The 72,089-nt window shown below is 40.0% G+C and overlaps 3 protein-coding genes across 5 annotated transcripts in view; all 3 read right to left on the bottom strand.

The window, feature by feature from the left end:
• Positions 1-13,371: 13,371 nt before the first annotated feature.
• LOC132845923 (DENN domain-containing protein 4B-like) lies at positions 13,372-43,929 on the bottom strand. 2 transcript variants are annotated; one of them, XM_060870331.1, is made up of 29 exons: positions 43,595-43,929; positions 27,784-28,098; positions 26,914-27,166; positions 26,515-26,584; positions 26,076-26,245; positions 25,631-25,872; positions 25,313-25,379; positions 24,699-24,757; positions 24,454-24,598; positions 24,070-24,245; positions 23,793-23,893; positions 23,438-23,653; positions 23,040-23,185; positions 22,681-22,814; positions 22,474-22,588; positions 21,971-22,177; positions 21,295-21,423; positions 21,005-21,149; positions 20,772-20,912; positions 20,329-20,551; positions 19,879-20,155; positions 19,654-19,758; positions 19,170-19,345; positions 18,816-18,969; positions 18,484-18,726; positions 18,259-18,358; positions 17,063-17,228; positions 16,772-16,830; positions 13,372-16,678 (listed from the first exon to the last, which is right to left on the bottom strand). In XM_060870331.1, exons 2-29 carry the CDS (start codon positions 28,077-28,079, stop codon positions 16,533-16,535), a joined length of 4,461 nt encoding a protein of 1,486 aa, XP_060726314.1. In that variant the 5' UTR covers positions 28,080-28,098; positions 43,595-43,929; the 3' UTR covers positions 13,372-16,532. The 2 variants fall into 2 exon arrangements, with proteins under 2 accessions (XP_060726314.1, XP_060726315.1); XM_060870332.1 differs by having other exon boundaries at positions 18,816-18,966.
• A 3,033-nt stretch (positions 43,930-46,962) lies between these two features.
• On the bottom strand, positions 46,963-69,152 carry LOC132845922 (CREB-regulated transcription coactivator 3-like). Of its 2 annotated transcripts, XM_060870329.1 has the most exons (15): positions 68,896-69,152; positions 61,670-61,771; positions 59,711-59,824; positions 58,595-58,656; positions 57,713-57,781; positions 57,023-57,123; positions 56,868-56,897; positions 56,657-56,736; positions 56,523-56,572; positions 55,475-55,707; positions 54,573-55,033; positions 53,474-54,016; positions 52,347-52,433; positions 51,341-51,539; positions 46,963-50,165 (listed from the first exon to the last, which is right to left on the bottom strand). In XM_060870329.1, exons 1-15 carry the CDS (start codon positions 69,067-69,069, stop codon positions 49,963-49,965), a joined length of 2,508 nt encoding a protein of 835 aa, XP_060726312.1. In that variant the 5' UTR covers positions 69,070-69,152; the 3' UTR covers positions 46,963-49,962. The 2 variants fall into 2 exon arrangements, with proteins under 2 accessions (XP_060726312.1, XP_060726313.1); XM_060870330.1 differs by lacking the exon at positions 57,713-57,781.
• A 2,812-nt stretch (positions 69,153-71,964) lies between these two features.
• LOC132845322 (polyadenylate-binding protein 1-like) overlaps positions 71,965-72,089 on the bottom strand; it is a 5,266-nt gene continuing 5,141 nt past the window's right edge. The window contains exon 5 of the mRNA XM_060869270.1: positions 71,965-72,035. Within this exon, the coding sequence (XP_060725253.1) occupies positions 71,976-72,035 (60 nt within the window). The 3' untranslated portion in view covers positions 71,965-71,975. The remainder of the gene's footprint in view (positions 72,036-72,089) is intronic.

Genomic DNA, 72,089 nt, shown 5'->3' with positions numbered 1-72,089 from the left:
CATCTTTAATAAATAGGCTACAGTTAGTCCAAAATGCAGCGGCCAGAGTTCTCACTAGGACAAGAAAGTATGACCATATAAACCCCCATTTTATCATCTCTACACTGGCTACCTGTTTAGAAGTTTAGAATTGATTACAAACTGCTGCTACTTACGTACAAGGCTCTTAATGGTTTAGCTCCCATGTATCTAACTAGTCTTCTAACACGTTGCAATCCTTCACGCTCTCTGAGATCACAAAACTCAGGACTCCTGGTAGTCCCCAGAATATCTAAGTCTACTAAAGGCGGAAGAGCGTTCTCTTATTTAGCTCCCAAACTTTGGAATAGTCTTCCTGATAGTGTTCGGGGCTCAGACACACTTTCACAGTTTAAATGTAGATTGAAAACTCATCTCTTTAGTCAGGCGTACACATAATACATCCCATAAATATTGTGCACTATCACACTAGACTTGCACATTCTTATGAACAGCAGATATGTTAATCCCTATGCACTGCTCTTCACTTCTCTTTTTCTACCCATGCTGAGACACCCATGCTAAGATCGTCTTCCGTGCGTTGAAATTTTTGGACCTCTACTGAGACAAGGCTGACTCTGTGAGAACCCTGAGACATCTACAGATCTACCGGCTCCAGTTGGACTCTGTGATACTTGTATATTTGTAACCACACCATCTAGTGTCACCCATATGAGGATGGGTTCCCCTTGAGTCTGGTTCCTCTCAAGGTTTCTTCCTTTACCAATCTAAGGGAGTTTTTCCTTGCCACTGTTGCCTGAGCCCTCAGACTTGCTCATTGGGGACAAATACACATACACACATACATACATACACACAGTGAACTGTATATATCTTGAATTTTTATTATATTAATTCTTTATATTAGGATCCTTATGTTTATCTTTTGTTCTATGTTTATGTTCTGTAAAGCTGCTTTGTGACAATGTCCATTGTAAAAAGCGCTATACAAATAAACTTGAATTGAATTGAATTGAATTGAATTTATCTACATTCTGCCAAATATTGATCCCTATATATATCAACTTCCTGCCAAATAGTGATCCCTATTCATCTACACCCTCCCAAATACTGATCCCTATATATCTCATTCCTGCCAAATACTGATGCCTAATTATATACATCCTGCCAAATACTGATCCCTATTCATCTACACCCTCCCAAATACTGATCCCTATATATCTAATTCCTGCCAAATACTGATCTCTAATGATCTACATCCTGCCAAATACTGATCCCTATATATCTACTTACTGCCAAATACTGATCCCTATTCATCTACATCCTGCCAAATACTGATCCCTATTCCTATCTACATCCTGCCAAATACTGATCCCTATTTATCTACTTCCTGCCAAATACTGATCCCTATTCATCTACATCCTGCCAAATACTGATCCCTATATATCAACTTCCTGCCAAATACTGATCCCTATATATCTACTTCCTGCCAAATACTGATCCCTATATATATAAACATCCTGCCAAATACTGATCCCTATATATCTACTTCCTGCCAAATACTGATCCCTATTCATCTACATCCTGCCAAATACTGATCCCTATATATCAACATCCTGCCAAATACTGATCCCTATATATCTACTTCCTGCCAAATACTGATCCCTATATATCTACTTCCTGCCAAATACTGATCCCTATTCATCTACATCCTGCCAAATACTGATCCCTATATATCTACATCCTGCCAAATACTGATCCCTATTCATCTACATCCTGCCAAATACTGATCCCTATATATCAACTTCCTGCCAAATACTGATCCCTATTCATCTACATCCTGCCAAATACTGATCCCTATATATCTACATCCTGCCAAATACTGATCCCTATATATTTACATCCTGCCAAATACTGATCCCTAATTATATACATCCTGCCAAATACTGATCCCTATATATCTACATCCTGCCAAATACTGATCCCTATATATCAACTTCCTGCCAAATACAGATCCCTATTCATCTACTTCCTGCCAAATACTGATCTCTATCATCTACATCCTGCCAAATACTGATCCCTATATATCAACTTCCTGCCAAATACTGATCCCTATTTATCTACATCCTGCCAAATACTGATCCCTATATATCTACTTCCTGCCAAATACTGATCCCTATTTATCTACATCCTGCCAAATACTGATCCCTATCCACACCCTGCCAATTACTGATCTCTATACCTTTCTACATCCTGCCAAATACTGATCCCTATATATCTACATCCTGCCAAATACTGATCCCTATATATCTACTTCCTGCCAAATACTGATCCCTATTCATCTACATCCTGCCAAATACTGATCCCTATATATCTACATCCTGCCAAATACTGATCCCTATTCATCTACACCCTCCCAAATACTGATCTCTATTGATCCACACCCTCCCAAATACTGATCCCTATATAGTGTGGATCTACTTCCTGCCAAATACTGATCCCTATTCATCTACATCCTGCCAAATACTGATCCCTATTTATCTACATCCTGCCAAATACTGATCCTTATATATCTACACCCTCCCAAATTCTGATCCCTATTGATCCACACCCTCCCAAATACTGATCACTATTCATCTAGATCCTGCCAAATACTAATCCCTATATATCAACTTCCTGCCAAATACTGATCCCTATTCATCTACTTCCTGCCAAATACTGATCCCTATATATCTACATCCTGCCAAATACTGATCCCTATATATCAACTTCCTGCCAAATACTGATCCCTATTTATCTACATCCTGCCAAATACTGATCCCTATTCATCTACTTCCTGCCAAATACTGATCCCTATTTATCTACATCCTGCCAAATACTGATCCCTATCCACACCCTGCCAAATACTGATCCCTATTCATCTATATGCTGCCAAATACTGATCCTTATTTATCTACATCCTGCCAAATACTGATCCCTATTCATCTACTTCCTGCCAAATACTGATCCCTATACCTATCTACATCCTGCCAAATACTGATCCCTATTCATCCACACTCTTCCAAATACTGATCCCTATAGCTATCTACATCCTGCCAATTACTGATCCCTATTTATCTACACCGGCCAAATACTGATCCCTATCTACACCCTGCCAAATACTGATCCCTATTTATCTACATCCTGCCAAATACTGATCCCTATCCACACCCTGCCAAATACTGATCTCTATACCTTTCTACATCCTGCCAAATACTGATCCCTATTTATCTACATCCTGCCAAATACTGATCCCTATTTATCTACATCCTGCCAAATACTGATCCCTAATAATCTACTTCCTGCCAAATACTGATCCCTAATTATCTACTTCCTGCCAAATACTGATCCCTATTTATCTACATCCTGCCAAATACTGATCCCTATCCACACCCTGCCAAATACTGATCCCTATACGTTTCTGTTATGATATGTGATATTATAGGTATTGTGATCACCGGAAGTGTTTGTAAGTGACGTATGTCATGATGGTGGATATAAGTGTTTCCGGTTGCACCTTTAGCAGGTAATAAATGGCAAACAGGTGATTTGAAAGCACGACCGACTCTTTGGCGTCTTATTTGCTCACACGTAACATGTTGTCAGAAGTAAAAGAATAAGAAGACGGATTTAAAATTCGTGTTATGGATGAATTAAAACCTCCCGCAGGACTTGATTTGCGTCATGGGAACCTGTCCGAAAACTGGAGACGATTTCGGCAAAGGTTTGAATTATATTCTGTGGCAAGTAGCTATGCCACGAGAACGGCAAAAGTGCAGTCATCCCTTTTTCTTCATGTGGCAGGTGAAGATGCAGTTGAGGTTTCTGGAACTGCTGGTCCTTTTACTTTTGAAAATGATGATGACATATAACTTGGTGAAAATTATGGAACAGTTTGAGACGTACTGTAATCCAAAAAAGAACATAACATATGAGAGATACAAGTTCTTTACGTGTGTACAAGGTGTCTTGTGTATATATATATATATATATATATATATATATATATATATATAAATATAAATATATATATCCACTTGGAGGCATTAACCAGTTTGGTTCTTTTATTACTCGTGAACGCATATACAAGTATGAATATAACACGACACTGAACATATGCTTCGTCTCGCCGACTTCCCTTTTCCTCGTCTCTCTGGACTCTCTCCTCTGTCACTCTCCGGCGCCCCTAATGGTTGGATGTTGTAACACACACAATAATATGTAATACCCTGACACCTCCCCCTTTTAGTAAATACTTCAGGGACATGTCTGTTAACAATATGAATTTCACATCATTCACATTCTTTTCTCTCTTTTTTTTTTCCAAATAACTTTACAACACAATATTTGTACTGTTGATAACTTATACCTGTTTCTTTTAAACCATAAATAACCTTACCACAACAGTACCTGATACTATGGCTACACATCAAAACTCGTATGTCTTACCATATTTATATTTTAACCCATTTAGCAATACTAAACATTCAATACATTGTAAACATTGTCCCCTGAGAACGTTTTAACCCTTTTGCTTTTCTTACAAGTCAAGACGAACAGTAGGTTTGCTTATTCTGCCTGACCTTGTGACAAATGTATTTGCTTTCACGTTTTCAGTAGGTAATTCTGAGTCTATACGGTGAGGCAACTTGTGTCTGTACTGTTCTGAACCGGTCATTGTTTCAGTCTTTTCTGGAACTTCTTCAGGCAATAACTGAATATGCCTGCGGTTTCTCCTCTTCTCCCCCTCTTTCTCATCAACAACCACGTACGATCTCGGAGTGGTGCTCTCTGCCATCACTGTCGCTGGTCCTTTCCATTTAGATTCCTCATCCAACTTCAACATCACGGAATCCCCAGGTTTCAGAACAGGTAATTCTTTCACATCGTGTCGCCTGTTAAAATAGTATGCTTGATTTTTCTTTTGCTGTTTTGTCATTCTCTTTCACCTTAGCTCTGTTTGGCCACTTTGGTCTGAGGTTTTTCTGTAGGGTAGGTAGAGTTGTGTGGATTTTTCTTCCCATTAGCAACTCTGCTGTGCTTACACCTGTAGATGTGGCAGGGGTAGCTCGAAAAGTCATTAGTGCTAGTAGCGGGTCATCCTGCTTCAGTATGCGTTTTGCTGTCTGTACTGCCCGTTCCGCATGTCCGTTTCCTTGTGGATGATGTGGGCTAGAAGTAATGTGCTGGATGTCATACATAACATACAAGTTTCTCCAAACTTTGCTGGTGAACTGTGGTCCATTGTCACTAACAATCTGTTCAGGTATGCCAAACCTCGCAAACAAAGCTTTAAGTTTCTGTACTATGTGCTCTGATGTTGTGGTATGTAACAGAAGGATTTCTAAGTAACGTGAATAATAGTCAGACACCACCAGGTATTGTTTTCCCTGATGCATACACAAGTCTATGGCTATTCGCTGCCATGGCATTTCTGGCCATCCTTCTTTTACAAATTTCTCCACAATCAGTAACTGTTCATCCTTTCGTGTCTGTTTTTATTTCTGTCAGCTTCCGCTGTGATACCGGCAAACCTTTGATGACTGCATTCACATGACAACTCACGTCGGCTGTCAAGAATTCCTCTGTGACATTTAATGGACTGCGTGATAATGGGTTGCGTAACAACAACCAAGGTTTTGCCAGGAGCATACTTCGCCTTTACATTAAACCTCATGAGTCTCATCAGAAGTCTTTGACAGCTCACTGGCACTGTGTCCAAGTCTTTACTATTGATTAGCGGTATTAGCGGCTTATGATCGGTGATCAGTTTGAATGTGTCCATACCTACTAGGTATTTGTAGAACTTTTCGCATGCCCATACGCCTGCAAGGCATTCCTTCTCAATTTGAGCGTACCTTGTTTCTGAACTTGTGAGTCATCTGGAACAATATGCAACCGGCTTCCAGTCGTTATTGTCCTTTTGCAGTAACACGCCACCGACTCCGTAACTGCTAGCTTCCGCTGATACCACTGTTTCCTTTCCAGGATCATTAGTGTGCTAGAACTGGTGTATTAATGAGTGCTTTCTTGAGGTTGCTGAATGCACTTTTCTGTGATTGATCCCATGTCCATGCACTACTTTTCTTGAGCAGTTCATACAAGGGACCCCCTTCCGTTGCAAGGTTTGGAATGTATTTGCCCATATAGTTTATAAGGCCTAACGCTCTCCTCAGTTCATTTACATTTTTAGGCTCTTGCAAGTCTCTTATTGCACATACCTTTTCAGGGTCTGCCCTGACACCCTGTGCATCCACTATGTGCCCCAGAAAACTCAATTCTGCCTTCCTGAACACACACTTCTCCTTATTTTGAGTTTCACACCTAGTTTGAGATCCACACTTTCCATCCTTTTTAACACTTCCTTTAGGTGTTTGTCATGCTCTGCTTCATCCTTCCCGTACACGATAACATCGTCCATATACACAGCCACTCCATTTAGGTCTCCCAGAAGCTCGCACATTTTTCTTTGGAAGATTTCTGGAGCTATGCTAATTCCGAACGGAAGTCTCTTGAAACAGTAGCGTCCCATCGGGGTGATGAATGTTGTCAACAGGCTGCTTTCATGGCTTAATGGAATCTGCCAGAATCCAGATGCTGCGTCCAAGGACGTGAAGACGCTTGCTCAGGCTAATTTAGCTAGGATTTCTTCTGTAGTGGGAAGCATGTATCTCTCTCTTTTTATGTTGTCATTCAGTTTGTTCAGTCCCACGCAAATCCTAACTTCATAACTGGAACCATGGGTGCACACCAATCTGTAGGCCGCATGACTCTTTCCACTACGCCTTGTTCCTCCATTCTCTTCAGTTCTGCCTGAACGTTATGTACTTATGTACTTATGTACGTCGCTCTGGATAAGGCCATCTGCCAAATGCTGTAAATGTAAATGTAATGGCACCCTCCTTGCAGTGTGTATTGCATATGGCTCTGCACCTTCTTTCACGTGAATTTTCACCGGCTCTGTTTTCATAATGCTGCCTCCTTCAAAGACTGTGCTTATTTGCTCTAATCTTTTAACCAGTCCCATTTTAGTAGCAGTTTCTCTACTCAGAAGATTACCGACAGTTTTTCTCCTGTGATCATGTACAGTAATGTCATACTTTCTTCCTTTGGGCTATCTAGTATTATGTTTGAGTGCTGGAGCTGGGTGCTTCGCTGAAGCTTTTTAAATGTCTCTGTATTTATTACATTAACATCCGCCCCAGTGTTAATCTTAAAACTAACTGGCGTATCACCAATCTTAAGCAACACAGTCCATTTAGCTTCTTCACTTTCATTTTTGTTACTCACTGTGCCCAGGTAAAAGCTCTCGTCGCTCTCATCCTTTGCGGTCACTTGTCTCACAGTTTTTGATTTGCACATTCTTGCCCAGTGTCCTTTCCTTTTGCACTTTCTGCATTCTGAGCTTGTTGCTGGACGTTTTACCACACCGGCTACACTCTGTATCTTCTTTTCTCACTACCTCTTTTGTATTTCTCTCTTGTCCAGGGCCTATTTGTTGCCTTTGTTGACTGTTTGGAGGTCACTTCTAGCACGTTGCTCCATGATTGGCCCTCCTGCTGGCTTATCTGCTTTGCAACATCCTCGGCCTGCCGTGTCATCTGCACCGCTGTTTCCAGGGTAAGTGCTGTCATAAGCTGCATTCTTCTGGAAAGTTCTTTATCCATGATTCCTACTACGAGTCTGTCTCTTATGTGTTCCTTTCGGGTTGCACCGAATTCGTAGTACTCACTGAGAGCTCGTAAAGCGCTCTGATGTAGCACTCCACGTTTTCCCCAGGCTTTTGTACTCTTTGATGGAAGCAAGCCCGTTCGTGTATAACATTTCTTTTCGGCATGAAATGTTCAATATATGTAGCAATATGGATGGATGGATATATAGCAATATTTATAATTGCTATTACCATGTATGTCCAGTAGATGGTATATGTACGTTACGAGATGTAAAGATGCGCTAGTGCTAATGCGAAGAAGAGAAGTAAAAAGAAGCATGGTTATGTTAAGCTACATCAGGTGTCCTGCCTGCTTATTTCTCTAATCCTCCTTCAACATAACAACATTGATGCAGTAAAACAAAAACGATCGTGCAAAAATGAGTGGAAAATGAAGACCAAGACAGAGAAAGCAAGTTTCAAGTGTAAAAGATGTGGAACAGAACATTTACCACGTAGTTGTCCAGCGTTTGGCAAACAATGTAGAAACTGTGACAAAATGAATCATTTTGCAAAGATGTGCAGGTCTAAAAAAGTGCATGCTGTTGCAGGAAATGTCACAGGATCATGTGATGACTTATTTGTGGGAGTAGTACAAGCACAATCATTGAAGCACACAAAAGCATCACTGAAAGAAGAATGGACAACTGATTTGGAAATAGAAAAAACTTGATACAGGTGCACAAGCAAATGTCATTCCCTATAGCCTGTTAGAGAAGATGGGCAAGAGAAGAATGTTAAAGAACTCAAATGTGAAACTGTCTACATACACAGGAGAGCAAATCTCAGTGAAAGGTCAGTGTGACCTGGCAGTGAAATATAAGGCTATGCCACTGATTGTCAGATTTGTTGTGACAAAGAGAGAAGTCAAGCCAGTGCTGGGAATTCAAACGTGAAGAATTGAATCTTGTAAAGAGAGTAATGATGATTAATAACCTGGACATATTCACAGAGTATGCAGACGTGTTTGAAGGCATGGGTTGTTTAGAAGGTGAACATTCTATCATAGTGGATGAAAACGTTACTCCAAAAGTATACCCACCACGAAAAATACCAGTCGCCATGAGAGAAAAGCTTAAAGCTGAGCTTGAAAGACTGGAAGGAATGAAGGTGATGATGAAAGTTGAAGAGTCCACAAAATAGGTGAATCCTTTTGTGATTGTGGAGAAGCCTAATGGCAGTCTCGTGACCCTCGTGACCCTCGTGACCTTAATGCAGCAGTGATGCGAGAGCATTATCAATTGCCAACTGTTGATGAGATCACACGTAAGTTGCCCAAGGCTAAATATTTTTCAGTGCTTGATGCAAGCTCAGGCTTTTGGCAAATTAAACTGGATGATGCTAGCTCTCGTCTTTGTACTTTTAATACACCATTTGGACGTTATCGTTTCCTTCGTCTTCCTTTTGGAATTAATTCAGCTTCGGAAGTGTTCCACAAAAAGGTACAGCAGTTATTTGAAGGAATTGATGGAGTTGAAACATATATTGATGACATCCTTGTATGGGCTGAAACAAAAGAGCAGCATGACTACAGGTTAAAACAAGTGTTGGAAAGAGCACGTGTCAAGAATTTCAGATTAAACAAGGATAAATGTAAGATCTGTCTGGATGAAAAAGTATTTAGGTCATATTATAACAAAGGATGGACTGAAACCCGATATGGCTAAATTGGAAGCAGTAAGAGGAATGCCGATTCCCGAGTGCAAAAGAGATGCGTCTCGGTTTCTTGGAATGGTGACTTTTCTTGCAAAATTTGTACCGAATTTATCACAGCATACAACAGCTCTACGTGATCTTTTAAAAGATGAAGTTGAGTGGCAGTGGCAAGATGAACATCAACAAGCATTTGAAAAGCTAAAACTGATGCTGACAGAAACCCCAGTACTTCGCTATTATGATGTGAGCCTACCAGTAACTGTCTCTGTAGATGCCTCCAAAAGTGGTTTAGGAGCAGTTTTGCTTCAAGAGGATAGGCCTGTAGCATATGCTTCTCGTGCATTGACTGTGACAGAACAACGCTATGCTCAGATTGAAAAAGAAATGCTGGCAATAGTATTTGGTGTAGAACGCTTTCATCAATTTGTTTATGGCCGAGAGGTTGAAGTTCAAACAGATCACAAGCCACTAGAGATAATTATGAAAAAGCCACTAAAGAGAGCACCGGCTAGAATTCAAAGACTACTCATGAGACTGCAAAAGTATCAGCTGAATGTAAAATTTCGACCGGGAAAGGAAATGTATGTCGCTGATGCTCTGTCAAGAGCATATTTGGCAGAAACTGGAACTTCAGAAAACGTGGACATTACGGAGGCTCAGGTACATATGCTGATAACAAATGTGCCTGTGTCTGAAAAGAAGTTGACAGAATTTCAGAGAGAAACAGAAAAGGATGCCACATTGAAGTTGTTGAAAATTGTACAATATGGTTGGCCAAGGAAAATAAAAAAGTTCCTAAAGAAATTCAAAAGTACTGGAATTACAGAGAAGAAATTTCTGCTGTTGGTGGAATTCTTTTCAAAGGAGAACAAATTATTGTTCCTGCTTCTATGAGAGCTGATATGTTACATCGGATTCATGAAAGTCATTTAGGCATCGAAAGTTGTAGGAGACGAGCAAGAGAGGTACTCTTTTGGCTTGGAATGTCTAAGAGTATTGAAGACATGGTGAGTCATTGTGAAGTATGCAGTGCACATAGAAGGTTCCAGACTAAAGAGCCACTACATCCTCATAGTGTGCCAGATAGGCCTTGGCAAAAGATTGGAGTTGATTTGTTCACTCATAATAAAAAAGAGTATTTGATCATTGTGGACTATTTCTCAAAGTTCATTGAAGTTGATTTGCTTAAGAATGACACCAGAAGCTTGACTGTGATCAAGTTGCTGAAGTCACAATTTGCAAGGTATGGGATTCCTGAGGTACTCATTTCTGATAATGGACCGCAATTTGCTTCACAAGAATTTCGCATGTTCTCTAAAGAATGGGAGTTTCATCATAAAACAACAAGCCCCCACCATGCTCAATCAAATGGAATGGTTGAAAGGGCTGTACAAACTGTTAAACGTATGTTGAAAAAGACTGAAGCTGATGAAAGGGATCCATATATTTCATTGCTGAATCTGAGAAACACACCTTTGGAAGCCATAGGAGTCTCCCCTGTACAATTACTAATGGGTCAGTGAGTGAGAACAAGATTACCAGCATCAACTGTATTACTAAATCCTAAGACAGTTACTGCTTCAGTGAAAGAGTCATTGGAAACTCCTCAGAAAAAGCAGAAGGAAAAATTCGACCATGGAACAAGACAGTTGCAGAAACTAACAGTGGGAGAAAATATCAGAGTATGGCAAAATGGTATGTGGAATCCAGCACAAGTTACTGCTCTGGCTGAGCAACCAAGGTCTTATGTTGTGGAGACACCTGATGGACGATTGTACAGAAGGAATAGGAAATATTTAATGTCCAAAACAGGGGAATATAAAGCAAGTACTCACAAAACAAATACTGAGGAAGCGGATCAGAGTATGATTAAAGATTGCCACGAACCAAAGGCAGTGTTGGATGAAAAAGAGACTGCAATTACATGTACTGGTCAATTCAAAACACGGAGTGGTAGAGTCATTTCTAAGCCACAAAGACTTATTGCTGAAATGTAGTTTTGCATAATTGCATATTGGAGATTGATTAATAACATTGGATTGTTTAAAGTGTAATGACTTTATGATGTTTAGGATTAAGTTTCATAGCATGCTTGTTAAATATTTAAAAAAAAAAAAAAAAAAAAAAAAATGATGTTATGATATGTGATATTATAGGTATTGTGATCACCGGAAGTGTTTGTAAGTGACGCATGTCATGATGGTGGATATAAGTGTTTCCGGTTGCACCTTTGGCAGGTAATAAATGGCAAACAGGTGATTTGAAAGCACGACTGACTCTTTGGCGTCTTATTTACTCACACGTAACACTTTCTACATCCTGCCAAATACTGATCCCTATTTATCTACATACTGCCAAATACTGATCCCTATCCGGTAATTGTATCCGGTCATTGTATGCAATTCTAAAAACCTCTAGTTTAGGACTTATTATTGAATAATAGAAGTAGGTATGACAGCACACAGAGCCTCACTGTGGAGATCCTCACTCTGGAGTCTGACCGAAGTTTTTGCCATCGTTTGCGGTTATTACTATGTTTTAAGCTAAAATTGACCGGTGACGTGGTTTGAGTCCATGGGTTAATTACAAACTCTCAGTAATTATAAATATTAATTCATTGTGATTATGCTATATTGTATTGTATATACACTATATTGTAGTGTAAAGAATTATAATGGCACAGTTTGTCCTAATACCCGACTACAAGTGCCAACTTTATCTCTGTTGGTGGTTTGTCATTAAGAAAATCTCTCTCTTAATCTCTGAGACTGAGACAGTGACACAAATAGGCTGATTTGAGTAGTTCAGAGACTGCTGAACTCCTGGCTTTTTCATACCTTAAAGAGTTTAAACAGAACAGTGTCATGTGCAGTGGTTGAGCAAAAACACCTTGTTGATGATAAGAGGTCAGAAGAGACTTGCCAGGCTGGTTCATTAGCTCCTATAATCACTCTTAGCCAACTGTGGGGAGCAGAAAATTAACTCAGAATGCACAAGACACCAAACCATGAGGAAGATATGATTGGCTTTCAGTGTAAGGTTGCAGTCATTATGTGATATAATCATGTCATGAACCAGAATTCTAAGCAGGAGCCCCTGCCCGGTATTAACATGATGTTCATTATAAAGTGAGTGATGAGTGTGTTAGCTCTGCCACTAGCTGCTACACAACCCTATGGTTGTTGAACAATGTTTGAGGTCTTCTTTTCTTCTTCTTTTTTACTTGCTGATTTAAAAAAAAATCCCTTGGATCCAAAACCACTTTGGCAAGTCTGGGTGTTGTGTGGTATAGTCATGAGTGGACCATCACATCGTTAACTTCTCCATCTGACATTTTCCTATATATTATTTAAATACATAAATAACATATATCTGTTGTAGTATTTGCCAGTGTATTTTTAATTCACTGTGTTTTTGAAGCTTAATTTGGATTGTCTCGGTTTTTAAATGTTCTGAACAATATTTATGGAGAAATGTTTGTTAGTGACAAATAGACAAAGCTAAATTGTCTACTTAGAGACTCAACAAACATATTCAAAGTTATATAACACTGCAATTCTACAGTTGTGTTAGCAGCCAACTTCAGCTGTGTGTTTGAGAGTGAAGAAAATTCGTCTGTCTGTTCATAATTAAAGTTGTCCAACAGAGAGACATAAATTAGCCATGTCACCATGCAGTGGTTATTAAACTCGACCTGGTAACACACTATGTCACTTTGTGCAATAACTACACATGGATACATTGGCGGACTTCCAACTATGCTGTCATTTATACCGCCCACCTTCACTGGTAGTCTAGTAACACACAAACACTTTAAATTTTATAGGTTTGTTTTTTAAAAGAACAGAATAAAAGAACAATACTGTGTATTAGAGGCAATAAAATATATATTAGTCAAAATATTTAGTAGTTTAAAAGAGCATGTTGTAATCCAGAGGTGCTAATGATATTTTCTAGAGAGGGGAATAAACACAAAACTCAGAAAGTCACTTGAAAACAATTAGTTCCTCTAAATATTAATACAAGGTTCACTATTGCTGTGCATTTCGGATATTGAATAAAGTGTATGGTTCACATTTATGGCTCAGTCCCTGTTTAGTGATGGAGAATTTTCTTGACGTTGCTACAAACAACCTAATGTCTAATTAGTGCTGAACATCAATATTTACAAGTAATGTATGAGGGACTTTAATGATGTCAGGTCAGAGTTTGAATGCTGTTACACCATGGCCAAAACCAATCCACCATTTTTCTAATCAACAAAACACAACCATGAGGGTTTTTTCCAACATTAAAAAAAAAGAAATCACAACAGAACTTACTATATAAATTACTACAGCAAACACCACACATCTTAAATATAACTCTGCAAATCCTTTGTTTTTCCATTTAATTTTAAAAAATAAAAACTGTCCTAACTCAGATTTCCTCATGTTGCAGTCTGATGCATTAAAATACAGTGAAATCATTGCAGACCTTTTTGAGCAAAACTCCCTTTGGCATGCTGCCCCCTGCTGGTCATCATTATACAACACGGCACAACAAATGGGCAAAAAAGAGGACTTCATTCCTGAACAGGAACATTTTTTTGACTTGTTCATCCTTTTTTCTTTCTTTTTTTTAAAACCTGTAGCTAATTACTAACAGTAATTTCAGTGCTGATTTTTGTCCTAAGACTAAACATTACACAACATATTGCTATCATCATGACCTTTCTATACGGAAATGATTCTAGCTATATTAATCACAGCTTTCCACCTCTAGTTAAATATTCAGAGGAACATGTAATCTCATACAAACTCTATCTCTCTTCATTATAAGGTGACTTATAACCCCACACAGAAACATATATGCGCTTCACCACTTTGAACATACACGACAAGTAAAAGTGTTATGACTCGTAAAAAAAGCCACAGACAGTTTGCAGAAGGAGAACAGACACAAAACATAGCAATTATTTAAGAGAGAGGAGGTAAAGGACATCGTGAAGGCTGTTGTCACATTATAAGGCTGGACGCAATAGTAATATAGATTGGCAAAACAGCTTATCTAAGGATGTTCCTATTAACCAAATTGCTAAATGATCCGAAGCCACGGTGATGGACGAAAATTTAGACAGACTTGGCACTCACCTACTGCCAGGTATCTAACACATCTTCAGTGGAAATATTAGGTCAACCACATGTTTTTAGATCAGCAGTAGAGATTTAATTTTTAGATGCAATGAGAAGCACTGACACAAGGATACCCCTCCAAAGCCAGAATGAAAGAAGCTAGATAAGGCCATCAGGGAGGAGGATTCATTCTCACTCAGTTTCACTGTGAGGAGTGATCCGAGAATCAGTTTAGCATTGCAAAACTCCTGCTGATACTAAATGAGCTGTAGTTCAGTCTGACAGTGCTGTATGAATTTAACGATAATGTGCGTGACTCTACGACTTGACGGTTGTGCGAGTATGCAAATTAGTGAGGCGTGTTTCTGACTGTAGTACTGATACAGTCCTACATAGTGCGAAGGGGTTGAGCAAGGTGTGTAAGTGGCTCTCAGGGCATTAGTACAACCTAAAACATACTGCAAAAGGCAGAAAGGGTTGGAAACACAAACGCACGCACACACACAAAGACATACACATGCGCAAACAGGCACAGATGCACACAAACACACACAGCTGTTCAATGGTCCAGCAAAAGTAAAGCATTAAGCGTTCATGTAGCAGGTAGCAGTGTGGTTTGGCAGGAGTCTGTAGTCGATTGACATTAGCACAACACTAATACACCACCATCCAGCTAAACCACTGCCCCACATGCTACACATGAAATTTACCATTTTCCCTTTTCTTTCGATATACCCCTCAATGCAGAAACAACAATTTCTTGAGATGGAGACCTTCTACCTAGGTGGATATAACCAAAAGTTCAGTAGGAGGAGACAACTCAGTGCAATAGAGGCTGGATAACCGTGCCCTTGATTGAGGGGTTTATGGAAAGTAAGGTTAGGTTTAAACACAAGAAAATGGAAATGTAAGGCTTTGTTTCCCCCCAATCAATAAATGTCTGGGTGACTGAAAGCTGAACACACACATCACAAAGGCTCAAACACACATCTAATGTTTTTAAAACAATAAAATCAGATGGCAAACAAGTAAAACAAAAAAGGAGGTAAATTCCAATTAGATAGTCTTTTGGTTATGAGTCTTTACCAGAGCACAGTTCCAAACGTTCATACTCAGGCAGTTCAGTCTTCAGTGCTCTTTTGGGTTGTCTGTTATACCCATCACCTCTGTGCTCCTGTTTGTAGAGCAAAATGCTCTTCACATCCCAGCAATCCGTACCACAACATAGTCCTTCCTCCTCTTCAGTGGCTATAAGTTTGAAGTTTCATCCCAGCGTTTTGTTGGCGTTCATGCACACAGTTTCTCTCTCACAGCTTAGTTGCTAGAGGCAGGCACAGCTAACCATAAGTAGCAGAAGATAATAAGACCTAATATACAAAGTGACTACAAGAGAGAGGAACTTAAAGGGTTCGAAAATGTAGGCTGTCTCATAAGATACAATCACGCGCACACACACACACACACACACACACACACACACACACACACACACACACACACACACACACAATCTGCACTCTGATGGAGTAATGGGAGGCCTTGTCTGAAAAACATATAGTACATAGTGTGATGCTGGTATAATGATGATTTACTTGATGCATAGACCAGAACGCCACTGAAGCATGACTACAGTGTCTAGGTTTACTTACTTGGCAAAGAGAAAACTCAGCCCAGCGTCTAAATTTGTCTAAATTTCTGATGCACTACAGATAGAAAGATCTGGTAAGACATGCCCCATTAAAATAAACTGAGGCAACTTCAAACAAATAAAAATGAACAAAATAACAGATTCTTGGCCAAAGAGAATTGTTATCTTGCCCAAAGAGTTTTGCAACAAGTACCGTGTGCCTAAATCCGCAGAGTGACAGGAGAAAAAGGGTTTCAGAGCAACGGTCCATTGACTGCTATGTGGAGATGTGTGAGACACGATGAAATAAAGGTCCAGTTAGAACTGACTTTGGGAGATAATTGCAGAAGGCAGCCACTGAGATAGAGAAGGTTCCCAGCTGTAAAGCAGGAGTGTTTATCAACCCTCAGCAGTCTAGGGGCACTAGAAAACAGCGTCTGCAGTCCACAGCTTTGGGGCTCGGTGGCTTAGCTCTTTTCCTCTTCAGCTCCTCACGGCCCAGGGAACTACTCAGCCTGGTGTAGGCAGCTTTGTACCTCTTGTCAAAAGCAGCTGGAGTGCAGAGAGGCATAATCAGTGTGACAGTTAAGGGACCTGGTGGCCAGAACTCTTCTTATTTTTTAGTGAGTTATTTAGTTTACTCACCGACATGGTCTTTGCCCATCGCAGCCAAAGTCAGAAAAAGAAATTCCCTGTACAAACTCCTGTGAGTAGGAAAAGCAAGTGAGTTATGTGTTACACTTTGAAGTGTAATAACAATCTCATTCTCCTATATTAAATATTTCTTTCCTTAATGTACAGCTTAGTGTGTTGATCAGCAAATTTCTTTGATGTTTGATGGCAGTACATTGACATATGGGTTTATTTTCTAGCTGGTTTTTATACAGTAAACTATGATCCCCACAACATTTGTTCGCATGAACCTGTTCTCCTCACCTCTGTATCCGGGGATAGCCTGGCTGCTTGCTGATGGTGTCCAGGAAGAACGTGATGGCCTTGTGCACTTCATTCATACCGACACAACGCAGGACTTCCTCCAGGAAGCTCAGGGTGAAGGGATGGTTGTGTCTGCGCCATGCATAGTTCCGCATCGGTACTCCACCTGGCAGAAAAGAAACACAAACGAAACAGTCAGTGATGTGTACAACACAGGCAGAGTCAATCTTTCATCTTGTATATAAACTGATTAACAAAGAAACTTTATTTAGTATGTATTTTAGACATTTGAGCATTTTACAAATTTGGATAAGCTCAAGTTATTTTGTACTGGTTTTGTCAATTTGTTAATTTTGTCACCAGAAATAAACACACCTGCATTCTTGTGAGTGTTAAGGTGCAGCTGGAACGTTTAAAATCTTGTGGTGCTTTGGCTCAAAAATCTGTGCGTTTTACTGTCTGCTAAGCGCCACCTTAACATAGACGCAGAGGCAAAATGCCATTTTCCTGACTTCAAGCACAGACATAAATCCTGTCCCATTTTGTAGAACCCAGTTTTGTGGCTCTATACTATTTATGACAGCATACTCCGATATAAATAGTCTACTTTCTTATATAGTAAACTTTACCTAAAAAATAGCAAACTTTACCTATATACAATATACTGAACTGCTTCCTTTTATCTTTTCACTAAAAAGGTTTCAACTGGATATTTTCTAAATAAATTCTATGCCTTAGAATGAGTAAATGCCCACAACAAAAAAATGCTCAGATATGAAAAATGCTCTCGTGCCAGTCAGCCATTCTTCTGATCCAGCCTGTCAAATATATACATAAAATCTACACATGAAATCAAACTGTGTATCATTACTAAAATGTACTCAAAACAGCTGTCAGGGACCATTTATATCTAATTGGATTCATTTGGCTCCAACTCAGTTTTAACACTAACACATATCAAAAAAGAACCTACATGCACCAGCACTAGACCTGTATGCTTTATTTTTGCCTCTGTGTTATGATCATACAATATTTCAGCAAGATTAGTTGAAGATGATCCATCTGTTTATTCAGGTTGTTGTTATGTTACAGATAGGAACCTCTACTTGAAGCTTAAAAGATAAGCAGGTCTGTTGGAAAAGCAATTTTCTGTAGTTCTGTATGCATCGTGTCTGCATGCATGCGACTCTACTTACTGTGTATTCTCCAGAGTACATAGAGAGGAGGCCAGTAATCTGTATCAGGTGTCAAAGTGTCCCACAGTAACCTCACCCTTACTGAAGTGCTCTCTGAGCTCTGGAACACACCGCATCAATGTTACACAATCATATCTACTTTATTACCTAAAATCTCTGTAATAGACAGTGTAGATGTGTGTGTGTGTGTGTGTGTGTGTGTGTGTGTGTGTGTGTCCCTGGTACCTGTGAAATCTTTGAAGCTAATGGAGATGCCCGCACCAGCTGTAGGAGATTACTAGGAAGGCCAAGACGAGTGAAGTACCAGACCAGATTCCAGAAGAGGATGGAGTGGCTGTCCAGTAACTGGACCTGAGAGAGAACACTTTCGCCCTCATTCTCCAAAAGACTTTCCAGTTCTTTACGCAAGACCAGAGGGCTCAGGTACGCTACTGTCACCTGAGGGGTGCCACCCAAAGATGAGGAGTTCTAAACACACACACAAGCATTTCCATGCTGTCAATCAAATACACATGCTGAAACAGAATATTTGAAAAGACTAGAGAATGCAGTCTTACTAGAGTATTACTGCTGTTCTCAGAGTATGTGCTGGTCTCTGAACTGGAATCGTGCTCATTCACACCGTTATACAGAACACCATCATGGCCAGTAGGGGGCCTCACAGCACTCTCCACCTCATCCTCCATGTTCCAGTTACTGCGATACTGACTGCTTTTCCGTGTAATGAATACATTTCATACACACACAGTAAAAAAGAAAACGGAAACACTTTAGTCGATCAACGTATCTGTACAGCCAAAGTTTTGACTGCTGGTTTATTTCTGATGTTTCACTATTGTATGGATACAATAATCACATTTTCAATTCAGAACAAACTTCAAAACAGAGCTGGTATGCTCAGGACATATTACCTTCCGACAGGCCCAAGGTCACAGATCTCTGCATTAAGCAGTGGTACGAATGTTGCTGAGCAAAACGGGCAGCTGGAGTTAAGATTAGAGTCATCAGATGTCCAGCCTGCCATAATTTCCTCATCATACACCAACGAGTTGCAGCTCCGACAAAGTGTGCAGCTCGACATTGATACCTGGGCAAAGAAACTAGCTTTAGATCCCCTATTTTCACAAACCACTATAACAATCAAAATAATCATTTTTATTGTTTAGAAATGCATTTTAATTGGAACATCATCTTTGATTCAAATATGTCTTGGAATGGTAAAGTACTTTTGCAAGAGACATGACAACATGGTGACATTTTCTTGATTGGTAACAGTCTGGGTTTTGCCACTTCAGGATATGAGTCAGTTGTTTCAAAAGGAAACCATATATAAAAGAAAAGGAGAAAAAAGAGAAGTTCTGTATAAAACCAAAGTCTTTTTCTCTGTAAAATTACCTCTAGCCCCACCCCTTCCTGTGTAGAATCCCATGACTTCCTGAGAGAAAAACCAGAATTTGGAGGCTCTGACAGGTCAATGTCACTACCTACAGACAATGAGCTCTGAAAGAAAAAAAAAACAAAAGCAAAAGACAGTCAGTACTTGTACTTGTAAAGCATATTACACTGATATATTTCTGCTGTATCTTGTAATCTGACTGTTGGAGTGAAGCTATCTCTGACCTCTGAGGTGGCATTGTAGAGTCGCTCTTTGGCTTTCAGCAGAGTTTCAGCCACCTGCGATTTGCGAGACTGTCTCTGTTCAGATGATTTGCGTGACGGGCCGTTAGCGGCAGGTCGCCGTTCGTCCATGCTGGCTGCACGGCGTGATGAGTTGCGGTGACGCGTGGGTGTGAGAAGCTGCTGTAGTTTACCTGCCAGTCCACGATTTGGGGAGTGTACGTTGTTGTAGTTCTCATCTACTGCCTTGCGATTCAGCGTTTCCCGCTGCTCTGCAGATCTGAAGGTGGATGAAGCAATAAAATAATAAAATTATTTTAATCATGGCGTTCATTATTGTAAAACAAATCACAGAAAAACAAGTTCATTGAACAGATTACAAAACTATGATTATTGCAAAGTAAAACATGAATACCAGAACAGTTTATTATTTAGATTAACTCTGATCTTTACCTGCCGTCTCTCTCAGTCGGCTGGTACACGCAGTCTGTATCTGATTCTGCACACTCCTTGTAAAAGTTGGACAAGCAGATGTCACTCCGTCGCACTCTGACATGGTCATCAGGGGGAATTGGGGACGGTGTAACCATATCACGAGGATTAATAGGAGGTTTGCGGGACGCAGGGTCATCATTGCTTTTGTTTTGGAGCATTGCTTTCCTAGCTAACATAGATTCTGTGAGAAATACAACACAATTACACTGTCTTTATTAGATCTTTGTACTACAGATACAGACAGTGTTCTTTATGCAAATAAATGACTTAATTATTTCTGTATAATTTCTGTTGGATATCTCAAATTCACAGAACAATTGAAATGTAGCTGTGGCTGTATCTTTTTGAAACTGAACAAGATGCAGCAATACTAAGGTAAGCAGCATTTGCCAGACACTTACTGTCAGGACGCATACTGCTTAGACTGTTGCTCTTAGTGATGGGACCAGTCAAAGATTCATGACTCGAACTTTCACTCAAACCACTCCAGCTGGTCTGACGTACAAGAGTGGAGTGAGGGAGAAGATTACAGTTGGAGTTACCTACAGCACAAAAAAATAATCAGAAGCTCAGGTATGACCATAGCTATACTACCCTATTTTTCATGGAGCTAAACTGTTCAAAGCACACAAACCTTGTTTTGAGCTAACAGAGTCACTCTTTTGCCTGTGTTTGATTGGTTGCCTAAACTGTGCCACAGCCAAAAGAACGTTGCGAAGCTTGGCCCATCTAAGGCGACCTCCCTGATTGGTGGATGGCCACTTGCTCTCCAGAACAGCCTAAAAAACACAAGAAAGGAAAACAAGTTGAATGGCAGTGATGGAACTGAGTGGTACATTTGAGTAGCTGATTTCTTTCACCAAAAATTTCAAAACTAATCCAGTCATAAAGATCAAAGGTCACCCCACCTTTTGGAAAACTAACCTTATTGTAGTACCCGTATGTGATGGTGTTAGGGATGATTCCTGCTTTCTTCATCTCCAGCAGGACCCTGACTGCAAGCACGGGCTGACCGTACTGCCCACACAGCTGCATTAGGATCCTGTAGCACACCTGCAACACACAAATGCTGCAGATGGTCAGTCAAAATTAAGCTTACCACACTCCATAGTCAAACAGTTAAATCACTGAATGACATTATCTACCATTCTCATGTTACTGTGGACATAAAAAATGTCTTCGCTGGACCTGTTACAAGATTAATCTATTCAGAAATTATTCAGAGTACAACAGATGGGAGTTTCAGTTATAAGTGATTATGAATGTAGACTTGGGCTCGAGCACAGGATTATAAAGTCAAGTACAACTGATGGTTTGATGTAAGCACTATAGGTCAGACTGAAATTTATGCTTTGGGTCGTAAAAACATTCCAAAATACCAAAGAATGTTATTTGAGGATAATATTAAATACATAAATATGACACGTAATTAATTAAGTTAATGAAAAGATTTGTTTGCAAGAGGAAATCAGAAGAGACAACACTGACATTGCTGGAACTGAACTGAGGGCATAAAGAGAGACCTTGATAAACCCTTGAGTCATGTTAAAGGGCTTTGTCACAGTCATAATAGTTGTCAGTGGTTGGTATGAGCTCTTACCTCATCAGGCAGCACCACCTTCCGTGTCTCCATGTGCTTGAGCACCTCATAGGCAGTGTGCAGTGCCCGCACCTTGGTGCTCTCGGCCCGAACATATGTGGGCAGGTATATAAACCACAGACCATAACAGTGGCCAAGCAGACACTTGGACCACATGTCAGGAACTGCAGAGTATTTCTGTGCACATTTCTGAGCCAGCTTTATCTCCTGTAAGACATTGAGAATGCAAAAATATTACATACAGATTGAAATATTAATGACATTATATTATTATACTCCACATAAAAGACAGTGAAGTGGGCAGAGAGAGAGCACTGCAGACAGAAACAAAAAGTGTGTGAATAAATGCCCACGTATATATTTATAGTCAACTTAAAGGTCTAAATCATTTTACATTAAACATTACAAAAGGTCTAGCATTTATTGAATTATTTATGCAAATAAACCAGCAGTGGGAAAATATTCCTGTGTCTACATTTTTGCATTCATTTTGTAAGGTGTACCTGTTTGGTACGGCGAGGAGCAGGACTACTCGGGGCACTACCCTTTGCTGTGGTACGGAGTTGATCCTGAGGCCGGTCAAACAACTCAGGATGCAGAACAGGAAATGTCTCATAGCTGAATCAACACAAACACAATTTAAATACCAGAAATTACAATATGCTGTAACTGTGTGAAGTATAGCTTGATTCCACAGCGTCAGAACTAACCTGTAGTGTGCAGGGCATTCAGAGCCATCAGGTTCTTGAGGTTCCTCTGGTGGCATTATAAACACTGTATGCTCCCCACTGTGGGCCTCATCAAGATCTATCAGCCTCACCTCCTCAGGCTTCTCCACATCCACCTACACAGGGAAGAGATAGGAGATAAGAGATAAAAATGAGTGTGAAGTGTGAAGATGTGAGAGAGTAAGAGAAGTATTTTGCTTATTATGAAATTACAATGAAAAATTATATTTAAAGGTTTGGATATAAACACGGTTAGAGCAAAACTGCTAACATTATGTAATTTATCGGAGGGAAAAAAATGACCAAATATTATTAAATTACAAAATAAGTATGACACAAACCTTTTGAACACACTCATCGAAGAATTCAAGGCAGGCGTGTCTGTCACTGACAAAGGAGCACTCCTCTATAAACTGCGTGAACATCTGAGTCTTAGTGAGGTGGGAATAAAACTTCTGTTGTGTCCGGTCTCGAGACTTAAGAAAACCTGAGAAGGAGAGAAGCATCAGAATTTCTGATAAGTGTGCAGACTCACGCTGGAGCTTCTCATCCTAGCAAGGTACAAGAAACAATTATATATAGTGAGGAATTTAACCTACATGAAGATCAGTGACCTCAACAGCAGGAAATCAGACCTGATTCCATGACGCTAAAATTTAGCTACAAGCCAGCAGACCAGCTACTACCTAATCAACAAATTACACGCATTGAACTGAGGTTGAGCAAGTCGGGAGCTCACCCTGTAAATTGAAGAGGGAGCTGCAGTCAGTGGTTCTCTCAGAGGGAGCCTGGGTGATGGGCAGGAGATAAGAGCGGTAGCCTTTTAGGAGGCAGCTCATAAAGCGCAGGAAAACCTCCTGGATCTCCAGCTCCAGCTGCTTTTGTCGCCCATAGATCAGATCGTAATCTGTTAGCAAGAACTCTAGGGTTGCCTCTTCTTGACCAGGGGTACAGACTAGAGAGAAAATAATGAATAGTTTTAGTCCTTAGCACAAGTACCTAAAGCTGTCCAGTAGTCCTTTTCCTGTCTGGTGTAACTTATATTACTGGTATTGACAGTTTTTTTATGTACTGATGTTAAATTTCATACTTACTTTTCTCTAAGGTTTTGTGCAGGTGAGTGAGTGAGTTCAGCAAGATTTTTCCATGTTTCCTGGGTAAAGACTTCCATGACAAGGGTTTTTTGTCTTCTGATCTGAAAGATTTATTTCATTCAGTTTTTCTCGGTTGTTCTAACTGTTGTTTTACAATTACTTTGTTTTTAGAAGAAGCACCAATGATGGTCATGCTACGCTAAACGTATGCGCAGCACTAAACATCGTTCTAACTGTTGTGTCATCGGTTGCCAGGACGACAGTTAAAAAGACTCACTGGAAGATGGTGTTGGTGTCGAGGTCCACACACACCACATCTGAAGGAGGGTCATACAGGTCAAAATAGTTGGAGTGAACACCCACGATGAAGGGCATTGGGGCACACAGCACATCTGCACACCGAAGTGGGCACAGTGGGATGTACGGACAAGGCCAGCGCAACGGAAATGTCATCTGTAAGGGGGTTAAAGACATTAATTCAGTTACTTTTCTAACCAGAAAGTAAAAAAAAAAGGAAATGGAGACAAAACAGGTTAATATCACCAAATTAAAAAACGTGGAAGAAAAATATGAATACAGTAGTCTTATTTCAGTATTATTACTATTAATCCATGCACACAGACACAGTGACAGATATTGGTTGTAAAGAGAAGCTCCTCACCGACACCAGGGCTTCACTGACATAGGTCAGCACATCTGGTCGGAGGGAATGTAGCAGCAGTTTGTGCTCAGTGAGAACAGCTAACAGCAGGGTACATGCATTCTCCGGGCCCAGATTCTGCAGAAGTTTCACAAAGCTGGCACCACTGTAGGAAGATGAGACACATTCATAATTTCTTATATCTCAAATCTTAAAACAAACCAAAAGGTAAACAAAAATAGCTAAACCAGCAGGACCAGGTTTACCTCAGTGGTAAGGGTGAGGACACTGGCTGGCACAGTAGGAGGTTGTCATATGGAGAAAGCTGTTAAAAAAACAAAGTATATTTTATGTATATGGATTATGCACATGAAACACAGTTGCACTACATGGTTACAACTCCATCTGTTGCTTCATCAACACAATATCATCTTCACCATATTTCAGTTTATTCCCTGCCCATCGATTGAAGAATCAAACATATCATGTAGACTGAATGCAAATAGAAAAATGATTCTGATTGCAACAGGATTGGTATTTTCTTGGATCACAAATAATTGAGACAATCTTCTATTGATTATACTGAGCCATCATAAAACCCTCTTTTACCCTGTGACTCGACTGCCTGGTCTTTAAGCAGTGATACCGTCAAACTCCTGTGGAGGTTTATGCACACACTCAACTCCAGAAACATACAAAAAATGATCAGAAGCATTGACAGAACTATGCATGTCTTATTTGTCCTTTGTGTGCAATGTTTAACACAATAATCTGTAGCTGATAGCATGAGTATGTTGGTGTATTATGGAATTTTGTATGTGCACCAGTCAGAGATCTGCTGTAAGGCCTGCAGTTACTGTATGTAGTGCATCGGACTCACCTGTACCAGAATGCGCGGTCGCTGTGGTGAAGGAAAGGGCACGTTGTGCATGAAACTGGAGATATGCCTGTAAAGAGACCAATACCCACTTCTGTTAGAGTGCTGCTTGTCATAATCCTCTTCAAAACCCTTATCAAAATTCCTGTACTCTTATTATACAACAATTGCATGACTTATGCAGAAAACTAATTGAAGCAGCCGTGGAAATACAAAGGGTAAACCAACCTCTAAGCTACAAAGGAATCAAGTGCCAATGAATTAGCAAGCATGATATAGATTTCTAAATAAAAAAGCTTTAATATGTGATGTTACACTCACTTCTCAATGGGCAGCACATGAGGTCCAGAGATGGAGTAGCGATAGATGAAGGTGAGAAACTTCTGGAAGACAGTGAAAAACGGCCAGTGAGAGAGCACACACACGCTCTTCTTCACCTGCACCATGCGGTTAGTGATGGGTCTGCGGTCCACAACACTGACCAGCCCGAGCCGCACTCGCTGCCTTTCAGACAGAGCCTCCCGTGGGTATGCTTCATAGAACTGGATAGCAGCTCCATACACCTAAAAGTGAGAGGAAAAAGACAGTATATCAGGGCAGCTGAGAAAAGAAGTGATCAGATTACACCACACAAATATAGATCATCATAGTAAATTCAAAGCAGATAGGATCAGATAAACGTAGATCAAACAGGATATTGATATCAACACAGCAACAGCTAGTGGAACAGGAGAGAGAACCTTTTGGTTAAGGTGGAGTAGCTGACCTTATCTCCAGATGCGGTGGTGAGGACAAAGGTGGAGAAGACAGGGAGCTGGTACTTGGTATTGAGTGGCCAGCTCTCTACAGTGACACCCATGGGCAGACAGAAGACAGGGACTGACTCCGGCAAAGCAAATGACTCAAGATCCTCCTCAGGGTAGCGACTGATCAGCCCTGAAAGTCACACAACACACACACACACACACACACACACACACACACACACACACACCTTCCCTCAATACAGTGTTTATAGAGAACCAGCTACTACGGTCAAAAGCCACCAAAAAGAGGACAAGCATTCCTGAGAAACACTAATATAGTATTGTTTCCGTTTATTACACTTCCCTCTACCTGCACCTGACATCAAACCCTGGAGCTTGCACGTGGCTTGGTAAAAGCCATAACCACAAGAGACACAGACAAAAAAAAGTTTCACTCACCCGCCTCATACACAAGGGCGTTGGCTTTTGCTACAGCCCGCTTATAGCACAGGTACAGTGCCGGGCCCCACTGTATAACATACAAAAACAGACACATGAGCACAAACCCACACATGCACCTAGTTACATGTTATTCAAAAACAGATACTCAACTGATATTCAAAAACAGGAAAGCCAAAACCACGAAAGACAGAAATAAAAAAACTGAAGGGAGGGGTAAGGAAAAGGAAAAAAAAATATTTTAGAAGTACTACACAAAGGATGTGCTAAATAAAATACAATATGAGAGAAGTATAAAAAAAAAAAAAAAAAAAAAAAAAAAAAAAAAAAAAGGAAAGAGCACTGTCTAAGAAAAAACAGAAATAAATTAGATGAATGATGGACAGGGAGAAGCTGTACCATGCCAGTATTTAGATTCTTGTCCACTTTGCAGAAGGTGTGTGGTGCCACTTCTCCCTTGCTGGGCATAAGTAATGAGATATCGGTCACCCCTAGCGTGTTCAGGGCCTGTGAGTCGGGGGCACGCCGATACATAAGGAACGTCTTATGAGTGGCAGGAGCTCCTGAGCTCAGACTGGCACACCGGCTGTATGGCGTAGTTTCGATCACATACCAACCCTGCTTCACTGAATCTTTCCCCTCATACAGCACACTGGAACATGAGAGAAAAATCACTAAACTTTAGAATCAGGCTTAGAAAGTACGAAGAAATCCACAATACCCACAGAGACACCATCTCCAAACATTCAATTCAATTCAATTCAAGTTTATTTGTATAGCGCTTTTTACAATGGACATTGTCTCAAAACAGCTTTACAGAACATAAACCTAGAGCAGAAGGTAAACATAAGGAGAAGTATAAAGAATTAATATAATAAAAATTCAAGATATATATAGTTCACTGTATGCATGTATGTGTGTGTGTGTGTGTGTGTGTGTGTGTGTGTATGTGTGTATGTATGTATGTATGTATGTATGTATGTATGTATATGTATTTATCCCCAATGAGCAAGTCAACCATGAATCACAAGATCCTGAGAGGCCCAAACATTTGCTCACTGGTAGATTCTATGCAATTAAATAGTGATAGAATGCTGCTACACAGTTGAGAATGCTATACAGCAAATGGAGAATATTGTTATTTGATTGATCAAGAAGGTTGAGTTTGTGATATAGATTAAGAATGATGTGGCTCTTCTTCAGTGAAGTGAGAGTATAGGGTGAGTGTTTATGAGTGTGTGCGTGAGTGTGTGTCTCAGCATGTCCTACCCGAGTTCCACAATGGGTGGTTTGTCGTGGCTGCGTCGGTAGCAGAGGAACATGTGTGGGTTGTTGATGAGGCCAGCGCTGAGCTCAGCTGGGTGGCCCCCCAATGTCTTCTCGATGCAAGTGAAGCCCTCGGGCACCTCTTCTCCAAGTCCACGAGCGATCACAGCCAGGTCGCTGATGGGCACCATGCCACGGCCTCCTCTCTGCTGACATTCCTCGTCTGGTGGAGCCGAGTCGCCCGCCAGCCCCGCCACCACAAAATAATCCACCAACTGAGGACATTTCTCCTCAGTCATACCGCCTATCTACCCACCACTGATACAGAGAAAGAGAAAGAAAGAAAGAGAGAGTGAAACCGATGTAACTCCTGTTCAAACATGCAAATATATTTGGGATTCTTAACAAAAACTAATTAACAGCAATAAATATTTTGAATTAGGCATGTCTAAACTTTAGTACAGAGAACCAACAACAGTAAACAAGACGTACATTCAACATAAAAAAAAGGAGATACTGGTAATTCAGAATGACGCCTAAAAATGGGCATAAATAAAGAGATGGTGTTGGTGTTATCCAGTCCTGCACCAATTCAAATGTAATATAAATGTAATGTAATGCTGGAATGTAATTCATTGTACTTCGCATTGCGTTTAAAAGTTTAGGAACCCCTGACAATTTCCATGACTTTCATTTATTAATATTTGGGTGTTTGGATCAGCAATTTCATTTTGAACCATCAAATAACTGAAGGACACAGTAATATTTCAGTAGTGAAATGAGGTTTATTGGATTAACAGAAAATGTGCAATATGCATCAAAATGAAATTAGACAGGTGCATAAATTTGGGCACCCTTGCCATTTTGTTGATTTGAATACCTGTAACTACTTAGCACTGATTAATTGGAACACACAATTGGTTTGGTGAGCTCATTAAGCTTTGAACTTCATAGACAGGTGCACTGTGCGTTGTTCAACAATTCAGCGCACTTTGCACAAGGTGAAGCTGTACAGGAGAGTGATGCGAAAGAAGCCTTTTCTGCACACACGCCACAAATGGAGTCGCTTAAGGTATGCAAACGCACATTTGGACAAGCCAGCTTCATTTTGGAATAAGGTGCTGTGGAGTGATGAAACAAAGATTGAGTTATTTGGTCATAAGAAGGGGCGTAATCCATGGCGGCAAAAGAACACAGCATTCCAAGAAAAACACTTGCTACCCACAGTAAAATTTGGTGGAGGTTCCATCATGCTGTGGGGCTGTGTGGCCAGTGCATGGATTCCACTCAATATCAGCAGATTCTTAAGAATAATGTTGAGGAATCTTCAAAAGTTGAAGTTACGCCAGGGCTGGATATTTCAACAAGACAACGACCCAAAACACTGCTCAAAATCTACTCTGGCATTTATGCAGAGGAACAAGTACAATGTTCTGGAATGGCCATCCCAGTCCCCAGACCTGAATATCATTGAACATCTGAGGGGTGATTTGAAGCAGGCTGTCCATGCTCAGCAACCATCAAACCTAACTGAACTGGAGATGTTCCAGACACTCATTACAGGCTATAGGAAGCGTCTAGAGGCTGTTATTTCTGCTAAAGGAGGTTCTACTAAATATCGATGTGATTTTTCTGTTGGGGTGCCCAAATTTATGCACCGGTCTAATTTTGTTTTGATGCATATTGCGCATTTTCTGTTAATCCAATAAACCTCATTTCACTACTGAAATATTACTGTGCCCTTCAGTTATTTGATAGATCAAAAGGAAATTGATGATCCAAACACCCAAATATTAATAAATGAAAATCATGGAAATTGTCAGGGGTTCCTAAACTTTTGCATACCGCTGTATATACAGTGTGTATATATACAGTGCCTTGCAAAAGTATGTATACCCACTGAACTTTTTCACATTTTGACACGTTACAACCACAAACAAAAATGCATTTTATTAGGATTTTATGTGATAGACCATCACAAAGAGGCACACAATTGTGAAGTGGAGGGAAAATGATAAATGGTGTCAATTCTTTTTGTGTGGTGTGTATTTGTCTTCAGCCCCACTGAGTCAATACTTTGTAGAACCACCTTTTGCTTCTCACCTTTTGGTATGTCTCTACCAGCTTTGCACATCTAGAGAGTGAAATTTTTGCCCATTCTTCTTTGCAAAATAGCTCAAGCTCCGTCAGATTGGATGGCGAGCGTCTGTGAACAGCGATTTTCAAGTCTCGCCACAGATTCTCAATTGGATTTAGGTCTGGACTTTGACTGGGCCATTCTAACACATGAATATGCTTTGATCTAAACCACTCCATTGTAGCTCTGGCTGTATGTTTAGGGTCATTGTCTTGCTGGAAGGTGAACCTCCGCACCAGTCTCAAGTCTTTTGCAGACTCTAACAGGTTTTCATCTAAGATTGCCCTGTAATTGGCTCCATCCATCTTCCCATCAACTCTGACCAGCTTCCCTGTTCCTGCAGAAGAAAAGCATCCCCACAACATGATGCTGCCACCACCATGTTTCACGGTGGGGATGGTGTGTTCATGGTGATGTGCAGTGTTAGGTTTACGCCACACATAACGTTTTGAATTTTGGTCTCATCTGACCAGAGCACCTTCTTGCTTGCTGTGTCCCCACATGGCTTTTCGCAAAATGCAAACGGGATTTCTTATGGCTTTCTTTCAACAATGGCTTTCTACTTGCCACTTTTCCATAAAGACCAGATTTGTGGAGTGCACGACTAATAGTTGTCCTGTGGACAGATTCTCCCACCTGAGCTGTGGATCTCTGCAGCTCCTCCAGAGTTACCATGGGCCTCTTGGCTGCTTCTCTGATTAATGCTCTTCTTGCACGGCCTGTCAGAGGCTTGGGATATTAATTTATAACATAACCCTGCTTTAAACGTCTCCAAAACTTTATCCCTGACCTGTCTGGTGTGTTCTTTGGTCTTCATGGTGCTGTTTGTTCACTAATGTTCTCTAACACACTTCTGAGGGCTTCACAGAACAGCTGTATTAAATGACACACAGGTGCACACTATTTACTAATTAGGTGACTTCTGAAGGCAGTTGGTTTCACTGGATTTTAGTTAGGGGTATCAGAGTAAAGGGGCAGAATACAGATGCACACCACACTTTTCAGATATTTATTTGTAAAAAAAAATTGACACCATTTATAATTTTCATTCCCAATAAAATACATGTGATGGTCTATCACATAAAATCCTAATAAAATGCATTTTTGTTCGTGGTTGTAACATGTCAAAATGTGGAAAATTTCAGTAGGTATGAATACTATGAATGAATATGAATACTATGAATGAATATGAATACTAAAGTGCCACATTATCTGAATATAAAAAACATGTTTCACACTGAGAATACCATCTCCACTGCTTCTCATCAATAGGAACTGGGAAACTGGCTGGGGGTGAGGACAGGATGGGTGGATCAAATGCAGTACAATCTCTCTGCAGTAATAAGTCTCTGCCAGTCTGAAGACTTGCGGTTTACCTTCCAAGAGGACAACAGCGTAAACAAACTGCCAACGCCCGGCCTTCAGTTAAATTGAGAATCTGTGGCGAGACTTATAAAATGTCACCTTTAAAATTGACAAAACTTGAGAAAATCTGGTCAAAAAGATCAGAATCCTCCTTGTAAAGTTGATAGAAACATATCCTAAAATCCTAACAGCTGTAATTACAGTCAAAGAGGGATCTAGAACGGGGCAGAAACTTATGCAACTTAAATGTACCTTATCAAAAGTTAGACATATTTTGGATATTTACCATATTATTTAAAGGACTACAAAAGTCTAACAAGGGTGCGTACTTATACAATGCACATGCACAATGCGTGAAAGGTAAAGTCTTTTTAAGATGCTGGAGTGAGAAGTCAGGTTCAGCCATAATACAGCATCCCTGAAGCAGAGATGGTTAAGCAACTTCCTTAAAAACCCTCATGCAACTTGTCAGTGCTGGGATTTGAATAAAAATGCTTCCTGTCAGAAGGCCAAAGCGTTTATCACTGATCGCTATTGGTCTTACATGCACGCTACAGAGACGTAGCAGCTCTGATACAGCACCATACATAACAAGGCTGCATGCAGGAATGCATTTCAAAATAATGCAGCTGCAATAAAAGCAATGTGCATAACATGCAGATGAAATATAGTGTCATACTTAGGAGTGTAACAGTAAAAACCTCATTACACAATTCTCTTTTAGCACATCAGCTCACGGATTCATCATCAGCTCTTTTTTATCCTTGTTCCACTGTCATTCTGACAGACGGCTGCCTGCTGGCCTAAAGTTCACCCTGCACTCTTCCTCCACTCTGTCCATATATCCTGTTATGATTCCACTTCTATTTCCCATCAACTTTCTATCATTTAGACAAAAGCACTCATTTAGACTCAAACTTACCAGCACAGAAGCACAGATCAGTGGATATGAACGTAACCCGTAGTATGTCAATAAAACAGTTCTGTTCGCCGAGCTAAGCCAAGAGACTACAAGACAATGGATCAGGACAGTGTACTTTCCATACCACACCACAAGGTAAAACAAGCAAGGTTTAATTCACACAGGAAATGAATATGCTACCCTGCTTCCTAGTTACACATTTACTGTTTCAAAGACACACACTGAGATATGCTTTCTGAGATAGTAACACAGCACAAGGGAAAATATTTATAGATTAAATCTAAGACATAGCTAAAGCTAAAACGCACTGTGCGTGACATTCCATTAACATTGTGTTAATCACAGGTTTGTGTGAGAGAAAAAGCGATGTGGCTATGGAGACACACCTGTTGTGGCTAGAAAAAGAACGGTGAGATTCAGTATCAGTCAAGCAAACTTCCTCTTTCCTACAATGTGAAAAAAATCAGTTAAAAACCGGGCAAGGTGTTTGGTCTAAGCCTAAAACATTATCAAAAAATGTGAAGGCAATAGTCTGTTTACCTCAGAAAAGGTTACCCGAGTGGGCACAGGTGTAATGCGGCTGCTACTTCCTGTTATAGAGAGCAGAAGTAGGCCAACAACAAGGAACGCTTGAACGATACGGCTGAGCTGTAAAAACAACCTGGCACAATGAATTTATTTGTCCACATCATACCACTAATGAGAAATAACTAGACACGTGGAAGCTTCACATCTGGAATCGCCCTCACACTTTGTCTAGGAACCATAAATGACATTTTTGCTATTTCTCTGGGTTTCTGTAAATTCCATGAGAAAGTATATGAGCATACTACGACCATAAAACATTCCCATCATGTGACTGAATTTGTCTACGCAATACGTCGCTTGAGATCTCTATCTGAATGACGTGCGGTTTGTGCTACGCCACTGCGCTTGAGTCGACGTGCTACGTTATACTCACTATAATCTAAATCACAAACCACATCTCTTAACTCATAACCCTGAACATCAATGATCTTAAAGACGCTTGAAATTCCAGTCACTAGAATCAAATTCATGTTCCACATTGCTCTCGACTCAACACCTGCTACGCTCTGGCCAACTTCCCATCTCATTAGGACAGAACGGTTGCTTGGCAACAAGCTGAGAACCAGAGCAGTCATACTCTAGACTGTGTGAATAAGCGCACGTGTGTGCGAGATGACATAATTAGAGAACCGCAGTGTGTTGCTTCGACAACAAAAGCAAGACGCGACTGTGCTAAAAGGGCAAAAGAGAAAACTGTCACACAGGTCATGCTGAAATCAACGGTCTAAAATACACTCAGCGTACACTGTAGTTAAAGCTGATGTTAGCAAAGTCTTGCTTTTATAAGGTGCGACTCAGCTAAACGCCTAAACAAATACATCACTAGTTTTGCAGTTTGTTTATTCTACAGTGTAGCATCAATATATTCGGCTAAATACATTGAACAAGGCCAGGCCTTTTTAACACTGTGTAGCTAACAATGGTTTACATATTCAAATGTTCTAGTTGTGAGATGATGTTTCAGTTTAGGTGCTATTAAAGAAATGTATAACAATACAGTGCACATCAGCAATGCTTAATACTGTTCCAGTGTCTAATGAGGCTAAAACTGCAAAAGACACCTAACATGCAAGTGTTTCATCTTTCAGATGCATATACAGGCGCAAATTAATTGAAAAAATTGTGACGTAAAAATGAGAAGAGCTGCTAGAAATATCATTAGTAATTCAACTAATGCAAAACAAAACTATGAGGAACAACTAAATGAATAATCTGCATGAATTTGATAAAGAATTTGTTTTAAACAACCCCAAGAAACTTGAATTTTATGGCTCTAATGGACTTGAATAGATCTTCCTCTCTAACTATTCATATAAACTGTAATACATCATTAATCTTAAAGAAAATAAATAATAAATCACACGATAAGCTTAAACCTAAAGAAACGTAATATGAAGCCAAAACGTCAACAAGAAAACACACCAAAATATCATGCACTCATCACTGACATATCTCTGCTTTGCACAGAGAGCATTGTATCCTGTCAGTACCCTGCCATATACTGTCAGTGTCTTCGCTAAATCTAATTCCTTTTTATCATTGCTGCAAACATGTGAAGTTCAGACTACCAGAAACAGCACGACTCCCACAGATACAGTAGGTGGACCAATGTTTACTATCATAGACTAATGACATTTTAGACAATGGTGAAAGTTGGAATCAAGTTACAAATATAGTTTAAAGGGAGAAAAAATGTTGAGGGTAGCCATCTAATGACAAGCAACAGGGTTACAACCAAAAAAGCACTGAAAGAATATAAATACATGATCAATGACACACCCAGCCAGTCAACACACACACGCACGTGCGCGCACACACACACACACACACACACACACACACACACACACACACACACACACACACACACACACACAGAATGTAGGCATTTTAAAACTTGCATGTGTAAAACATGTTTAAAACATGTGAACCCATAATCACCCGAGTGTATGGAGTGTTTCAAGATTTGTGTGTGTGAAAGTGCGATGGTGAAGCTAAAAGTGTGAGCAGCTGCTAAAAGCTAATAAACCCGACAGTCACAAAAAACCCCTCAGTGTTCACACATACACAGTGTGCAATGCACAAAGATTTTGCCTTTCTACAGGAAATGGCTTTGCGTACTGCAGACCACACTACTAGACAAGCGAAATAACCAGGCAAGCAGAATCACCACTAAACAGCATCTGCACGCTTACTTCTTGTCTTTTTGCTAAATGTGTGTTGTATGTGTGAGATTTTTAGTGTCAGCTCATTTTGTATGCTGCCAGAGGAAGTGGAGAAGTGTGACAGAGAAGCCATTCAGAGAGTGTGTGCATGTTCAAACAGGACACGAGATGTCAGGAACTGTGTGTGTGCGTGTGTGTTTATGAGAGAGAGGGGGTTGGGTAGGCCCAAGCTGACACAGTGACACCCACATCATCACTGCTGAATCACAAACAATACCAGTCTTTCCCTCACAGGCACACAGCCACACTACAATGATTTACTGTGCTACATGCTGATCAGTCATCACTGGGCCTGACCAGATAGACAGATGACAAACTGTCGAGCCACCATTAGTAATAATCACTTCTCTTCACTTGATCAATACTGCAAACTCATCTTCATCTACTGTAATTAATCACTGAGCTGCTCTGTTAGTGATGCAGATACAGTATAAGATACCAGGAGGTATGCATTGGTACTGGGATCCTGCAGGATGTAACAAAACATCTGCATTATTACTTTTATCCAGATGCAAGCAAGAGGTCAGATATAAAGCTTGTGGGACAAAGACCACACAAATTAATATGGCTTACATTTGTAGACTTCATGGGATTTCTTCACCCTTATGATTATAAGTATATGTACTTGGTGATGGTGGTTTATTTAGGCTAGTTTTTATATTTGGAGGAATAGAGCAAATAAAACCAAAATAATGAAGTCGTGTAGTGTGCGGCTGAGGGACTATGAAAGGCAGAATACTGACGATGAAACAACAACAGGTTCAGATTAGAACACACCCACATCGAGTTCAATGCCGCACTAGACTTAAGAGTGGGAAGCTGGAAGTCATTTTCAATGTTAGCGCTTTTGAGATGAAGTGGGAAAAAACATTGATGCTTTTCTCAGCAACAACCTAGCAGCTAATGCTAGTGATACGAGTGATGTACACTGTCTTATTGCATGGCATCTCATAACAAACTTATTACTGATTAATATAGGAACACGCGCACGATAATAATTTCAGCAACGGATTCAAGCAAAATCCACTGACTGTCTCTGTGATTGACTGCGAGTAAATATCAATCGAGTGAGAGTGACATACAGGACAGGTTTGGTGTTGCTGGTGTGTCTGGTTACTTGGCCACATGTTGGTTGTGTTGGTTCGTCAACACTGCCAGAGGAACAGCCAAGAGTTCAAATAGACAATTCTATTTAAAGCCCCCTCTGAAATAAACTGCTCAGTCATATAGGAAACATCAGAGAGTGCAGCACACTTAGGATTTCCCAGTATCTCCAAATTAAAACTGTTTTTTATGGAATTGCGTCATGCTGTCCTTGGTGGATGATGTCAGCGATCGTTATAAAGCCATGTTTAAGGATGGCTATAGACCAGGAACACTATCGCTAGAGTTGCTGGGATTGCTGTAGCAGTGCTTTTCTTAATTGAGGTATTCTGTGATAATACTAGTGCTCAATAAGACAAGTTAAAGTTAAGACATGTTAATAAAGCAGCCTTCAATATAGTTCATAAAAATGACATTTTACACAAAAAATACATTTTAACATACTTGATACATGTTGGCACCAGATAAGTATTTCAGAAACTGCTGATCTCCAAAGATAGATACGTCTCTAAACCTAGAGATTTTGAGCAGTAGTTCTGTGGGTGGAAATGCCATGTTGAGTAGAGAGATCAGAGAGAAAATGTTCAAACTGTTTTGAGCTGCCAGAAAGGACTTATATAATTACTCTTTACAACTCTGTTCAGCAGAAAAGCATCCCACCATGCACAAAACATTGAACCTTGAGAAGTTACAACAACAGAAGACCACATCAGGTTCACCTCCTGTCAGTCAAGAACAGGAATGAGACTAGCATGGGTACAGACTAACCCAAACAGGACAGCTGAAAACTGAAAATAGACCAATTTATTTGTTTTCTAATCATCAGTTGGAAGTTCATCAGTCCAGGTTGGAAAAACATGAACATTAACTGATGCTCTTGACCTGCTTTTGCATAATTTTATACATTGTGCTGCAGCCAAATGACTGGCTGATTAGATGACTGCAGAAATAAGTAATTCCTATTAGTGGATAATGAGTGTATATTTAAACACAGAAAGCACAGCCACGTGGCAGTCACTCCTATATCTGGACAAAAAAAAATATTATTTAAAAAATGTATTATATATATATATATATATATATATATATATATATATATATATATATATATATATATATATATATAAAACCCTGACAGGATTTCCTAACTTAATCAAGCATTTTCTGCTTTCACAGAAAGAGGAACCAAAATTTTGCAGAGTAGGAGATTAAAAAAGAAACTATACAAAAAAAAAAAAAAAAGACATAATTACAAGCCAATGTGAAACTCTATGTAATCCTTCTGTGACTTTTTATGTCTAATCAGCATTGAATTTTGGCATTACTGCTCTGATTCAAGAGGTGGAGCCAGTTTCTGGTCTGGGAACATTTTTAGGCACCAAATTCAAGTAAGAACAGGTTGATGTAATCTAAACAGTACCTTAAGAGCCAGAATCATCTTAAATATGGAGATTCAAATACATTATACAAGAACACATCGTTAAATATTCAGCATAAAGAACAAGCAGGAAGGAAAACTTTGTGCACATGGCTTACTCTGATAGATACTGAACATGCCTCGGGTTATAATTAGATCAATTATACTAAAGAGTCTGTGGGTCTCTATGAAGGATCATTGTTTCATTGTGTAATATTTATCATGCAGGTATTCAGACAAAGACATGATTAAAAGGTGTAACCTTTCAGTTTCGCACTGATAAATACGATGTGATGTCAATTTTCCATTCATGCCTCCCATTATGACGTTATACCTCAACCAATATACAAAGAACACACAACAATAACGCATTTCACATCTAACAGCTCGTCTTTCTGAACAAATACCAAAAGAAAATCATGTATTCGGATGAAAATATGATTAGTGCTTAAAGCTAAATGAACAGATTTTTGTACATTATAATCAAATCAGCTTTTATAATATGAAGAGCTGGCAATAATATTATACCCAGTGTTGGCATTGTGCTGATAGAAAAAAATAATAATAATTGGTGTCTTGTGGAAAATTTGGATCTGGTTACAAATAGCACAGATTAGGAATGGATTTGGAAAAGAAATGTAGACTTTTGTTAGGAGTGATTTTATTATATTTAACAAGTGCTTTTTGTATGTAAAAGTGCAACTGCAAAATGTATTTAAAGCTTAGTAGTTAAAAATAAAGACCTTATATGAGTACAACGGGTCTCAGTATCTGTATTTCAGAAATTAAATGACTTCTCTAATTTTTGATCATAAGACCACTTCAATTATTATATTACGTTACATTACTACAATACACTGTATTCAGACTAATTGTATACAGGTTTTCTAATAGTAATTTATACCTTTTGGGGTTTGTGTGTTCAGTATTGTATTTCTTTGCCATGTCACACTCCACAGTGGGGGTACAAAAAAATGTTAAGTATTTCTGTAATATATTCATAGAAATGTTCGGAAAAAAAAAAGTTTTTCTACATAAATGTTTCTATCTTCAAAGTAAATGTTGACGTCAAACCAATTTCTTCTCTCTGGGATGCCCCAAGTGCTTGTTCATAAGAATCCAAAATTTGAAGGTGTTATCTTCAACCAGTTAAATTTTGTGTAAGGTTTCCCCAACAGAGGAAAACACATGTCCTACTGAAATCATTTTATATCAGACTTGTCATCAAATAATTCATTTGTTTATACTGAATGAAAATGTCTGATAAATCGAATTCCGTTCCACCGGGAGAACTGAAAGCTAGTGATCTGGTAAAAAGGGTTAAAGTGTACTTTGGAATGATAGATACACATACACAAGCAATCACAGCCGAATTAGGAAACAGGAAGGGATGAGTGTAAAAAAAAGGAAGTGAGAGACAGCAAGTGAGTGAAAGCAAAAAAAAAAAATAAATAAATAAATAAAAAAAACGTGTGGGTTTATTTTAAGTCATTTCCAGGTTCACACACCCTATCTTCTCTCACAGCAAGAGCCACTTGTCATATGTCAGATCCAAGCCTCAGGTATTTTCCAGTAAACTGGTATGTGAAGGACAGTGACTTTACAGTACAGTATATACTAGGAGGACGAATAAAATTGTGAGGGATGAAAATGGTACATGAAATGAACTCGTGCCTCTGAGGAAGGTGCAGTGGTGCTGTCTGTATACCTGTGTGCCGAGATGCTCTGTAAAGACAATCGTCTCCGTATCTGCAGCCTGAATAATAGGAGAAATGTACTGCATGATAACCAACAGCCCAGTTTACAGTTTAGCGCAACTTAAAAAGTGTGAAAAGCATAAAACACATTTCTACCACAGCACTCAGCATACAGCTGCTGTTGTTTCTGTAGCAACAATTAACACAATAAAAGAAACGTACAGCAACTTAACAAATAAAGATTTAACAGTTGATAGTGTAAAGGTTTTATTATGAGCAAATGATGATTTGGCATTTAAACACCCTGCTCCTGTTAAAAAAGCCACTCAGCCAGCTGCTGTTTGCTCCGTCATCACTCCCACTGTGTTCAAACACCACCTGTGCCACCGAACATAGAGAATCAAAAGACAAACTGGTGACAGAACAACTGTTTAGAGCTGTCAAAATCTAAGTGGTAACGGGAAACAACTAATAATTTCTATTATTATTAGTTTCAATGGAACTATTATAGAACAGTATGGTGGCACACACAATCTGTAACCAAAGGACAAATGGTGTGGTAAAAGATAATGATGAAGGTCGTGGAATAAATAATAATAAATGTCATTAATTCCTTTAATTTATAAATGACAAAAAAATGACCTATAATAATTTTATTGTTGTACAATATGGAATATATAGAGTTTTTCAACAAAAATCTAAAAGTTAGCATTGAATAAAAATTTCCTACCATTTGAATAGAGTTTGGTTCAAAAACTTTGTCACACAGACATAGCTATGAACTCTCTGTATAGCCAGAAACGTATATTATCGCAACCAGGTCAAATATAGCTGAAGTCACAATTAATTCAAGCTGGACGTATAGCCAGTGTATACTATAAATGAGCTCATTTTCCATTCCCAGCTGGCGCAGCTCTGAAGTGCTTGATAACAAACACATTATGGAGGGTTAAGACTCACAAAAGCCCCATCTCGATGTGGAAGTGCAGGGACAAATGTTTATTTCAAATAGACAATAAAAAAAAAAGAAACCTGGCTGCAAACTATGAACATGAATAAAATTGTCATGAAGACGTTTTAGTGTTGATATGAAATAGATGTATAATTGCTGCTTTACTGTTTTCCTTGTTCAAGCTTGAGCTTGTACATGTCTGCATGGGTTTCCTCTGGGTTTTCTGGTTTCCTCCTAGTAGAAACATGCAGATAAACTGTCCCAGTGAGTGAATGTGTCTGTGAGAGTGTAGTGAACTGAAGTCGACTTATGTCCCATTCCTGCCGCATCTCCAGGGAGCCTGCGATAGACTCCGTCCACTGCAACCCTTGTATCAGCCTCAGATGTCACATGCACAAACCGTTGGTTGAAGGTCTAATGCATACTGCTCACAAAATTGAAAACACTTCAGGATTTTCAAAGTCATCCTGTGGTTGGATTTTACAGGATTTCTGGAGATGTGAGTTTTGCTAAATGCTGCATTTTGGAAATTATGTGAAGCTGCTTTGAAGTCCAGACGTTCTGTCATCAGTCTGAAGGTCTGGAGACGCGAGACTACTGCAACCCTGACCGGGATCATATGTGTGCTCCTACTGTTCTCTGTGCCACGATACATTCAGATTTCAGGTTACAAATGATATGTCATGCACCACTCCATGGATCATAGTATGAGAATTTCCACCTGCACCATTAAAGATAATAATGCTGTGGACTGTCTTAATGGTTATCTGTGCTATTGTAATTAATAGCTCTAACTATTAATGATGTATTATTAATTTTATACACAATATCAAATTAATGATTGCTCTTGTTTTACAAATCAATCTGACTGTACACAGTGTAAACAAGTGTGTTAATTACACCAGTAAAACTCAACATTATCAGTAAAAATGACTATTTTTCAGATTTGCTTATGACAGTATAACAAGACAAGAATAAAGCACATGCTTAAATTTGACTTGAAAATGGTTTTGTCCTACCAGAGGTCAGACATGTAAACAGTGTGTGTCCAATGTGTGCAGACACTAAACAATGAATCAGTTTGTCAAGAAAATGATACCTGATTATTGCCGATTATCCAAAACTTTTTTACGGCTGAATGCGACGTCATGTGTTATTTCCTCTAGCTCTCATTTTTAGATCTATCTAAGCACTTTCAAAAGTTCAGTTCCTCAAACTGACTTTTCACCAGCTGTGTAATAAGAGACTTTCCCTATACAATTAGCATTAAGAATTGTAGCTGCATCTCTGTGAGATGAGTTGAAGAAGTGATAGATTTGTTTGCTCCAGCTGTGGCGCACGTGTGATCCTCTGGGCTTTGTTAGACTAGTTCGACATTCAAAAAGTCAATATAAACGAGGGGACGTAATAAACAGGGCCGAGGGCATTATTGGACATCTCTTCTATGCTAATACAAATGTGGGATATAGGATGGGAAACAGAGACAGCTGAACAGAACTAGCATCACAAAGAAATAGCTTCACTTCTTCTTAAAACTTCTTACTGCTTCTCACGGGCTTAAAATAAACCACCTGAGGGAAGTGAGGATGATGGTGGAGGTTGTTAAAATTTAAAAATTCACCAAATTCTGATAAAGCTAGTGGCTTCACGTTACTCGCATTTGACGTCTGCCATCTACTCGGAATATAAATAAATAAATAAAGTTTAAAAAAAAGTAAGTGTTCCACTTAATACTACCCCTTTAATACTATTCATTTAATCCACTACTACCACAGATTTGAGGACACAATCAGTGACATAAGAAAGCAGAGATGCCGATGATGTATAACGCTCTAAAAAATAAAGACATTATTATTATTATCAGTTATTATAAATGATAATAACAGTGATATTATTATTATTATTATTATTATTAAGAAGAAGAATCCATGTTTAGGCCAGAAATACGAGAAATACATGAGCCATCGTGCTGAAAACAATGCTATGGAGTAAAGACATCCTGCTAATCCACATGTCCTGGTATGTGGAGACATGGCCCACTGACTGCTCGTGTTAATGATGACTTACGCACATGTGTGGTTTTCTATTTGACAAGTGTACCAAGTGTAAACACAAGAATCGACATTCTCCAGCATTCATTATAATAAAATGTGATTTATAACAAATAAATCTGACCAATCTATTCTATGCTGCACAGGGGGTATGAGGTCTGGACAGAAGTGAATCACTGCGATTGATTTATATTTTTAATCCTAATTTTAATTTAATCCTAATCCAGTACACAGTCTGTAGGTTTACAGCCAAGCACTCAGGTAGTAATCGACTAAACTTGATCCAAATAACATTTCAATCGGCTCGAAAGGGGTGGTGTAGATCTGAAATGATCAGGTAAATAGGAAAAAAGCTGTGTAAACAGTTCAATCCAACTATTTTCTCAGTCTGAGCAAAAAAAATATATATCCCAAACGTGCAGTGCAGTGATGTAAACAAACACACTAAGCTTGGACATGTATATGAATCTGTCACTCAGATGCCAATGTGTAGGATACTTGTAGGATGTTTATTAACAGTCTGCTGAATTCATTCGGATTGAGAAAACACAGACAGGAAGAAAAACACCCCTAATAAAAGCCAGGACTAAGATGGAAACGAATGAGTGTTTGTTAGAAAATACTCATTCACACGGAACTCAACTGTATTATTCGGTCTGAAATTCATCTTAAACTTTAGACCTTGTATTTATTACATTTAATTGCAACTTTAAAGTGTATTTAATGTTTTAATTCCCTTATACAGGAGCCGGTTGTTGTGAACACTACGTTGTTTGATATTAGCTGGTGAAAGCACGGACTTCCCCTCACACTCCACTGCTTTAATGCTAGCTAACGGAAATGTTAGCAAACACCGGGGAGACCGTTAAACTGTCACTCTGCAGCACTCAGAGAATTAACGTCCAGTTTTAACGTTTAAAACCAGCTTCGTGTCTATTTCTAAATGAACGAACACACACACACACACACACACACACACACACACACACACACACACACACACACACATTCATACATACATACGCAGACAGGTTATATATCATTCTGCACCAGCACTGCTACATCACACAAGCCGTCTGTCTCTGTCTCTCTCTCTCTGCCTCTGTGTGTCTCTCTCTCTGCCTCTGTGTGTCTCTCTCTCTCCGTGTGTCTCTCTCTCTCCGTGTGTCTCTCTCTCTCCGTGTGTCTCTCTCTCTCCGTGTGTCTCTCTCTCTCCGTGTGTCTCTCTCTCTCTCCGTGTCTCTCTCTCTCTCTCCGTGTGTCTCTCTCTCTCTCCGTGTGTCTCTCTGTCTGTATCTCTCTGTCTCTCTCCCCTTCACACACAAAACACTTCATTTTAATCATCTCTTCACTTACCACTTGACCTGTGCTGGGACTGGACACTGCTCGGTGTTAAGTGACATCTCCGGGGATGTTTAGGTCATGTTGAAGCCCGTCTCGTCCATTCGGCCGCTCCTGAGACACCAAGCAACAACACGAGCTGAAATCCGCTGTGTAAGGAGGACGAAACGCACAGCGACACTTTCACTTAATTTCCGCGGAGGTTTGAGCAAAGCTATAAATGCAGCGGGGGTTTTCCGTGATGACACTAGGCGATAGCACAATCCCTATAGTGTCCAGCCATCACGAAGTTTAAAAGCAATACATCTATTAAAAGGCAAAATACGACAGAGCGCTGTTGGTTTCTAGCCGTAGGAGGCGCAGCTGAAACGCCACAGCGACACCTGCAGGCCAGGAGGTGAAGGGGCTTTACTATATACTGCATAAGGTCAGGGTTGGGTTGGCATGCAGAGTAAAGAGAAACATTCATTCATTCATTCATTCATCTTCTACCGCTTATCCGAACTACCTCGGGTCACGGGGAGGCGTCATCGGGCATCATCGGGCATCATAAAGAGAAACATGTTTCTATTATTTTTTTTTCAGATGACATGTCGAAAGGTACGAAAAGGTATGGTTTCCTAAACCACATTGGGGTAAAATGCATATTGAAACCTTTTAATATTGTATAAGACATTTGTCCTTTATACCACAAAGAAACAGCTCCTCCCTCAGACCAATTACCCCACTTGTCCTACCTCCACCATGATGGGACTCATATCTGGGGAAAAAATATTTCATTTTGACATAAATGACAGAATATAGTAATAATACTCGTGGTTATGAATATCTACTGTTTTTGTTTATTAGAGAGGTAAAGCTGAGGAAAAGTGAGGTAAAGCTGAGGTACAGTAAGGTAAAGCTGAGGTACAGTGAGGTAAAGCTGCGGTACAGTGAGGTAAAGCTGATGTACAGTAAGGTAAAGCTGAGGTACAGTGAGGTAAAGCTGAGGTACAGTAAGGTAAAGCTGAAGAACATTGAGGTAAAGCTGAGGTACAGTAAGGTAAAGCTGAGGTACAGTAAGGTAAAGCTGATGTACAGTGAGGTAAAGCTGAGGTACAGTAAGGTAAAGCTGAAGAACAGTGAGGTAAAGCTGATGTACAGTAAGGTAAAGCTGAGGTACAGTGAGGTAAAGCTGAGGTGCAGTGAGGTAAAGCTGAGTAACAGTGAGGTAAAGCTGAGGTACAGTGAGGTAAAGCTGATGTACAGTAAGGTAAAGCTGAGGTACAGTGAGGTAAAGCTGAGGTACAGTAAGGTAAAGCTGAGGTACAGTAAGGTAAAGCTGAGTAACAGTGAGGTAAAGCTGAGGTACAGTAAGGTAAAGCTGATGTACAGTGAGGTAAAGCTGAGGTGCAGTGAGGTAAAGCTGATGTACAGTGAGGTAAAGCTGAGGTACAGTAAGGTAAAGCTGATGTACAGTGAGGTAAAGCTGAGGTACAGTGAGGTAAAGCTGGTCAGTGAAAGAAGCAGTGCAATTTGTGCATAAAATAAAAAGACACTAGTCCAAGTGAATGATTTGAGAAGACCTTCTTACACATTCAATTAAATTCTTTATTTTTTTTGTAAAATATTATGAAGATACAGTCTTAAAAATATTCCGTTAAAGCACCTATATCTTATATTATTTACAACAAATTTGGATTCCCTGGTTATCAAAATAATGTAAAGCAAGGGCATTGTTTGCAAAGGCATGACGTATAAAGCATATATATATATATATATATATATATATATATATATATATATATATATATATATATATATATATATATATACACATACATACATATATATATATATATATATATATATATATATATATATATATATATATATATATATATATATATATATATACATACACACACACACACACACATATATATATATATATATATAAACGACCACTCAACTCAAGCACAACGACACAGAAAACGGAACAGAGAACATTGTTTTAATTATTTCATTAAACACGCGGCAAGCTCTGAGCCGCTGTGCAATAGCTCCACCTGCTGGCGAGAAACAACACTGCGCCTTACTCAAGCGTGCAGTGTCTTTAGTACTCCGAGGACAACACGTCCAATGCGCATTTCTACAGTGCACTTCAAGTCAAAAGCGTGCATAACCACCTGGCATGCAGTTGTAACATACGAAAATAGGTTTTTACAAAAGTTTTTTGCACACATCGCATTAAAATAACGTCCACAGTCGATTGAAAATCTTTCCAAACATTGTGTAGAAATGGTGAAAATACTCTGTTTGGACTCTAAATGTTTGTTATATATTTTTAATCACAGTCTTCTTGTCTCTTAAATCAGTTCTTTTAGTTAAAACCAGCCATCTACTGCATTAATCCTACAGCTCCAGGAAAAAGCTGCAAAAACAGAAGATAAAACTGCTGGGCGTCACAGCTGAGGATGATCAGGAACGGCTCTACTGGTCTGAACATACTTCATAAAACCTTCTCATTTCCCTGTCTTGTGATAAACCAGAAAATCTCATGCACACGGGCAGACAGAGACAGTCTAATCTTCGATCCTGGACGATGATGTGGAACGGGAGGAAGCTGAACTAATGATCAAAAGGGTACAGGCAAGAAACGTCAGGTATGACTTCAGTTTTCTCTCATCACCTCCACAAATAGCCACAATACATCTTTCAGCTCCCTTTCGCAGACACCATGCCATTCACACGACAGCAGACTTTTAAGAGTGCATTCTATGATTACCTGAATTTTATCACGCAAATGGCCAAAGGTTTGCGATTATGGCAGCTCCACAGGAATGGCTTGAAAACCTTCACTTTGTTTTCAAGTGCAGTCTTTGTATACACTCAAATTAGTGCAGGAATAAGGCTACTTTACAGAAAGACACTGCGTATATAAGACAGCAGATGAGTGTTACAGGATCTTTACTGTAGACCTCAGTGACTAGAGGTGGTGGTGATGGCCTAAAATATAAAGGTATGAGGATATCTTTTTTGTAACTTTTTATACAAACTAAACTGGGTGATGTGCTTAAGTTTGTTCTGATAAATGTGTTATTAAGTACGCTTTCTTTAATCGCAGGAACACTGCACATGTTAGAGCTCAGTTCATTACAATTAACTAGAATGTCACCAATACAAACTGCAGTTTCTAGCATATCAACGATCACAACACACACAGTCCCTTCGTTTCACAGTGATTCTAAACGGTTGTGTATATCCTTTCTGAGAATCCCATTCTACAAAAGCCCCATACAAATTGATGTGCACTTGACATCCATGAAATCGACAATAATCGGGTAAATCAGCAAATCATCTGAAAGCCAGAAAAATGCATTTTCTGTGCAAATACCAGAGAGTATGGCTTGAAAGCTCTGCAATCTTGCACCTTTATTCATTTCTGAATGCACCTGATAGAATACATGCTCCAGGCATGAGGATATGGTTTTAATGGAGCTTTATGAAACTCAAACAAAAGATAAGTGTGAAAGCAGCCTTTTACCTTGGCACACTTTCAGTGTTTCTTTTGGAAACGTCAGGTTTCTTTCAATTTACAGATACTTTTCTTTTCTGCGTTTTTCTATTCATTGTATTTAAGAAGCTATTTTCCTTTTAAAAGAAATACATCTTTCACTACTTTAAGCAAAGCACACATTAAAAAATGTTATCAGTACTGATGCACACTTTAAGATGAATTCAAAATGCATGAAGGGTGCTAGATACAGAGTTTATATATATATATATATATATATATATATATATATATATATATATATATATATATATATATACATACATACATACATACATACATACATACATACATACATACATATACATAGTTATGAAGAGGGTGCAGCAAATCAACAGAGTATTCAGCCTAAATAGCAGGCTGACCATGAAGGTACCAAGCCACAGTAGAGCAGGTTTATAAAAAGAGAAAGTTTGGACTTATACATACACTTAAACAAGTTTTTTGAATGATCATTACAGTAGAACTGAAGGCTTTTCTGCTCTGGACATTCTGGCATTGGAGACATGCCTATGCTTTGATTTCTAATGGCGCACGCATCACTTACATAACTCGAGTGCTGTTTATAGCATGCACATGGCAGTGAAGGTACAGTAAACACTGCAACTGTACAACTTTTCAAAAATAATAAAGATGTGTTAAAAATAATAATAAAAATAATCGTTTAAAAAAAAAAAAAAGACATCAAAAGTCAACACTGACAGAGGATGAAAAAAAAAAGACAATAACCTGTGGCTTAAACAATAAAACTCAATCTGCTGAATGACGACGCTTTGGTACATTCTATTCAGAAATAGGCTTCTCTTCCTTAATTTAGACATTTATATTATTATAGGAATACGTTTATATACACACTTATATCTAGACTTGCTCTGTTAAAAAATAGAAATCATATTACATAATATTTGTTACATAAAATATTTAGTCCTTTGAATATGGCCTTGTTCAGGAGTGGGGATGTGCAAAGGCAGGTAGAGGGAGCAGTTAATAGGATCACAGTGACGGAAGATTGGACTGCATTCGTGGGCTCCAAACACATTCACTCACTCGCACAGACACTCACTCACACACACACACACAAACACTCACTCACTCCCTCGCACAGACACTCACTCACTCCCTCGCACAGACACTCACTCACTCACTCACACAGACACTCACTCCCTCGCACAGACACTCACTCACTCACTCACTCACATAGACACTCACTCACTCCCTCGCACAGACACTCACTCACTCACTCACACAGACACTCACTCACTCACACAGACACTCACTCACTCACTCACACAGACACTCACTCACTCACACAGACACTCACTCACTCACACAGACACTCACTCACACAGACACTCACTCACTCACACAGACACTCACTCACTCACACAGACACTCACTCACTCACACAGACACTCACTCACTCACTCACACAGACACTCACTCACTCACTCACTCACACAGACACTCACTCACTCACTCGCACAGACACTCACTCACTCACTCGCACAGACACTCACTTACTCACTCACTCGCACAGACACTCACTCACTCACTCACTCGCACAGACACTCACTCACTCACTCACTCGCACAGACACTCACTCACTCACTCACTCGCACAGACACTCACTCACTCACTCACTCGCACAGACACTCACTCACTCACTCACTCGCACAGACACTCACTCACTCACTCACTCACTCGCAGACACTCACTCACTCACTCACTCGCACAGACACTCACTCACTCGCTCACACTCACCCACACATTCACACTCATGCAGACACTCACTCACTCACACTCACTCGCAGAGACACTCACTCACTCACTCACATTCATTCCACCAGGGACAAGCAAAACACACAAGGAACAGCCATTAGAACACAAATGCATCAGTGAGTACAGTATCTGTACGCAAAAAACACCATTTCATGCATCTGCAATGCAATAGCGCAGGCTACATGACATTAGCAGGGCTGCAGCTTTCAGTTCACATGTGTACCAGTGTACCAGTTCAGCCTGACACAGAAGACTTCAGAATACACGGCCACTATCACATCACACCACGTCACATCCACAAGACGCAGGCTTCCTTTAGCTGAAGCAGGTAAGAAAAGCTCTATCTGGAGGCATTTTGGTCGGCATCCTCAAGAAGATATCATTTTAAAGAGATTGATCTTTTTCCCCCTGACGCTTTGGTGGAAAGAGAGGCTGCTGATAAATCAAAGCCACTTTACAGCAGACTAAAGTCTAAAAAAAATTAAGCTTCAATGGCATGGAAATTGAGCATCACTGTCACTGGTAACCAGTGTGGAATTAATAAATACTCATTTACTTGAAGAGTGAAGTTGGTCTGGTATCTGTTTTGGCAGATCCTCTTCTGTGAGATTAACACTTGTTTTTGCGAGACAATACTCAGGGGATGAGAAAAAGAAAAAAGCATTTCAATGATTTAAACCTTTTCTGCCAGTTGGCATCACATGCTTGACTCCTGTTGTAAGAGTGAAATAATCTGAAGTGCATACGTCAACATGCAGTTAGGACTTAGACAAGCTAATGCCTACATTTATGAACTCTCAGCAAGTGCATGGGGCTTAGAGCAAAAAACAAAACAAAAACAAACAACAGCTAAAACAAACAAACAAACACAAAAACAAAAAAAAAACCATAGTTGGTCCCTTTTAGGAATCTCTGAAGCAGGTTTCAACCCTAAGTAGAGAGTGAAGGGAAACTCCACTGGAATGCCTTAAAGACTTCACTTCTTCTTACTCGCAGGCTGTATGGATGTCTCCTGACTCCTAATCGTTCCAATCAACCCTTCTCTTGTTCATTTGAGTCGGTCAGAGCGAAACGAGTCCTCAACGGCAGGGTCAGCTAGCATCAAGTCTCCGTCGGCGAGCATGCTGAGGCCGTCCAAAGCCAGAGGCTCCATCCTGAGCGTGTCGTCTGAAGTGAAGGGGTCCACCTCGAAGCCTGGCACTCCAGACAAAGCACTAGTGATCTCTTTAGACAAACCAGGAGGAGAGTCTCCTGCACAACACAAAGAAATGAAGCAGTGCATTACACCAAAACATTTCTAGTTCATTACTAGTGACTTAATTTTGCGCATTCATAAATGCAGAATAAACACATACAGCATTTCCACAAATCCACACATGCTAAGTCAACATGTGAAACCCAGAAAATGCCAGAACTAATTTAGACCTGTCACATAACATTAATCCTAATGCTACAGGAATGTCTGCTGTTTTGTACAAAGTGATAAATGAATGCTCTTGTTCAAACAGAGACATACAGTATCTCACAAAAGTGAGTACAACCCTCACATTTCAGCAACCATTTTATTATATGTACTCAAGGGACAAAACTACGGAAATAAAAATTGGATATACTTTAGACAGAATAGATTTACGGTCCTCTAAAAATAACTCAACATAACTCAACCATTATTGTCTAAATAACTGGCAACAAAAGTGAGTACATCCTAAGTGAACATGTCAAAACTGTGTCCAAAGTGTCAGTATTTTGTGTGAGCAGCATTGATCTTAACCACTGCCTTAATCCTCCTGGGCATGGAGTTCATCCGAGGTGTATAGGAAGTTGCTGGGATCCTCTTTCACTCCTCCATAATGTCATCACAGAGCTGCTAGATGTTAGACTTGTGGCGCTTCTCCACCTTCCGCGTGTAGATGCCCCACAGGTTGACCAATAGGGTTCAGGTCGACACAAGCCAGTTGTTGCAGTGTGCGGCGTATGGTCTGACACTGACAAGCTGACCTTCAAGCTCCCCCTCATCTGCTTTTTGAAGCCAACTTCTGCACCTGACACACATTTACGAAGACTCAACTTCTTCAGGCCTATTTTGAGTGGAACCCGTATTGGAAAACCTTTGTATTACCCTGACCACTGTACTGTAACTTAGTTTCAGGTTGTTACTGACCTTCTTATAGCCTAGGTATATCTTTGTGGAGAGCAACAATTCTAATTCTTTGCCATGAGGTTCCATGTTCAACACGCAGTGTTGACTTTATGAGAGAATTGTTCTCATAGCACTCACTCACTCATACACACTCACTCATACACACTCATACTCACTCACACACTCACTCATACACACACTCATACTCACTCACACACTCACTCATACACACACTCATACTCACTCACACTCACTCACTCATTCACACTCACTCATACACACTCACCAGTCAGTATGATGTTAGGGACAGGGTGGCGCCCAGTGCCATAGTTCTGGTTCTGACTGGGGTTGAGGAACTGATGATCTGAGGAGTCCAGCAAGTCTAGCACCTCTTGGTGGCTGGTGTAGGAACCATCCTGGCCTTTCATGGTGGAGTCCAGACTGTGGTTAAAGGACAAACCTTCCGTGTGAGCATCAGTGGCAAACTACAATACGGAAACATATACAAGTGAGAATGATAAAAGACCCAGGTGGATGTTCACCAGTTTCTTCCCACCTCCAAAAACATCCATATACAGAGACTGGCAATGCTAAATTATCCCTAGGTGTGAATGACGCCCACGAATGATAGACAGAATGAAGCAGTGTGTTCTTTTATTTATCTTTCTAAAGTAATGTAAGAATGTACTTTATTTGGTCCCAAATTTAACTCTGAAAGCTCTGGTTATTGCCCATAGTCTATAAGTGACTACTGTTTTTGATGTAATAAATGAATTAGGTTCATTCATAGAAATGAGCACAGCTTCACTTGCTAACCATTTTATCAGGAAAATCTCTTTGCTGATTTTACTATCTGCTGACCTCCTGGGATTTTTATACGCTACATTTTTAGTTTACATTGAGTTTACACATAATGTCCAGAATCTGAGGATACTGTGATCACAGGCTCATTTTCCTTATGCTTGGTGTAATCGTTAACTGAAGCTCTTGATCTGTATCTGCATGATTTCTAGGCACTGCATTGCTGCAACATGATGCATGAATGAGCAGGTGTCAAGATGTTCCTCATAAAGTGGATGGTAAATTTAATTCTAATTTACTACCAGGCAACTCACTGTACCTGTCAGTTGTATAAATGTAGAAATCAAATGACAATGAAGCAGAACATTTAAATTTCATAACTGTTTCCCCTACACTGAAAGTAAAACATGAAGTGGCAAAATATAAATCCAATATAACCGCTCATTCATTTAGTCAAAAAATTGAATTGCGGTAGTAGATTTTTCTCTTACCTGCTGAGAAAGGTTCTGGTTTTGCCTGCCAGTGAGTTGTAGGCCCAGGTATGGATCATCCAGAAGGGAATTCAGTAATAAGGAATCCTACACCAAAAAAAAAGAGAGAGAGATTTATGAGTCAAAACAAATATGTCATGACAAATGCATGTTTCTGCACACTGGGCTCAGCGATACACATTCTGCTTAGGAAACTGCATAGAAACCATCATAGTCATGAATAGAGAATGGATTAATGTCAACTGTTATGAGAGTCGGTATTACACTGATCTTGATATCCGAGACCTTTAGAACAAAAGAGGTCAGGAAGTGGGGCCTAGGACAGAGCTATGAATAGATAAAGCTACAGGGTGCTCTTCTCAAATGTATAGGCTCATTCAAAAGACTGGGTTCATCAAAGGATGAAATCAATAAGCCTAGGTAGGTCTTGAGGTGATGGATGTATTGCATTCATCTAACATCCTAACAGATTTATGTTAACTTAAATTAAGTTTAACTACAGCCTAATTGCCGTACTATTAACACAAGACATCTTAAAGATGCAACCTTCCTTTAGGCCCCTCTGAATCTGACCACATCCTTTTTCTGAACTTGCGGGTAGAAAACTGTAAACACAGCAGTCTTCCCTCTCAGAGAAACACAGCTCATGCTTTGCCTGTTAGTGGAATATTTGAATCCCTGCAAATATACCGATAGCACTGATTTGCAAGTCACAAAGACACGCAAAGTCCTAATCTGCTACTCCTGGATTAAGCAAAATAAAATCAAATAAATGCTGTCCTAACTGGCATCACAATAGATAAAATATTGCATGATTATGTCCTGTTTACTATTAACACAGTCGGTTCAAATGAGTCACTTACTCCAAGTGTTGCAACTTGGCAGTGTTACTGCATGAGGGACAGACCTATTGACTAACAGACTGCAATTTTTTAAATTAGCAAGACTTCTTACAAAGAAACTCCTGCAAAATAGCAAAACAGAACCTTCACTGCAGAACAGATTTTCTTTTGAACAGTACAAAGAAAGTAAGTAAGAAACATATACGACACCACAAAACCCAAGAAGGGTGCCAAACTTTTTGGGTGTATTTTTGCTCAGAATTCTTAGCAGGATAAGCTACTTACATGGTATAGCCCAAGTTCACTGGCTAGAGACTGGCTGATCTGCTGAAGCTGAGGAAAGTTCTGGTTCTGTTCTTGCTGTACAACTTGTGTGTGTGTCTGCGTCTGTACATCAGGTCCCTGCGAGTTCTGGGAGTTCACTTGCCCTGGCTCGTCTGCTGCGCTGCTGCGGTTTTGGTTCAACTGTGGTTGGAGGTGGGAGCCCTGTTGTTGTTGTTGTTGTTGCTGTTGTTGTTGTTGCTGTTGTTGTTGCTGTTGTTGCACATGCTCAAATGGAAAGGTCTGTGTTTTATGCAGGTTGTGCATGTTCTGCATGTGCAGTTGCATGGCCTGTGGGTGTTGTGTATGTTGGTGGGGGTGGCACTGGGAAGGCTGTGCTGTCTGCTGATGTTGCTGTACTTGTTGGTGCTGGACTGGTGGCTGGCTGGACTGTGGTGAGGAGCAGCATTTCTGTGCGTCACTGCTCAGGCCTTGCTGAGACTGACCAAAAGGGTATGGTGGTAATCTCTGGTCCATCAGGAGCTTACTGGTATCTAGTGGAACACCCTGGAAGAGCAGGAAGAGCTTTCATCACTTAGACATATTGCTAATTTTATAGAAATGCCGGATTCAGTAACACAAGCAACTATATGAGCAGATCAACCTCAATGGCGATGAACTCTTAAACATAATTGAAAACTTTTTTCAATAATGTGCTGATTCTAGCAACATTAAAATAATTTCGTTATTGTAACATTATTGTAATTCTATTGTAACACTCATTCCCAACAATTTGCATGATGGATGTTCCAGATAATCTAGGGCTAATAATAAAATAGATGACGTTACTTAAAGAAAAAATTCATGTTTACTTACATATTCAGGCTTTCTGTAACACTCAGGTTTCAGACCTTTGTAACTGTCTCGTGGTTGAGATAATCTTTATAGATCACCAACCACTTTATTCAACTGTTTTCCAAACTTAGTAACTAATCAGCATTTTCACTAGTCAAAACCACTAGCAGGAATTTAGCTGTATGCTCATGTGTAAAGAGAAATTCTACAAGCAGATGTTAGAAGACTGTGGTTGACAGGCATCTCTGTAACTGTGGGGGTTGTTTACCTGTGTGATTGAAGAAAGTGTGGTCGAGACGGTGGGTGAGAACTGTTTGGGGTGGTGCCTGCGGGAATCCGGGCCCAGGGGCAGGTTCAGCGGTGACAGCTGACCCCGCCTATGGGGGGAGGAGCTTAATTGTTGCTGCGCCTTCCCAGGTAACAGCGTAGGGTAGGAACTCAAACAGGGGCCAGACCCCCCTGCATTATTCACTGATGGGAGGGGCTGACCACTAAGAGAAGAATTACTGAGTGAGGAATGAAGGGATTGGTTGCTGAGGGATGAATGCAAAGAAGGGGAGGAGCTAAGGGAGGACTGAAGGGAAGGATTGCTAAGTGATGACTGCAGCGAGGCAGAGCTAAGGGAGTTGGGGAAAGAGTGGCTGCTTAAAGATGACTGGATGTTAGGATTGCTAAGGGAAGACTGGAGATTAGGGTTACTAAGCGTGCCCTGCAGAGAGGCCAAGAGTCCTGCGGAAATCAAAAAGAGATACGTCAAAATAGGCCTCTGTGTTTAAAAAACTGCATTTAACAATTGAAACAATCTCTATGCAGTACTTTTTGAATTAAACAACCCATAAAATACTAACAAGGGGAAAATAATAGTCTACTAAATGTTAAAGGGAATCTCCAGCATGAGTGTGCGCAAACCACAGCGAAGGACTGCAGCGAGGAGGCCACATCCTGTATGGTGATAAAAATCAGTCCAGCGGAGATAAAGCTAGCTTTTACTTCCGATTATATGTACACCTACTCCCTGCTTCTCTGTCAGATAAACCCAGCAAGGGTGCTTAAACTACTAAGCTGCCTTAATTTTATGAAGCTAAACTTGACCAATAGCATCATAATGATCAGTGCTGCCTTGACCCAAATAAAAGATTAGTAACTTTTGCTTGTCATGAGGATACACACCTGGAGAGTTGAAGGCATTTGTGGTATTGATGCCAAGCTGAGTGAGGGTGCAGGCTAGGTTGCCAGTGCTGTTACCCCCGCTGAGGGAGGGGTAGCCAGGCTCATCTGGGTCAAGTGGCATGGGCAGCGGTGAGGGGAAGTGCAGACTGGACAGGTCAGGCAGAGAACCTCCAGTATTCAAAGCAGATGGGACAAGAGGAGTATTGGCTTGTTGATCTGGTGAAGGGTATATACTAATAAAGAAAAGTGAGTGAGAGAGAGATAGAGAGAGAAAGAGAGAGAGAGATTAAGGCCACGTTCACACTGCAGGTAAAAGTGGCCCAAATCAAGTGACCAGGTCAGACTTCTTCAGGAGTAGTGTGAACACTCAAATCTGGCCCAGATCTGATTTTTTCAAATCAGATCTGGGCCACTTCCATATGTGGTCCTGAATCAGACCCAAATCTGATCTTTTCCAATGTGGCCATTCGTCACAATTATGCGCCGGCGAAAACTTTTTTTTTTTCTTTCTTTTTGCGCCGGCGAAACCTTTTTTTTTTTTTTGCGCCGGTGAAAACGTGACACAAACGTGACTGGTAACGTGTGTGTTAAGAGTGTTATATAAAGTGGTTACGTGAACCAGCTCAAAATGCTTGCATTGAATACATCACATTATAGCATTACATGATATGTTTGCTTGCACCAGATGATACAATACTTCCTCCATAACCTCGCCAACTTTTTAGCGCAACGTCGTATTGCGTGTGACGTCATTGTTATTGTTCGTTTGCGCATGCGGGTCAGTTCGAAACAGCAAACAGTTCACACTGGTATCTGATATAGGCCACATTTTAAAAGGTAATGTGAACAGCCAAACAAAAAAATCAGATCTGAGCAAAATATCCGAATTGAGCATTAAGACTTGCAGTGTGAACGCGGCCTAAGATTCTGTGAGGAAGCTATGATGTGTATAAAAGATAAGGCACAGGATAAATTATGACACAGAAATCCGTATTCATGACAGAAACTCTTTTTCATGACAAACATTGAAAAAGGTCTTAGGACGTACTTGATTCCAGGAACTTCACAAGACTTTGGTCGTGAGGACAGCATATGTAACTGGAGCACAGAAAGTCAAAAAATCAACCATGTGTAATGGTCCTGAGAACACAGTTATTTAAACAAGATAATAGCCGAGAATACCTTCTTTGAGTCCCATGGTTTTAGAAGCTTGCCTTCATTTAATACATTCTCCTCGATGGGAGGTACAGGGTATGGAAACACTGCAGAAACAAAGATGGTAATCAGAATCTCAGTAACCATTTTGTTCTGAAGCTAACAGCTTGTTCTATTGGTATTATAAATTGAGGAAATGTTTTATGGCCACTGGGGTGAAAGCTGATAACTGACTTACTCCTCCGCCCTTTTTCACCCTCGGTTAAACCTGTAACAGGAGAAAACAGACAGAAGAAAAATAGAAAAGAGAAAAAGGGCAGAAGAACGAGACAAAAAATAAAAATCCACCATACTGCAAGGGACCAGCTACATGAATAAGCCCTCGGTACCTACCGCTGCGTCTCCCGTGTGGGTTTAGGGCATGTCCCGCACTGAACGGATCTCCTGTGGGAGGGTTCATCACACTGGTGTGCAGAGCAGAGTCTGAGTTCGTTCTAGACAGAACAAGGAAGCAGAAGAGAACAAGGAAAAAATGAAGTGAAGACGGCTAAATATCTGTTGAGAAGGTAGCAGTCTCAGAAGATGGGGACTGAAAAGACAAAACCATTTCTTAGTGCTCCTTCCTGCAAGTGGGAAAAGCAATTTCAATGAAGTTGTCAGTGCAGAAGTAATAAAATACAAATTCAAATTCAAAGTCACAATGACCACACCAAATAAAACTAGGAGAAATTCTCCTCTAACATGGCATGCAGAACTGTCTAAAATATAATAAGCCCAGAATGTTTCCTTAGGTCAAACAGGGCATGCATAAAAGTATAAATAGCTCACACCTGCTCTCCAAAACACAACCCTTTTACACACTTACCGCCCTAATCCTAGTGCCGTCAGAGCACCTTATCGTACGAAGTCAGAAAAACGTCCAGAGCGGAAAAAACGGGAGAGTGGAAAAGACAGCCGGACACGGGGTCAAAGAAAAACGGAAAGGGATGAAAAGCAAACGAGATATAGATAGACTGAAACACAGACAGAGAGATAAACGGAGGAGCACGAGAGAGAGAGAGAGAGAGAGAGAGGCGAATTCACCTGTTGAGTGCTGTGGTGGGAAGACGGAACAATGGGTTCTTGTCCATGGAGAAATTACTGGACCAGTTCCTTTGTGATAGAAAAATTCCCATTATTTCCAGCACCAAAGGGAAAAAATGGAGCAGCCTTATGAAAGTACCGAAAGCAACCAAAAGAGAAGCTCAGAAAGAGGGACACTGACAGTATATACAGTGCATAGAGCCTTTTCCTTCGCTTATGACCCAAGCCAGTATCGACCAAGATATTCAACAGAATTTACCGCAGGACATTCATCAGCTAACAAAGAGCCAATCCAGTTTATTTAGCTTTTACATGCAAGCCAGCATGTATCGCTATACTTACTTCACAGGTTTCCACTGTGGGTGTGTGGGGGATTTATATAGCTGTTAATCAAAGTGTGAAGACTTCACTGACACAATGGAATATGTCTACACGTTCACTGATTCCTCCAGTTGAACCTATTTAGTACCTCCTTGTTTAATCAATTCATGAAAAGTCAGTATCCCGCTCACTGAGTCTGATTCTGTTCAGTGAAGCCAGAAATGGAAAGAGATGGAAAGTAGAAATGAAGAAGACATCCCAGGTGAGACAAATATTATAAAGCTCAGAAAAGTCAAACAAAAGATGAAAGAAGACAGACTTTCTGTCCAAACTGCTTGAAAAGCAACTGAAGACAAAGCTGTGGAAAAGTGGTGACTAAAGCAGCACTTTCAGGGGTTAGTGCCGTCAGTGCTAGTGTTAGTGCATCAGAAGCCAAAAATCTGCACACGCAGACCAGCATTTAACCGTCAACTAGAACGCAAAATGCACGGTAGAGTTAATACATACACTACAGAGAGGACTGGACTGAGATTATGGTTAGATCTAATTAGTAAGTGTTACCTTCTCCAGCTTGGGTCAGGGGGTGGAGACAGGTATGCAGAGCTGCTATGAGAGCTGTCCATCTGAGGTCAAAGGTCAAGGCCTGCAAACTGGAAACATAAACCCCTTTCTGAAAAGTAATTATCCCATTAACCAACTTTTTAAAATGTTAATGCCTTTATTTAAAGGTGGGGTCTCCGTTGTTTGATGCTTCAGAATACTGTGTTGGGCCGCCAAACAAAACAAAAACAAATCTAACGTGTAGCCAATGAGCAGAAAGGGGCGGGTCTTTTCAATATGGGTGGAGAGAGCGTTCAGTGCGCATGTGCGACATTAGCAGAAAGCGGTTTTAACATTGACATGGTGGATAAAAACAAAGAAAGAAAGCGAAGAAAGGCTTACAATAAGGCAAGAAGTAGGACCCGTGTTAATATAGGATCAGCTTTCCAGCGCTGGAGAGAACTGAACGTCTTCCACGTGAAACGGAGTTAAACCTTTCACGGTACAACACAAAGTCCTACAAAAACACATTTGAATTACCATAGTATTACTCATTGAGTTCATTTATTGATAAAAATATACCCTCGGCCAGCTGCCCCAACAGGTTCCCCCATAATACTTGTCTGGGTTATACTTGGGTTATACCTGTCTCTTATATGTGTGGGACGGAGCTATCAAAACAGGGGTGGGACCCATTTGGGTTAGGGGCATGTTTGTTTTGGTGATTTCAAATGTCAACATTGGCTTTCAAACAAAGTACACCCCACCTTTAATTCAGCAAAAACTGATTTTTAAAAATCTTGACCCTTAATGATTTTTCAGCACATACGCAGCTTTGCTGAGATTTTAGAGTACCAGAATATTCTCACAAATGTTCTGATGGATAAAAATAATTATAAGTATTAGGTAGCTGTTTTTGGTGATTCGACTGTATAGCAGTCCTATTAGTTGAGTGGATGGAAATGTTGAATCTGTTGAATGTTTAATTGTAATGACTTACAAGCTACAACACCCATAGCAAAGATCTGTGCAAAGAGAAAATCAGATCTTTCTGTGCTCTGATTGTATGTTGTCCATCTTTAGATATTACCTCATATGACATTATAGCAAATGTAGTTGTACCAAACAGAAGGATACGTGTCTCCTGTATGGTCGGCTGGGGGAGGCAAAGCGTCTGTCTCTGGGGACTCTCTCCACCAGCCCATGGTGCCGTGTGGAGCGACTGGATTCTGAGTTTGTGTGGAACAGACCCTAAGGGAATGCGAACACACACACACACACACAAATACAGAGTGTGAAAGACCCATCACAACGTGCTAAAGCTCATAAACAAGGACAAATAATGGGCCTTTGTGCAACGTGATGCAGCTCTGCTGGGTAGACTGCCAACACTGGCGCTTATTTCCAAGGAAACTCGAGCAGCAATTGGTTTTATTTGGCTACAGCTTCACTGAATTTAAATGTTTCATCCTGCCGTGCCTCACATTTACATTTTCACAGTTTCTCACTGTATTTAAAAAAAAAAGGAAACGTAATTTTTCAGTCATATAAACAGAGTATTAACACTGTGTACAATAAAACCCATAAGATAGCAGTGACATGTAAGCTAAATCCCAGCTAAATAACAGCAAGCTAAATTCCTGCATTGCTGAACGTTACAGCTCACGAGAGATAAACTACAGAATAGGTTATATTTATACAGCACATTCCTTGTGGCTGAAGGGGGATGTGGTATCTTATGCCTCTTTTCCACCGGAAAGAACCGGGTGCTGGTTCAGAGCTAGCGCTGGTGCTGGTTCAAAGTTGGTTCCACTGGCGAACCTTCTAAGAACCGGTTTGCCTTTCCACCGGCTAGAGAGCCATCACAGAGCCGAGTCTGACGTCACTGTATACGTCTCAGCAACTTTAGCGCAGCAGCGGCAAACAGAAATACATCAACAATGGCGGATGTTGCTTTACTGTTACTGCTCATGGCTTTGCGAACATACATTGGCATCCAAACGCGGCGAATAAAACCTGTACGTGCAGCTCCATGTAATCTGTATAAACGGAGGTTGTAATCGATAAAGTACATAACGATATTTTATCATTAACACAGAAAAAAGTTAGCCTTAGCATGTAGCTAGCTGCTATCATGTGTGCTGATAATGTATCATATTGCGGTAAAGTAAAAGTGTATTAAACATTAGTATACTTAAGGTACATTATCAGATGCGCTAACAGTAGCCCCGCCCACAGCCCCTGACACAAGGGGTTCTTAAGTCTAGACCAGCAACGTTTTGGTGCTACTTAAGAACCACTTTTCCTGGTTCAGAGCCGGTGCTTTGGCTGTCGAAACAGAAAGAACTGGTTCTAAATTAGGCTCTGGCTCCGAACCAGCACTCAAACTGCTTCGGTGGAAAAGGGGCATTAGTGGTTAAAGTGTTGGACTACTGATCAGAAGGTTGTGAGTTCAAATCCCAGGTCCACCAAGCTGTCACCGCTGGGCCCCTGAGCAAGGCCCTCAACCCCCAAATGCCTAGCTGTATACTCTGGGTAAGGGCATCTGTCAAATGCCATAAAATGTAAATGAAACTGATCTAAATGACTAGCCCACATGGAAACATTCTGACATTTAATGAGTTGTTCATGCAAACTTCAAGTTTGAATCAAACAACTACAGATCCTAGCACTTCCAAGCTGCTACTGCTGGGCCCTTGTGCGAGGCCCTTGTGCGAGGCCCTTAACCTTCAACTGCTCAGTTGTTCAAATAAGATAAATTTAATTCACTCTGGATAAGTGTAACTAATTAAAACTAGTAGTGGACAGAATGACAGCTGATCCTGTACAGTTGATACTGCTGTTCTTCTAAAGTTATAAATTACCGTCGATAACGTTATATAAATATAGACACACATTTACATAAATGTATTACACGTAATCTTTTGGGGAATTCCTGAGGGGCAAAAAAAAAAACCAAACATACCAGACAATTTGGTTGTGAAACTGAAAGGATATCACATCCTACAGTTTCTGAGATCATTTTAAACTATAATGCAATATAAACTTTAGGTCACAGCATCACAGCACCCACCACACGGAGACATGGTGACCTACCTGGAGGTCGGCTGCGTTCCTGCCGATCTGATTGACGTTTGGCAGAGAGCCTCCATAGTAAGGGCCCTGGGTTCTAGCCAGTCGCACTTTCTGAGCCTGAATCTGAAAAGAGCAGTGAAAATCAATTGTATATTGTATAATAAACTAGCAAAAACTCATGACAAACTGCTCACACTGTAGAATTCTAACAAAACATGTTCTATGTCTCCTTGCAGAAAACGTCACCATATGAATGATCGTACATTCTTCTTTTTTATATAACAGTTTTTATTTTGGTTCTTATCAAACTAGGTTTATGTGAGACGTCCATCATACGAGTCCCTGTGAATGAGCGATTTCTATGGAGAGAGCGTGTTTCTGTTAGAACGAGCGTGTTACTATAAAGCATACTACTGTCAGAGCTGTTCGGGGAAGAGAAAGGTTATGGAAAAAAGAACTGCACGTTCAACAGTGTGATGCTGGAACCAGATTATTAGGAGACATGTTAGGTTGCTGCATTTCATATTGGGAACCGCAGTGAAGAAAAAGAAGAGCATGAATGATTCAGATAATATACAAATACTATAGAATACGGTCATCAATTCTCTGTAAGTGTTGCGGCACAATTTGTTCATGGCGCAATTGGCTGCTGTCATCTCGAGCAAGATGAAATGAGTGGCATTGTGTTTGTGCTCTTCCTCCGCCTCACTGTGCTAACCCACTCCGAACGGCACAATCCAGCTTTTGTCTCTGTACACACGGACCGACAGCGATTCACATTCCACGTCTTTCAAAGGCATAAAATTGGCACATAAATGACAGCGACAATAAAGTTTTGTTCTGGAGCCAGCGTTGTACTCCACCAGAGGCGATTAATCAAAGGAAAGGAGAATAAAAGGCAGAGTGCCGTCCGAGAACGAGGCCGTTTGTGATACGAGGTCGTGGTCAAGGACACCTCGTACAAACAAATGTGTCTAATCGATTATGTATATGGCATGATGTACTCAATGTAATAAATTCATTATTCTGCCATGACTTGCTGAATGGGGTTTTCTGAACAATCATTTACAGACTAAACAACTCAGAATGATTTAAGTAGCTCTTCTGTTTGAGGGATTTTTGAGGCACTGTGTGTTTTAATGGTTTGTGAGTATATTGGTCCAAAGTCAACTTCCAAAGATGCAAACTCTTAAACTTGCATACATCAGAAACACTAAGTTCAGCTGAAAATCCTGAAAGAGATTTTGCATCTTTGCATCTAAAAGGTAAAAAGACTTGACCTGCATCACCACAGTGTCTCGGTGCTGTGTGACAAAACCCATCTCTGGGTCTTCTGCGCTCAGATCCAGCTATGGGTGAACTGTATACTAATTTACTAGTAATTTATCTTCTTCCGAATTCAGTAGATCAAGAATAAACATCACAAATGTGAAGAGAACGCACAGGAAATGTGCATTTAAAATGTGATTATTTACAGAAGGATGTGACTGGAAACAAACCATTTTAATTCACACCTTCTGCCCAAAACTAACCACATCCTCTACCACAAAAAAAAACCTCTGTCTCTTAAAAGCAAGAGTTTTGTGAGCTCAGAGGAGCAGAGTCATGGATGTTTGACTACAGCTACAACTTTAAAAGCAGAAGAATTTAAACAAACAAGAATTTAAATTGTTACTTATATTGTTACAATATGTGTAATATCATAAAAACAGAATAAAACTATAAATACTGCCTCTTACAGTAACGCCATTATTTCACCAGCTTTTTTCAGGCATCTAGAGCTTGTACCAGCTCCAGTTGTTTTCCAATTCATGAAGATTTCGGACCTTCGGTGAGATGAGGCCAACGCTGTGAGGATCTTGAGGCATCTAGAGAAGTACCAGCTCCAGCTGTATTCTGCTTCAAGAGGATTTGGACATTCGAAGAGGAGATGCCAACTACATGTGGTCATTGAGGTCAATGACAACAACTTCTTAATCAGTACACAATTGTCCGACTGTATATTTATAATCACACCCTGCAGTGTCACCTAAATGAGGACGAGGTTTGCTTTGGAGTCTGGTTCCTCTCAAGGTTTCTTCTTCTTGAATCTGAGTTTTTCTTTGCTGAAGTCGCCTCAGTCACCTCAGACTTGTTCATTGGGGATAAATACAATATATAGATAAATACATTTATATATGAGTCCAATATTAATCTTGAACTTTTGTATAATATTAATCTTAAGTATTATATTTCTAATGTTCTGTAAAGCTGCTTTAAGACAATGTCCACTGTTAAAAGCGCTACACAGAAAACTGAACTGAATTTTCAATATTTGTTTTTTTTCTCCAGAAAACTATTTGAATAGGTGAACCTGCAAGCACGGGATTACAAAAATCACAGAATCCAGGTGGAACTGATATTAAGACATCTGCAAATTATGCCAAAACAAAAACTTAGAATCAAGCAGCAAACTTGACTTCATTTCTCTTTAGCAAGCGCTTTATTCTGGTCAAAATAAACATGGAGCTAGAGTCAGTCCTGGGAGCATTAGGCATGATTTAGGAGGAATCCCCCCGGGATGAGACGCCGATCTATTGCAGGAAACCGTTCACACGTATATTAATGCCTTGGGGCAGTTTATTGTAACTAATCTGAAAGTTTTTTAACAAATTTGTGATTCACTCTCTTCACAAGAAGCAGACGTGGCAGTGTGTAAAATCACATCGTGTTTCATTATGCTGTGTGAATCACAATGAACTACATTGGATGCCTGCCAGTTATTATTTCACTTATTTTTCAACAGTTCTTTGATTTTAAATCATGTTACTTGTTATGTAGTTTTAAGAATGTTAAACAAACAAAAACCTCCATTAATTCTGCCAGAGGCATGACGCAGTCGACTAATCATACTTATTTGAGCCGACCGCAAACATTTTCCATTGGACGGATTGAGCAATCGTACGTTTAGGTTGCGTAATTACATCCTCGTTAACATCCAGCTTTTCTAGTTAAATAATCCACAATTAAAAGATGACACCACACACGTTCTTTACCGCACACTGACCTGGAAATAACGATCAAGCATACTTCTACACACTGAATTATATTATTTTATTCTCTAAATATTTTGTGGTAAACCTACAAATAGCTGCAAAACAAAACTCTTACAAGGCAAAATGTTTAAACATTAATGCTGCTTCCATATTTAACAACTTTAACTCCTTTGCTAAAGAAGAGCAACTACTGAACATGGATTTAACCAAACAACATCTCAGCTGTGAGGAAAAGTCAGCAAATACTACACACTTGTGTCGAGGTCAAAGTATACAGAACAAATTCAACATTCTTATTTACATTATTCACAAAGTTTAAGATGTTTAAGATCATTTATCTCTTGGTTAATTATGTTCTACTGGTGTGTATTTTACTGCCGTAAAAGACACGCCGTGATTTATGATAAGCTGTTAACTGGTAAGCATGAAAACAGGTGGTTAACTATCAACACTAGCAAGTCATTTCTCACAACATATCATACTGTATACTATTTATAAGTTTGAATCCTGACAACGTTACAGCAAGCAGACACCGGGCTTCCTCCAGTTACTGTCAATCAGAGTGATATGAGTCAATCGTGGGCTTCTGTGAGTGAATGACGCTTTACTCCGAGTGGATGCAGCATGAGCAGCACATCAAAAAGTTGCAGAGGTCAATTTTGTATGTCTCGGATGGTCTCCATCAATACGTGAGGGCTGGCTGGTGGGAGCCAAGAGTAAGTTAGTAGTGTATACTAAAAAAGTTGCCATTTAATCAATTCAGAATCAGAAAAATGTATAATCTAGCCACAAGTGTTGCAAGTCAGTGACTTCTGTGTCGGTCCCAAACCCGGATAAATAGAAAGTGTTGCGTCAAGAAGGGCATCTGGCGTAAAACGTGCCAAACTTAAACATGCGAATCGTCAGTAGGAATTCCATACCGACCTACATAACTAAATGCTGAGGTCCAAAACAGCACACAGCCGTTCTCTACCTGGCATGCCTGTGCAAGCCACACAGCCCATGTTCTACTGGATCAAAAACCGAATGACAAGACGGCTCCAGAAACGGCTCATATTTATTTATGATTATTCATGAGGATCTCTTCTATACACGTTTTACTATAAATCTACAAGTTGCACAATCATCTTGTTGAGTGTATAAAAAAAAGGGATATATAAACAGTTTATACTTCACTCAGCGTTTGTGAAACAAGATGAAGTGTAAGCAACGGCAGAGCAATGCTTGGACTCGGGTTTCACAAGGCACTAATGCGCATCTGACAGCAGGCTTGCATGGAAATGCTTGTTAAAAAGAAGCGAACCTGAACTTCAGAATATTTGCCTATACTAGAAATATTAGAAATATATAAATCAGTTCAATTATTCAATCAAAACGACTGCGTCAAATGGTTTAATTCTACAGTTTGTGTTTATAGCATAATAATAGCTATCTATCGTTCTTGTAGGATAATTGCATAAACTCTGATAATCCTTGCTGGAAAACAACACGGGACTTCATTAGGAGGATGATACATCACTAGCTATATTTCAGCAAGCATATGGGATACCGATGACCAAAAAACAAAAAACTATTTTTCTGAATCCTTGTACATGCCAGTGAACAGTCGCTATCTCTCCACACCACAGTACAATACCACAATACACTATATAACCAGTCACACTTAATTACGGTTCCTTTATTCATGAAGGCAAAACCTGGGAAAAGTGTATATAAAATATGCAATCTGTTTCTGGTCTGTTGCCAATACTGTTGCAGAGTTACTCCAGTGCTATGCAGCTGCAGAGCGCAGAACAGTACCACCATTCGCTGCTAATCCTCTCAGCCAGACATCCTGCTGCTTTTAGGATGAACAGTACAAAACTCAGATGAATTAATGTAGTTGGATAACTGATAGGAAGTTTGAGAGTACAAATCCCAGGACCGTCGAGCCACCACTGCTGGGCCCTTGAGCAAGGACCGTAAATTGCTCAGTTGTATAAATAAGTATAAATGTGAGATGCTCTGGATAAGATGCTGTCTTTGTATACATTTGCTGAAAGATCAAATATGACTGGATTCATTGCACAAACTGCACAAAAAAGCAACTAACTACAAGTAGTCACTACAGTTACAAGTCTGGTCAGAGGAATCATCTGAGCTGATTGTATGGATTTGTCTATTTGCTGCATCTTACCACAGAACTGGTGTTATTATTAGTCATTTCTGTTTATATTTTTTGTTGACTACGTTCATACATTCATTGCATGACCCTATATCCTAAGGTTCAAAATTCTGAAGATTTATTTTTTATATAAACACTAAAACCTGGTGCTATACACACAAGCGGAAGTCAGAATCCAAACACCAGCACATGGTTTACTACAAAGTCCACTTGAAGTTTCACACAGAGACGCTACACAATATTGAAACTGCACATGAATAAAACCCGCACGGTTCATGCTGATGAGTAATCATATACTCATTCATCTATTTGTTATATATATATATATATATATATATATATATATATATATATATATTTATTTATTTATTTATTTTCCCAGCTAATGAGGCTGTAAACTGTCTTGACACCTAGCTAACCAAAGCATAAATGCCTTGTGATTAATGTTGATGTTTTTCCTACTGAGACAGGAAGTCAGAGTGACATGTTGATCTGCTTAACACAGGAGAAAACGTGAAACCACTGCTGAATCTACACAAACCTGACGTTAACTTTGCAGCTAAACACTGTGCAAATATTTTTTCCAGCTGCTGAAGATTTCTCACCAGTTGCTACGAAAGCACCCGACATTTTTTTTTGTACTTATGTTTACAAGGACAATATTTACAATTGTTAACGTTATAGAGTTTTTTAATATTATGCTACTTGATGTAAGACACGTTACTTACTCGTACCGTGGTGCATTTGTTTATAAGAATGGTTTACATGCACAAACAGATACATAACCTCCAAATTGCTCTGTGTTTCTCCGCTGTGACGTGAATTTAGTGGGTTTTTTTTTTCACTAAGTGAAAGAAACAGAAAAAAAGCACACGTCTGAACAATGTTTGTTGCTAATATGGGATGGGGTATCCTAGTGGTTAAGGTGTTCATCTACCAATCGAAAGGTTGTGAGTTTGATTCCTATGTCCACCAAGCTGCCACTGCTGGGCCCCTGAGCAAGGCCCCTAACCTTCAATTGCTGTTGTATAAAAATTAGATAAAATGTAAGTTGCTCTGGATAAGGGCGTCTGATAAATGATGTAAATGTAATATAGAGCCTAATCTGCCCCTGAGGGCGGGACATGTCTGCTTTAGTGAGTATTTAATTGGAAAAACACAAAACTAGTACAGAATGAGTTATTGGGGGGAAAACATGATTTGCTGTAATTGTCAAAGTATAAAATAAAACCGTGAATATTTCCATATTTTTGGATTTTCTCCCTATATATTGTGTTATCGTGTTGATGTCCATGCAGCTATTAAAAGGCTCGAAGACCTTCGATGATGTTTTTAGGAGCAAAGGTGAAGCTTTAAATCTCAGCGCGCGTCACACACTGAAGTCGGCTATAGCGTGTTTATTAGCCAGCGGAGTCGTTATGCTACATTAATAACCGCGTATAAGTTACAGCTTCGTTCGGCTTCGAATCAACTCACTGCTTGTTTTCGGTGCTACAGTAAATAAATAATTCATTTACAATCACTTTCCCTCTCAGCCCTGTCACACAGAAGTACAAAGCTAGCGAGCTAATGCTGTTAGCCGACATGCTAAACCAATTCGGTAAAGGTTAGCTTCCTGCTTCCAGGCTCGCGAGTTTGTACGATGTTTATAACGCGTTTATAAGCGGGTTGTTGTCGTTTTCTTATCAAGACGTGATTAGAATTTTTACACATCAGCTGAATCAGGTTTTAGCCTTTGAGGCAAAACGCTCACGTTTCGACCCCCGACTAGCCACATCACAACAGTCTTAGCTAGCTAGCTGTTAGCCGTGTAGTTAGCATGCTCTTGTTGTATGTGCTTTCAAATGCAGGTTTCTCGAGTAAACACCGACACGCTCCTGACATAGAGCTCCATTCGCAGTGCTTCTTAATAGTCACGTTATAAGACGATAATTAAGACGTTTTAAATCAGCTTGTCTTTATATCTCGTTACACAGCAGGCCTTTGCTACGAGGCTCATCCTGGATTCCCCTGTTGTTGTTGTTGTTGTTGCTGCTGCTGCTGCTTACCCGTGTGGATGTGATGTCCATCATGACCTCCTGGAAAGCGGCGGTCTCTTCGGCCTGGCGCTGAGTGTGTAAGGCGATTTTCTCGCTGAACTTTCGAGGGTTGGAGACTCCAGATCCCGGAGCGCCGCCGGCTCCAGGTCCGAGTCCGCAAGCTCCAGCACCCGCCGCGGACATCTTCTATAAGCCGCTGTGTTCAGCGCGCATCCAGACCGAGTGCTCAGCCTACTGAGGGAAGAGGAGGGCTTTCACAAGGGAGTGTGGAGTGACGAAGAGCCGCCGGGGGCGCGATCCACACACACACACACACACACACACACACACACACACACACACACACACACACACCACACTTCGCTCCAAGATGATAATAAATAGTCCACATACTTGTCCTTACATCATCGCGCGTAAGAAGCGACAGCACAATGCAGGGAGTGTCTCAGACCTCACACACGTGACTGATGTTAGCAGCACACGCCGGGGACTGACACGTTTCACCACAAAAGACAATATCACCTTTACAATTTCAGGCATCCTCAATAACTGTCACGATTCTCTTTTCTGAGACATCATGATATCTCATCTTTGTATTTTATTAATCATTTCAAACTAACTGAACGCAGAAAAAGTGTTCTTTTCAGTGTCAAACAATATTGTTTATTCATCATCATCATCATCATCATCATCATCATCATCATCATCATCATGTGTTTTTCCCCAGTCCAAAGATATTCACTGTACACTGGTGCTAAATGCTAAATTGTTAGTAGTGAGTGTGTGTGTGTGTGTGTGTGTGTGTGTGAGAGAGAGAGAGAGAGAGAGAGAGAGAGAGAGAGAGATTGGTGCCCCACCTTGTGCCTCATCTCCCCTGATGTAGACTCCAGGCTCCCTGCAACCCTGTATATGAAGAGAGCTACAGAACATCCATCTATGTTGTTATATAATGTGCTGGCTATAGAAAGGTGACAGGACACACACTGCATCACACATAACCACTTCAGAAAGGAAATGGTAGGGAAAAATAAATACACCCTATAATTCACTACCATGTAGAACAACATTTAGCAGCAAACACTTCAATTAAAGCTTTTGTGTTTATCAGTCAAAAGTTTTAATTCAATTTAAGTGTCCAGTCAAACAGACCTAAACCAAACCAAATAATAAATAATAACATTGTTTGTGGAATTGTGGATTAAGTGGAAAAAACATATATTGTTAGAATACTCTCTCACTCACTCATTTTCTACCGCTTATCCAAACTAACTCGGGTCACGGGGAGCCTGTGCCTATCTCAGGCATCATTGGGCATCAAGGCAGGATACACCCTGGATGGAGTGCCAACCCATCGCAGGGCACACACACACACTATTTTCCAGAGATGCCAATCAACCTACCATGCATGTCTTTGGACCGGGGGAGGAAACCGGAGTACCCAGAGAAAACCCCAGAGGCACGGGGAGAACATGCAAACTCCACACACACAAGACGGAGGCGGGAATCGAACCCCCAACCCTGGAGGTGTGAGGCGAATGTGCTAACCACTAAGCCACCGTGCCCCCATGTTAGAATATTTAATAATTTATTTTGTTTGACTGAATCATCATGGGGGGGCACGGTGGCTTAGTGGTTAGCACGTTCGCCTCACACCTCCAGGGTCGGGGTTCGATTCCCGCCTCCACCTTGTGTGTGTGGAGTTTGCATGTTCTCCCCGTGCCTCGGGGGTTTCCTCCGGGTACTCCGGTTTCCTCCCCCGGTCCAAAGACATGCATGGTAGGTTGATTGGCATCTCTGGAAAATTGTCCCTAGTGTGTGATTGCGTGAGTGAATGAGAGTGTGTGTGTGCCCTGCGATGGGTTGGCACTCCGTCCAGGGTGTATCCTGCCTTGATGCCCGATGATGCCTGAGATAGGCACAGGCTCCCCGTGACCCGAGGTAGTTCGGATAAGCGGTAGAAGATGAATGAATGAATGAATGAATGAATGAATGAATCATCATGTTACATATTTGTACAATAACTAAAGGTTTTAATAACATACAATAGACATTATTATCAGGGTTAAAAATGATGTATAGGATTAACTGCATCCTTCTATTTATACTTTACTCAAGTACTGAAATGTAGCACATGTAATCTTACTGTACATTTACATGAGAAAAAGAAAAACAAACTTTTTACTCCTTACATTTTCTTGATGACCTTCAAATTATTTATTAATAATATCAAATACCACAAGATTTGTGCTTTTTCCCCGTTTTCCCTTGCTCAGCTGTTATAGTTATCAGTAATCAGAAGTATTTAGAAGCAGGTTACAATGAATTCGGCTGTACAGATGTTGTACAGATGTTGTTCAGATGTTGTTCAGATGTACAGATGATTACTTACTACAGAAACAATGGGGTTTTCATAGACAAAGTATATTAATATCTATTTGAACAAATAAACAAATACATAAATAAAAATGACTGTATGGATGAATGAATGTATACATAAATACTGTAGGTGATTAAATGAACAGGATGTGATCTGTTAAGATTTTTGCAGTGCTGTAAAACAGCCTATAATTTTTCAATAGTTTGATTTTGAGTGTATCGGGCGCCTACTGGTGGCGTATTTATACGGCATCATAACGTTAAAAAGTCATTTAAGTTTTACATTTTTATTTATTATTTCTCTGCATATGGACTTTTTATTAATCACAGTAGACTGAGAGATCTTGAACAATATCCTCAGGTTGCATGTGGTTTGATGCACTGCATGTTCCTGATAAAGCCATAGCAATCATGACAACAGCTGGTGCACTAAAAGCTCAGGAGCTTCTGCAGACACATTACAACTGTAATGGCAGGACCACTGATCTTCATCTTTCACTTACTATCTTACTTTCTCATAACAAAAATAAGTTTGGATTTTGTTGCATTACTTGGGGATTAACATTATTCAGTAAAAAAAGCATAAAAATGGTCTGAAGCTATCCCTTATATAATAGTTACTATTATTAAATAAACACAGTCAATAATTATTTTTTATTGTACAGAGGTTTTATTGTTGTTATAACATTTATAAAATATACAGTTTACTGAATTTATTGGATGTACTTCTTCATTCGCCTCCTCATATTGTTGTTCTTGGGTGCTGGAAAATGCTGAAAAAAGAAAAGTAGACATACACTGATTATTATATTGTTATATTTTCTTTA

Source organism: Tachysurus vachellii, chromosome 5, assembly GCF_030014155.1.
Source record: "Tachysurus vachellii isolate PV-2020 chromosome 5, HZAU_Pvac_v1, whole genome shotgun sequence".
Taxonomy (NCBI): Eukaryota; Metazoa; Chordata; class Actinopteri; order Siluriformes; family Bagridae; genus Tachysurus; species Tachysurus vachellii.
The sequence above is the reverse complement of the archived record's forward strand: the minus strand, read 5'-3'. Positions and strand labels throughout refer to the sequence as shown.

What these genes read in the sequence shown, in the direction of transcription:
- LOC132845923 (XM_060870331.1), bottom strand. Translation starts at nt 28,079, where the DNA reads ATGACTGAGGAGAAATGTCCTCAGTTGGTGGATTATTTTGTGGTGGCG. An exon ending in AGGAAGGGGTGGGGCTAGAG is followed by an intron (nt 19,346 to 19,653) that starts GTAATTTTACAG and finishes TTCTTTGCCCAG; the next exon opens with GTATCAATGTCGAGCTGCAC. An exon ending in AGAACAGCAGTAATACTCTA is followed by an intron (nt 18,727 to 18,815) that starts GTAAGACTGCAT and finishes GTGTGTGTTTAG; the next exon opens with AACTCCTCATCTTTGGGTGG.
- LOC132845922 (XM_060870329.1), bottom strand. Translation starts at nt 69,069, where the DNA reads ATGTCCGCGGCGGGTGCTGGAGCTTGCGGACTCGGACCTGGAGCCGGC. An exon ending in CCTGACCCAAGCTGGAGAAG is followed by an intron (nt 57,782 to 58,594) that starts GTAACACTTACT and finishes TCTATCACAAAG; the next exon opens with GAACTGGTCCAGTAATTTCT. An exon ending in CACTTTCTTCAATCACACAG is followed by an intron (nt 54,017 to 54,572) that starts GTAAACAACCCC and finishes CTGCTCTTCCAG; the next exon opens with GGTGTTCCACTAGATACCAG.